A 72089-nucleotide genomic window follows, 5' to 3' on the forward strand; every position below is an offset into this window, starting at 1 on the left:
CAGATTATGTGCCGCCACCAACAGAAAAGCAGATGATCATTATGTTTGCCGTCCGAAAGGGCATGATTTCGCAACATGCCTCTGAAGTTTAACAGACCGTCAACGCTGAGTACTACGGAAAAGTAAGCTTTAGGTAGTTATTATCAGAATTTTTACTAAATATTTATAACTGATCTGTTCTTCTTAATTATGCTAAATTGGTCTTAGAAATGCAGAATATTTAATAATAAAATCTGTAAAAAGATCTTTTAGAAGCAAAAACTGCAATCAAGAAGAATAATAGCAGACACGGTTTGAATGAGTCTGTTCATGAGAGGTAAAGGAAAAGAATATACTTTTACGTCCATACATGTGGAATAAATAGATACAAGTGCTGCGAAGTGACCTCACACGAGCGTTACTGGAGAAGAGCCACGGAGTTAATCTTGAAGATGTTCTTCTCCGTCAGGACAACGTGCCTGCGCACACTGCGCAGACCACTTTGCTACAGATAGAACTTCTCGGATAACATCTCATTGAGCACCAAGCTTATTCACCTGACCATGCTCCCAATGGATTTTCTGGTGATTCCCGCGGTCAAGTCGGCTCTGAAGGGTTACAGGCTACAGGTTGTATAGGCTGTTACTGAACTTCTTCCATTAAAACTGTTAATAAAATGAGTGTGCTGTAATTATTAAACTGTCCCATTTTCTGTTTTGCTTTGTTCACTATATACCAGGCCAATTGCCGTTAAAGTTCTAGTACGTCATTTGTAGCAATTGCTATTTTTTAAAGTTGTATTAATACCTTTTGTCCTTTGTAGCACCATTAGTACGGCCTTATGCTGTTATATGTCTTATGTCGTTTGCTGAAATTCGTTCATTTTCTTTAAAAAAATAATAATATGGTGTATATGTTCACTGAACCGCATTCAAATCCTGAATGTCGTATGAAGTTTCCAGCACATCATTTTTCTAGAATGTAAAGTTACATATTTCTTCTCTGATATATAAAGACTGTTACTGATATAAATATGTAGCTTTTCGGATTTTTAAGAAAGCGTCATAAAGTTTTCCTAGTTGTTCTATTAATATACTTATTCATAATTTTTCAGTTTAGATAAATATATATATCACTATATACAAGAATAAAATTTCAGTTTATTCGCTCTTATTATAATGTCGACATAAGAAATCCATTATATATAGTAAGTAGATATAGAGTAATAGTACATATATTTTCATATTTGTTATTTCTTAACTGCAGGAAATGAAACAAACACATAACTTATTTCACAAAGAAGATGTATTGTTAATATATAAACTACTTTACAAAATTAGACTAAGTAATAACAGTCACATTTATTTTAAAAGCAAAGTGTGCGTTAGTCGTACAAGGCATACTCAAAACATAATTGCAATGCATACTGATGTCTGCTTCTCCACGTGGAAAAACGCCATTCAAACTTGTTTACTTAAAGGAGGGAAAAGGTTTTTCATCGACTGAAGAGTTACGCTACAATAGTGCAGATACTGTAACATATATTATTAAAACGTGACTTCAATGGATAAAACAAAGAAAGAAATAACATGAAAAATGGTCAAACATCATTTTCGACTTCTAATTGCAGATTAAGAAGTTATGCAATTTTATTGACAGTAGAATAAAAGCAAACACATTATGTGTCCTGTACGTTACATTAGAAATAGTTTTGTAATCTGTGATTCGAATTTGAACCTAGTGTATTTGTTTAAGAATTTGAATCTACTCGTATTGTTTTGGTTTCAAGATATCCTGCTTTTACCTTTCAGTTACTTTTTATTTGATGCTCCTCTGGTAAGGTGTAATAAGAGAGTTCAGATCTACGGATCATAAGGTAGTGAATTCGATCTCTACGCAAGATATATCATCTTCGTGACTATTTGATAAAATGTGTCTAAGATCGTTTTATACCCCATATCTGATTCTTTTGGAGAAGTTGGCAATTACTTGCGGAAAACAGGTACATACTGATACAGAATCCCGGAATACTGGTTAGAGTAACTGTCCAACGTTACATAAAAGAAATACTGTTGAAAAGTGGCGCTTAACCCGAAACAAACAAAGAAAAACAAACAAACAAATATTTCATTGAATGAAATCAGAGTTAGATCCGTGTCTCGTTAACAATGTTAAAGAATCAAACCATTAGACAACTAGAGTTTGAAACGTATAGCAATCGGACATTGATTTTAAAGGACATAGTATGTTAAATATTATTTTGTATCTAGCTTTGAAGTAAAAAGATATTTTCTATGCCATAGGAAAAATGTAATATAAACAAAACATGACATCATATTAGATATAGTATGTAATTATAAATGGATGAACTAGTAATGACATCCTATTTCATTAAACAATTTCTGATTATTCGGAATCATAACTTATTTTAAGTTACACTGTGCCTCTGATGTTAATGCAATTGTGGTAGGTAAGTTTTCGCTTATTGGATACCATTTAATTTTATTTTACGATAGTTTTCATCTAAACTTATTAGTTTGAAAGTTTGGTGAGATATTTTGTTAAAAATATTCATAAACTGACCGAATCAACAAACAAATCACTTCGTTCAAAACAGTTACCAGTTCAATAGCAACCAAAGAAAAAGGTTCTATATAAGGATGAAATAGTAAGCCGCTTACTTTAAACAATCAGTTAAACAGATCATCAATTATAACGTCTTTGAAAGCAAAACAGAAGTTAGATTGTCAAATGTTATCAGCAAGAACGCTAAAGCACTTTTATAATAATATACCGCATCATTCTTCTCTTTTCTTTCAAACATACAAAGTGCATATAAATTCTATAATGTCACTTTTATTTCATATTATTTCTTTTAAATTAAAGTAAAATGTGCGTTCGTATTGAGCCACAGCTTTGGCACACGTCCTCTTGTTTCTTTCTCTAAAAAGGCTGAAGGCGATTGATTATTTAACAAACAATAAAGTTTCATTTTCACACTATCAATCGTTAACATTACATTGTGATAGTCCTACATTATAAATGAACTTAGTTTTTATTTAAAAGATCATAAAAATCATTTTCATTTTGTGTGTCCGTTTTCAGACATTCATATAGCTGAATCGGTGTTTCATCACCATTTGGCTCACATTTGGTTCCAATTGTGTTTTCAGACATACCTCCAAAGGGCGATGCAAAGCTCTTTACATTCTCATAGCCAAGTTTGTCATCATCTTTATCTACAAACTTTGCTTCATCAGTGCTATAGTACACATGTACTACCTCGTCGTTTTCAGTATCAGATAAAACAGCATATTCATTGCCCGGAAGTGCCGATCCGCCTGTTCCAGTTTGCATCGTATTGCTGTTCAAGTGTTCATATTCATTCACCACGTTATTAGTTTTCATGGTTTCTTGGATGACAGGATTCATGTTTTCTCCTTGTTGGGCCCCTGATGCTTTCGAGCATTTCAGTGGCCTTTTCCTGTAAAATACAGCATAGATCTTTACAAGCACCCGTCTGTCGTTTCTCTCCCAACTAGTTCTTTGATTAAACATGATGCACATGGACGTTGGCAGTGGCATGTCTCAGATGTATATCAACTTTTCAAATGTTTCTTATATAGATAACAATATGTATTATGTATCGGAATAAGTAAAACGGTATTTTTATGTAGATATTTTAAATGTATGTAGTACAACTAATAGCTAAATTCCTTCTATATATTTTATATCACATTTCAGTGTTACTTACGCTTTACTTAAGTAGTGTGTTTATAGATGAAAATGTCTTGAAACGGAATCAAATTATAATGTATGAACATCGTTGAAGGTAAAAAGACAAAATATGTAGTCTTAATGATATTGCAATGTTGCTGTTAACTTGTTGAAAATAAATATTGCAATAATTAGTTTTACTGGTATGGTTCGTGCGTACTTTTTGCCCTCTAATTGTTGTTAATGATTACTTCATGTTATTAAATTAGCAGCAAAACTGCAACGGAAGGTCTCCACTTTGATTGGCCCTTGCCTCCGACCAGTCTGTCATAACTCCGAGTTTCATTAAATTCCATTACGTAGTTTCAATGTTATCGTTGAAATTTATAAACAAACTAGAGCACAATAATTAAATATATGTACGAAAGACCAGTGGTGACATATCAATTTCAAGAATTCACGATTTCTAAAAATGAAAAAAAAAAATAGGCAAGCGTCTTGAATTCCACTATCTACCAATTTAATGTTTAGTAGTAGTAGTAGTTTCGTATATTTGCTTCAGCTCGCGTTACTTTTATTTCTTTTGTTCGGAGTTCGCGCTTTGATATTTGCTATTTTGTTGGGGATTAACAGTTGTTTTTAATTGAACTAATACCGTAATTAAACAACAGGACAGTAGGTTAGACAATTCTTGGCAATAAAAAAACCCTAAATGCATGTGCATGAGATTAGCATTATGCTGTGCTATATTAAAATCTATTTTGTTAAAACAATCAGGAGAGGAGGCAATAAGTTACGGACGAAATATGTCCAATAGTTTAGACAAACTATACCATATAGAACGATAAAAAAGGCTCTTGCTTTCTATCTTTAATATTATACTGGTTGTAGGTGCAGATGGGAATTTCCGGTCTCGAGGGTAACTGTTTAGGCGGTAACGAGGCTCATGCCAAGTAAACGCGTAAACAGTTAACCGAGAGCCGGATATACCCGTATGTGCCTACAGCCAGTGATAGAATCATTTTCCTACATACCATATTCAACAAATAATAGTGAAAAATAAATTCAAACAAAAGATTTTCTTACAACACTTAGTAGCGTATGAACAAAGCACAGAAACTTTACATCCGCATACAGGAAGTATGTCATAACGTTACAAAGACGAAAACAACATATTAGTTCATGTTTTGTTCTATCATCTGCAGTAAAACGGTTTGTTATTTCCGAAAAATGCATTTTGTGAATTTCTGTTTTTATAGTCTTTTTTTACCGAATACCTTTTAGATAAATACACTTCGCCTTTAGAAGTTCTTCAATCCGTGCAAAGCATACAAGGAGAGAATTGGTACATCAGGGATATTCAGTCAAAGCTTTCTGTAAAAACTGCACATGATGGAAATGGAAAAGTGGCCTTTGATAACAGGTCGTCTCTCAACCAAGGTAAATTTACAACATCTATTGTTTAACGGAAAGAGATAATAGTGGCCTTAATATGAAGATGTTCAGCGTTGTCAGCACAAGTATGACTGTATTCTAATTACATTTGAAATTAGCTTAGATATAGTCCTTTGAATGGAAGACGGTGTAAAATGATTAATGTCACTTATTTGAAAGTAAAGATAGACATAATTGAGGCTCAGTCATACCATACCTTATATTTGTTAGCGATACGTAATAAGTAAGATGTAAGAATAAAGTGATTCGACGAGTTGAAGGCAATAGTTATTTATGAAAATACGTTGTGGTCGAAATACGTAGTAAGAGTTGCCATTACCATTTGACACTCAGTGAAATTAATCTGATACAAAGCAGCAATTTAGTATGTGCATTTCATATCTTACTAAAATATTTACTTGAATATCAATCTTAATTATGATTCTAGATACATTGCAAACATTTGATATCTTTTAAAAGATATAATAGTCAGAAGGCATTTGGATGCCATAGATAAAATATTCGTACGTTATCTCGATAGACGTTGTAATTGGTCCATGAATCTTACCTGCAAACAACGAGTGTTAACATGATCGTAACAAATACAACTAGTGGAACAGTTACATAAACCGCAATCAGAGCACTGCTTTCAGGGTCTATAAAAGAGAACAGTAAAACGCAATCGTATTTTAATATAATTGATTTTTCATGTTTTGTGTTAAAACATTTGATTATGTTTCATAAATGTGATATATGAATGTCGTTTAAGTATTGAATATATTAAAAGAGTTGAATAAAGCAGTATTAATCATGAGCAGCATCTTGAGTAGTAAATGTATTAAACGAGTAAAATTAAACAATTGAATATACATCTTCAGTATTATTTTTTTACCGAGATGAGTAAACTGGTAAAGAGAGTCGACAAAATAAATATTAAGCTTCTGTTACTAGATTACATTATTCTACTCATTAAATACGAATGTCGTACGGAGAAATCAAACTTTGAAATATTGACCTGGCTTCTATAATCATTAGTGACAGTCATGTAAATAACAAGTCTAATTTAATGATTTGTTTGTTTGTTTGTTTTAGGTTTAACGCCGTTTTTCAACAGTATTTCAGTCATGTAACGGCGGGCAGTTAACCTAACCAGTGTTCCTGGATTCTGTACCAGTACAAACCTGTTTCCCGCAAGTAACTGCCAACTTCCCCACATGAATCAGAGGTGGAGGACTAATGATTTCAGACACAATGTCGTTTATCAAATAGTCACGGGGAACATACGCCCCGCCCGAGGATCGAACTCACGACCCCGCGATTCGTAGACCAACGCTCTTACCTACTGAGCTAAGCGGGCGGGTCTAATTTAATGAGACGCTGAGAAAGGTAGTTCCATAAACATCATCATAGTCCATTAATGTATTGACAATTTTGCAAACGATTTCCGTTATATGGAAATGTTTGGCATTTGCATTCGAGTTAAGAATATATTGAGCAAACATTTCAGCTTAAAACAAAACGAAGCTAAATTTGACCCCACGCACATGTGTGGAACTTTAATCTGTGTATGAGGTACCTATGAGTGAATGTGAATTTATGTTACATTTACATTGTACATACGGGGCTTTCAACCTTGTATGTGGTGAAGGTTAGAGTAAACTACATTTTGAAATTGAAATATTACTATAGTTAACGAAATTTCCAAAAACATCTAACGTAGGTTACGATTCGAGGGCATTCTGTCAAATCTCATGTCTGACACTTTCGGCGATACCCTTTATTTCCCTTAGTAAACTGGATCTCATAAATATTGTTTCCCTATGATGAAATTGGAACCGTATTTACACTTGAACTCACCGTAAATATAACTTTGAACAACTACATATCATGAAAAGAAACCCAATGGATGCTGAAACAACCGCATAAAATCTTTGAAAGCACTGTATACAAATAGAAAGTAAAATTTAACACGTAAAGCTCAAATCACCGCATATGCACACGAAAGCACCGCATGAAAATTTAAAAGCATTCCTTTTATAATATACATTTGAGAAAGCACATAATCTGTAGTTTTAGGTGTCGTATATAATGTTAAAAGTTCAGATCACCATATTTACAGCTTATAGCACCCCGTGTAAATAAAGGATGTACGAGCATATTTTCAGGAAATCCGCCATTTGGAGAAACGTTTATATTATGCAAAAACATCATTGCTAAATTGTCAAAATATGGCTAATAATCCACCTCTTATCCAAAAACAGATTCTACTTCAAAATCACACTGACAGCATCTGCCTTAATCTCATGTAAACTGCACAATGGGGGCAGGGGTCGGTAGTTTGGGTAATTTTGTCAACTTGTAAAAATAAAAGAGATTTTTGACAGTTGTGCTTCCATAATTCTGATTTCACCATGTACTCATAGTAACTTGTAAGACCTGAAATCCTCGTAGCATTTTGTGGGATATTATAATTATTATGATTTATAAAGTACCAATATTTTTTTTTCAATTTTACTTAATTTCTTTGACCACATATTTTACGTAAGAAAAAACGCGTTTTGGATATAAATTCAATGTTACGAAAGACATCTAATTGCAAAAGATCCTACTGCCAGCACTAGAGACCTATTTATAGAAGTTTTTTTTTATACAAACATAGGCCTTGCAAAATAAAGCTGCAATTCCCGAAAACGCCCTGTTGCGGAATTCATGCATCGGACAGTAGAAAAAATCCTGAACATGTATGGACCCAATCTGGGCAATGCACTTTTAAAACTGCATATTAACTAAGAAATAATTATAAAAGCAAAGGCAGTATAATTTAATAGCGAAGACATCTGCCATCAGTTACATACCAACGATGGTGCACGTTGCAATAGTACCATTCCAACCAGCTTCAAGGCATGTGACCGTTTCATCTCCCGCAAAGGTATAACCGGTGTCACAGGACTGTGTAGCAGTTTTTCCAAAAGTCGTTCCGGCTGCTGTATTAAAATGTCCATTTGTGATTTTCATAGTTCCACAGTCTGAAACCAGATGAGCGTAGGAATCGATAAAGATAAAACGGTACTAAATGTTTTGCTAATATTTTTACATAAAAAGAACCCGGTGTATAGCATTATTGTACCCTCAATTCATTCTAGTGCGAAATGCAAGTCGTTCCTTTATTGAAAACTTCTCAGTCGTATGCACATAACTATATCGTAAAAAGTATGTTTTATCAAAATGATAATGACGTCATTTAAAATACTATTTACCTGTTGGATGGCATTCTGACCTGTCACTCCAGGAACCATTTACTAAGCAAAAAACTGATGAATTCCCTAAAATTTTATAACCAGGTTTGCATGATATTTGCACTGCAGATCCAATTTTGATGTTTGTTGAATTTGCAACGCCAGCTTCCGGGGTAGGACCACCACAATCTTATATGAAAAAGAAAATTTATGCAAATCTGTGCCGCTTATATAACCTCTGGTGCTAACATGTATATTGAATGACAACTTCAAAGCAAATAATAATATTTTGCCGAAAGTGTAGATCTATTTTATGGGATAGATGAGCTGACTACAAGCATGTATTGGACATAAAATTTGTTGGACGTAAAACGAAAAGTGAACTGACCTGTTGGACATTTTTCAGTGGGGAAAATTACTATATCGTCAACTGCTATGTCTCCATACCAAGAATGCCTGTGATTTCTTGCTTTTCCCTCAATTACAATCTATTTAAACAAGATAAAAATAATAACGGGGTACATGTATATAATGGTACTTCAGGTCAAAAGTGGCACATAGAGCATTTCAAACGGAGGTCTATAACAATTACTATAGAACTCACTCTGTGCTAAGGCTACACGTGTCAATACGTCTAAAATATCTGATTTCTTTGACATTATCTTGAAAAATGATCGTGTTCTATACCCATGTACCAGTCCAATTAGCATTATAAAGACCCCATTTGTAAAAACATTTAAGAAATAATTTACTGTTAATTAGTCTCCATTTAAAATACATGGTTGTGGTAATATTGTTTGGAGGTTATCCGATGATTTAACATCCAAATGGAAACAAATATACATCGTTTTCTTTTTTTACAGTGTCATTTTTTTCATCCATTTATATTGTTCTCATTTAGCAACTTTTGTACGTTCTTATGTAAAAGAGTTATTGCAATTACAAGTGTCCTAACTTTCACATCACGACTTGGGCAACATCCAATAAAATATACGTAACATAAACTTTCGTAGCGGGTCCAACGTTGTGACATTTGGAATGCTTCGTATTTAGGGTTTAAACATTCAAGGAAATTAAAGTTCAACCGCTGTATAGTTATACCAAAGAAACGCGTTTGGACTACAAACATATGATTGTTGAACATTTTAGACTACGAGGTCATTTTCTGAATGCATTTCCAGGAAAACGCAAATTACTCAGCGTTAGCATTTTGATAATAATAATAATACTCATAACAAAAATGTATTTATTTGTGGTGCATACACCGTTTTTTTTCCTTATATGGTGATTACCAATGAAAGCACAAATTAGTAGTTTTTGCGTTTATTATGCACGAAGTAATGTATAAAAGTAATATAGTCATTCGAGGCTTTACGTTCAAGCCGTCCACTAGTGAAATTTTTGTTTGGACGTCGAAATCATGTCTCAGGAGCTTGAAAGCTTACTTCGACAGGAAGTTTACTGAAATAAAAAGGTTTTTTTTCACGACGCAGCCTGTTGTGAAACCTGCGACTTTGAAATCTAAAGGCTTACAAGATCAACTTGACTTAAACTGTGAGTTACTTTCTCTCGTTCAGAAACTCGAGTTTCTTACAAATCCTTCAGGGAACTGTGATATTACTGACATTTGTGTTCAAATAAGCCAGAAGCTTAATCGACGTATTAAACTGATAAAATTGGCTGATAATTCCCCGGCCGGCTGGCTCGTGGTCAAAGAATACGAACAAGACGACTAGGCAAGCGACGACGAAGACAGCAGAAAATTAAAAAAAAACCCGGAAAAGTCAGCTCTCGCAATTTTGAAAGAACGAGATGAAAAGAGAAAGTCGCTCAACAAGGATAACTATATTTCAAGTTATTCTCCTTGCCTGGGTTATCTGGAAACGTCAATAAATCCTCTATGGCAACCCTAGCTCAAGGGTACAACAATTTTCGTCCCTACACGTTTAACAACCAGTGGCGTCAGAGATTCTTCGGCCCAAGGCCAATCGATCAATGCTTTGCTTGCGGCAAGTTCGGGCACTACCGTTCAAACTGTCCACACAACGTCTTCAACCAGAAGGTCGGCGGAGTTCCAGCCTTTACCAGTGCATTCCTATGAGAAACCGACCCAAAGAAGCAGTGAAACTGTAACTTCCCAGAATCCTGTCATCACGGACTTAAAAGTTGAGTATAATATGAATTTTGTCCCATTTTGTCATATTCACAATGAACTAAAATCCTATTTTGAATTCAAAGAAAATCATTTTTTTCCAAACATTTCTGTAAAGGACAGATTGAAACAAAATCTTGATTTCTGGGAGTCTATTGGCACAAACGATTATGTAAAAAGTGTAATAAAAACCGGTTACACTATTCCTTTTATCCACACTCCTGAATCAATATGTTTTAAAAGCAACAAATCCGCTTTGGTAAACATGCCTTTCGTGTTAAATGCAGTTTCGGAATTAGTAAATTCAGGCAGAGTATTAGAAGTGCATTTTCAACCACTAGTAGTAAACCCCCTTACAGTATCTGTTAGTCGCTCACGCAAGAAAAAAGCTAATCTTAGATTTAAGGCATGTCAATAAGTACATTTGGAAAGAAAATATGCGGTTTGAGGATGTTAAGTTAGGTTAAGACTACGTTGAAAAAGGCGGTTACATGTTTAAATTTGACTTGACTTCGGGATATCACCATATAGACATTTCCCCAGAACATTTTTAGGGTTTTCCCTTAAACAGGGTACTGAAATAAAATACTACGTTTTTTACAGTGCTCCCGTTTGGTTTAAATTCCTCTGGTTTCATTTTTACCAAAGTTTTGAGAGAACTTGTAAAATATTGGCGTAACCGAAGAATCAAAATCATCGTTTACTTAGACGATGGTTGGTCAGTTAATTCTTCTTTTTATCAGACTTTAGCGGTTCTGATTTTGTGTGGACTTTTTGGATAAATCCGGTTTCATGGCCAATAATGAAAAGTCTGTTTGGGTTCCTGAACAATTTTTAATATGGCTAGGTCATTTCTTTGATTTAAAAACAGGGGTTTTAAAAATTACCAAAGAACGAGTTAGTAATCTAAAGCGGGCAATTTCGGTTGCAAAATCCCAAAAATGTGTACCAGTGCGCCACCTAGCGAAAATAACTGGTATGATAGCTTCAATGCATTTTGTCCTAGGGCAGCTTGTCCGCCTAATTATCAGGTTCTTGTATGCAAGGATAATGAGTCACTGGGATCCTTCTTGTAGTATTTTACAAGGAAGTCAAGAATGGACTGAATTATCTTTCTGGGCAGACAATATTGATTTTCTGAACGAAAAACAATTGTTTCCTGTCTCGTTGGCATAAGAGGCATTTTCTGTTGTTGTTTTTTTTCAGACGCAGGTGATGTTGCATGTATAACATATTCTCCTAGTTTTGCTGGCTGCATTTCGCACGAAACATGGTCAGATGTTGAAAAATTAAAAGTTCTACCTGGAGAGAAATAAAATGCATAGAATAGGGTATCCGGGCTTTGTCACACTTTTTAACAAACAAGAGTGTTCAGTGGTTTACAGACAATAAAAACTGCGAAGTTATTGTTCAAGCCGGAAGTTCCAAACAAGATTTACATTCCTTAGCCTTAAACATTTTCAATTTTTGCTCTCAGAACAGAATAAATTTGTCTGTGTTATGGACCCCCCACCCCCCGGACAGAGAATGATCTCGCGGACTTTTATTCTCGTCGTATTGACGAAGACGATTGGTGCGTTTCAGACGATTTCTTTGATTTCATAAATTCCTTAACTGTATCCAAGGACCTGCTTTAAAAAAAGTGAGACACTGTAAAGATGATGATTATAAAGATATAGAAAAGATGAGATATAGAAAAGAAAAGATGAGATATAGATAAAATGAGATATAGAAAATATGAGATATAGAAAAGATGATGATTATAGAAATATGGAAAAGATGAGGATATAGAAAAGATGAGATATAGAAAAGAGGAGATACAGAAAAGAGGAGAAATAGAAAAGATGAAATATAGAAAAGATGATGATTATAGAGATATAAAAAGATGATGTATTTTAAACACTTCAGTGTTGTTTTCTGCGTAAACTGTTTTAGATGTAATTTGTGTTTAACCAGACAAACTGTGTTATTCGTAGTCATATGCATAGATATATTGCAAGTGTGATATTGTTTTGACTTTCATGTAGTAAACTGTGTTTAGCATTTAATCATTTTAACTATTATTTAATGTTTTAAACACGTATCTTATCCGTATCATTGTTTTATTTTTGTAATTATCTATAGTGCATGTATGTTCATTCTATTGTTAAGCACTTTTGAACGTATATTCTTTTGTATGAAAAGAGTGCTATACAAATATGGTATAATAAAAATAATAATAATAATTACAGAGATATAGAAAATATTACAGGCATAGGTATTATGCCATGTGATATATACATAAGAAACGAAGGCAGGTCATTGGAGTCAGTTTTATCATTATTTTCCAGAAACTCTTATTTTTATCAGTTATTTTGCTTTTTCCAGTGTTTTCAAATTTGGTATTTTGAAAGATCTTCAACATTTAACCGAAGAAAGACCAAATCTTTAACGCCTGGCAGATATTTTACCTGATACAGTGTTACAAAGCAAATCTGATAATACCAGAAAACAATATGCATGTTATTTAAAAAGAATGGAGTTCATGGTGCAGTCAAATGAACATTACTAAATTCTTTCCAGCATTAGAGTTTCATATTGCTTTGTATTTGGTGTCATTAATTCAGAAAGAGAGCTCCATTTCAGACATAGAACATAGTTTCTACGCGTTGAAGTGGGCACACGACTTTGCAGAATTAAAAAATCCGTGCGAATCCAAAATTTAAGTTTTAAATGCTGCTAAAAAGCTGTGTGGAGCACCTACAGAAAAGAAAAAGGCTCTAACCTCTGACGTCATTTTGAAAATGTTTACCTTATACGAGGGGTGTTTCATAAATAATGCAACTGTTACAAAATCTCAAAAACCACGTTCACTTCCACCACCAAACCCATATTTTACGCTCGAGCAATTATTCGTCTCCGTTTTCCTCGATATTTGGTTAATATCCAGGTACAAATATCGTAGTTTCGAAGTAGGTTACTTCATGCTACTACATATTAAAATGGTTGGAAAACGTTCAGAAAAGTGGCTACAAATTCGATCATACATTCAAGCCAAGAATAAAATTGGAATAAGTGCAAAAGTTATTTTTAAGGAAATTTGTAATATATATGGACACTATGAAGTTTCATATACAAATACAAATACAAATACATGGCATTTATATAGCGCAAAAATTATAAAATATTCTATTGCGCTTTACAATTACATAACACACATTTAACATATATACATACAAGATATGAACAGGATTCTAGAACGTAGATTTAAAGATTTGGACATATATAAATACTATTTTACACCACTTCTGAATATTTTGTATTTTAACAAGACTACACTCATTGTTCATAAAACTGCCTAAATAAATGTGTTTTCAGTTTTGATCTAAAGCTGGCTTCAGACTGAATGTTTTTCAGATAGCTAGGCAGATCGTTCCACCATTTGGGACCAACGACTGCCATAGATATGTCTGCTAGTTTGTTCGCCGTCTAGGGATGTTAAAGTTAGTGTCACTTTGTGAGCGAAGTCTGTATCGTTGTCGAGTAGGTACAAACATTTCCCTCAGATATACTGGAGTTGTACCATTGATGACACGGAAGACTATTACTAAAAACTTTGAACATGACTCTAGCCTTAACTGGAAGCCAGTGTAATTCTTTCAGAAGTTCGGTACTTGGTTTTTCATAGGAAGCATTCTTGACTACTCTAGCGGCATGATTTTGGACTCGCTGTAGTTTATTGATTTGGTAGGCTGGAATTTCTGTAAATAAACTGTTGCAGAAGTCAATGTGAGAATGAATCAATCCATGCACTAATGATTCAGTTGACTTCTGTGTGAGATGTTTCCGTATAGCCCTAGGGTTTCGTAACTGTACATGAGCTATATAGTACAGTGACGAGATGGATATTGCGATTCAAATCGGGAAGGGGGCAGGTAGAAGACCTTCGACGTTCTGGGCGGCCAAAGACAGCAACCATCAAGAAAAAACGTCCAGTTAATTAAGGACTTTCTACATCAGGATGCTCGCTTAACTGTGCGTGATTTAGCTCGTCGATCAGGAATATCATCGGCACGAGTTCATTTCATTCTTCGCAAAATCCTGCTCGTGAACAAGAAATGTGCACGATGGATATCACACCTTCTGACAGCCGAACAAAAACAGGCGCGCGTTCGAAAGGCTAAGAAACTGCTTAAGTTATACCCTGAATTTGACAATAAACGTTTTTCAGAATTAATTACAGGTGATGAGACATGGGTTCACTTCTTTGAGCCCAAACGGAAGTGTTCAAATCGTGTATGGGCAACGAAACATGCAAAGAGGCAAGTTATTGCCAAACGTATGGCAACAGTGAAGGTGTTGTACTGCATTTTCTTCTCAATAAACGGACCTGCTATACAAGTACCTGTTCCCAAGGGTAGGAGTGTAACTGCCAAATTCTACAAAACCGTTGTTCTTAAGGAACTGAACAGATACTTTAAAGTACGACGACCACAAAATGGTATGAAGTACATTTCACTTCTTCATGACAACGCATCCTCACATAAGGCTCAGATTGTAAAAGATTATTTGAGCAAAGAAAAGGTTCGAGTTTTGGAACATCCAGCCTACTCGCCAGACTTGGCACCATGTGACTATTTTTTGTTCCCAAAGCTGAAATCAATGCTCGCTGGGAGACGCTATGCTTCGCGGAAAGCCCTTGGATCAGCTTTTTGCCAGTATATGAGACTTATACCTATTGAAGACTACCAAAAATGCTTGGATAACTGGATAAAAAAGACTAAACTTGTGTGTGAAGTCGAGAGGAGAATACTTCGAAGGAATGAAATGAATTTTGTTGTAAATCATTTAATAAACGTATAATAGCACAATGAGTTGCATTATTTATGAAACACGCCTCGTATCCAGCCGACGCCGTTGATTTATACAGATTAAGAACATTAACTTTTATTGTCATAGGTTTCGCCGGATTTCTCCGCATATCAGAATTAAGCAACCTGAAATGCTCTGACGTTACATTCAAAGACGATTATTTCGAATTATTAATTCGATCTAGCAAAATGGATCAAACAAAGAAAGAACAGAACGTAATAATCTCTAAAACAGGAAATATTACTTGTCCGTACAATACTTTAAGTCTTTATTTTCAAAAGGGAAATATTAATACCGTTTATGATGTTCACCTTTTCCGCCCTTTATTTTTACATAAAAGCAAAAACTGTTACTTATTCAAAGAGAAAGGTTGTCTGTCATATACATGGTTCAGGGAGTTACTAAGGGATTTTAGTCAGATTTAGGCTTGAATCCAGATGAATATGGAACACATAGCTTAAGACGAGGTGGCGCTACTGTTAGCGCAATGAACAATATTTCGGATAGACTTTTCAAAGAAGACGGAAGATGGCAAAGTGAGAAGGCAAAAGACGTCAGGTAGGTGATTGAAACAGCCGCTGATCTAGAGCCTCGGAGTTTCCTACCTCCCCCTCCCACGTAGGAGTTAGTGTTAGGTAGCCCGCTCGCAGCACGTTTGACTTTGGCTTTTCCAAAACTGTGTTAAATTTACTAAAAAAGTAAAAAAGTATAAATATCTTCTGCCAGTATCTACTTGCAAAAAATTGCATTTCGGCGATTTCGTATTTCTGGGATGTAAAGAAAAAATAAAAATGCTGATTGTGATTATTGACAGATATTATAGATTTGAGTCGATTAAAATGTTTTGTAAAAGGGAAACTTAATAAACGGGACGGCTTAACGGCATGCCCCTAAACTTAGACTTTTTGTTGTGTTGTTTGTTTTAAGGTTATGAACTTAGGTTAAGGTGTGTTTGGAGATAATAAATGATTTATGCTCGTTTGAGAGAATCGAATAAGAGCATAATAATAATTACATTTGTAATAAATATACCTCTCCGGAGGGTGCACCTATCCAAAAGGCGGTTTCCTGCAATATAATACAATATGGGCAGTGTTGTTTTTATTCCAAAATCTACCTTTGATAGGGATTCGATCCTACGCATAGCGACGAAAATCGGGATCAATCCCTCTACGGTAACATGCGATATACCGAATGAGATATTTACTATCGAATTAAAAATGTGTCATTCCGTGCGTCCTTCCGTCATTAGACAGTTCTTGTTATGGGATAAGTTGAAGTCGGATCGATTCCCGATTGAGACAGTGCCTTATTTCATATTACTAATGATAATACACTTTATATTTATGTTTATGCATATACGAGGGGCATTTAGAAAATATGCAACTGGTTATTGTGCCCTCTTACATTGCACGGGATTCTCATTAAAAGCGTACCGGTATAACGAGAAATATGTTCGCTACACGTAGATACCAAATTTTGCATGTGCACATGTTGTGTTATCGCTAATACTTTGACAAAAGCAACAGATACTCATTGATACTGTAATAAAAATGGTCGGCGAGAAAAGTTTTCGTGAACGGTAGCAATAGACTCACCTTAAATGTTTTTAAAAAAAACCTGTTAAACGGAAATGATCACAAGAGGTAAAGTGAGCTTAGCAGGTTCACAAAAAAAGGATGGTTACTACACTCAACTGAGCACACAATCCTCTTTAAGGATCGATGAATGCCTGGCTTACATTAACATTGATTATACTCTAATGTCACCCTTGCTAAATCATTGTGTATTTGAACACAATATTCAAACGAATGTCACGAGACAGTGTTATTTATAAAAAAAAAAAAAAAAAAAAAAAAATTGTTTAACTCAGCTGGTGAGAAATAAAAATATTTATCATCAGCTTAAAATAATAAAACAATACACTTTTGTTTAAATGTTGCTTATATCAAAGCTTTTGAGTGATTTTATACAACAGTGTTAATTAAGTCAAGAAAAAAGTTGTTTGGTTTCGCTAATCTGAACGACCCTATTATTTACCACCGCCCTAAAGTTTTATTGATTTCCTTGTAATCTGTGTTCCTTCAATAAAGTTCTGTTCAGTTCTGTTCTGTCCTGTTCAATAAAATTGGATTTTCTTGTAGATTTACGTTACACAAGAGTATTAGTAAGTAACCCACGTGCCTCTGTTTAACGTACTGCGGCGCTTCGTCACTGTACACTCGTACTTTACGTTCATAGTGAATAGGCGCTAGTTTTCACATGGCGTGGCCCACTTAATTTTTAATTAGATTGTGAATTTCCTCAGGTGTTGCAGATATTCTATGCTGACTGCAGTATAAAACAATCGTTGCCGATCTGTTTATAAGTGGAAATTAATAATTCCGTATTGTGTTTTAAAAGCCTTATTCACATTAAAATATTGATACTTTTAACAGAAGCCAAAAATTAAATCAGCTTGAAAATGGATATTCTTTACAACAGATACAGTTGATGACTTCGTTCACGAACTTCACGTGCAGGTAGTTAACTGACAGAGTGCGTTTATACAAGACAGTTCTATTTATAAAGTGTCCGCTTACAACCGTAAGAAGACACTTTTACGATAGCTCTGCTGGGGGTATAGTTGTATAAGTGTAAAGGCAGTTGAAATTCGAGGATATGTAAAGACTCGATGCAAGCTTGGCGTATCTGCGAAGGAGATTTTTGAGGAAATGTGCAATTTTCATGGGTAGAATGAAGTGTCGTATGCCACAGTCTAGAGGTGGGTGAAGAAGTTTAAAGCGGCTTTGACATCATTAATGATGCACCAAAATCTGGACGTCCTTGTAGTTCCACTTCTAACAGTATGGTTGAAAAAGTATGCAAGGTAACAGATAGCTAGAATAGTTGGTATCTCAGCCGCCTACTAAAACGTAATTTGAAAATGAGACGCATTACAGGTAGATGGATCCCTCATTTATTGTAGGACAAGCAAAAACGTGTCCGACTTAAAACGGTCAGAATCTGCTTAAGATGTTTCCAAAATATTATCAAAAGCAGTTTTTGAAAATTATTACTGAAGATGAGACATGGGTACAATGTTTTGAGCCTACTAGGAAAATTAACAATAAAATATGGGCTACAAGCTGTAAACTACCGTTTCCCCCCAATTGCCTAAAGGTTGATGAGTGCTAAGGAAGAAATGCTTGTTATTGTCTTTTTGTCTTTAATATCTGTGGTCCGATTATGCAACTGATTGTACAAATAGAAAATTTATGACTGGATTGTCTTATAAAAAGAAAGTGTTAAAAAACTTAAACAACAATGTTTTAAACGACGCCCACACACACTGGGTTTAAGCAACACGCCTGTGCATAATTCTGTTGAGACCTCGTTTAAGAATAAAGAAAGGGTTCGAGTTCTTCCACATGACCTAGCCCCGTGCGACTAATTTTTGTTCCCTAGACTGAAAAAAACATTTAGCTGGTAGACATTAAAGGTCCCGACAGGCCCTGGGATCCGCTGTTTATTAGTGTATGCAGGGTATACCTGAAAATGAGTATGAAAATGCAGTTTAAAATTGGATTAAACATTTGAAACTTTCTGTACGTAGCAAGGGTGATTACTTTGAGGATACGACGCGTAAATAAATCACAATCTATCGAACGCGCACTTTTTATTACCCCAGTTGCATTACTTTTGAAATGCCCCTCGTATTTTGATTTTGGTCTACCTGAAAACGTTCTTTTGCCTCAAACTGTATTTGCCCTAATATCCATCTTTTGCCCTGGTTTCCTGTTTTCCGGAATAATTCGCGTGTATCGAAGCCTTCCTTTATTGATACGGCTAGTCTGTTGATATGGCTGCCATACATGTGATACCAGAATGACAAGCAATATCGCCCGGAGTCCTCCTTTGGGCTGATCAGTCTTGCCTCGTAGTTATTAATTCGGGTAGTTTTGTTATAGTTTGGTGATGTTTCGATATAGACGTAAAAGCCCTCTAAATGTATAATTACCAATGATTTATGTATACTGTACAGATTAATACAAACAAGGACATAGATCGTCATCTGTACGATTATATGTATGGCTGGCTGTGTACATAATGACAACAAGGACAAAACAAACATATAAACAATAAAGACTTTTTGTTTCAATAATCACGTAAAAGCCCTCTAATGTATAATAATATATGTACAAATTTGTTTACTAAACCAAGGAGGGTGCACTATTCATCAGGAAACATACACCTGCGTATGCATATTACATAAACAAAGTAAATGAAAATCTAAGGTCACAAAAAGCTATAAAATGAACTTGGTTGAGGACCGACTAGTCTTTGACGAAGATTTCGGGATTTTAAATCGGTTAATTGCGTACACACAATCACTCTTAACCCCAACTTCCGAAATTACGGGTTAGCGTAAATAAAGTTATCTCGACTAGTTTAATATGTAATAAATGTAATGGTAACAAAAAAAACATGATATATAAGTCACAGCAATCTTCGTGTTAATGCAAATAAATAGAAACATAAGTAAACCGCATACGAATGCACTTCCTTGTCGAGGGAAATACAAGTCAGACAGCTGATCGGACTTTTTCGAAAATTTATTTCATGTTGATCTGTAAACATTATTGAATATTTTAGGTCTCCGGGTTTATTAAATATTAATACTGTCTGTGTTTGTACTTTAGTTTTTACTCAAATAGTGACCAGTGAAAATATACATTGACTATACGACAATAAGTTTGTTTTAATACTTGTTGTACATTGAAAGCGCATGGATAATTAGTTTGGAAATGAAACTGGTAACGCAAATTCTATTTAAAAAATAAACTTAAGGTAAACTCAACCTCATTTCGATATTCAAAATCATAATTACATAGAAATATTACATTGTGACGTTGCTGTATAACTAGTTTCCTTTAAAGTCATATTTTAATTACCTCCTGATGTGTGATCGGAGTCTGGTCCTGTCCTAACTGTCACCGTTTCTCCTGACCACCTTGTCCAATCAAAGTCGTCCATTTTGTCTTGTTTCCAGTCACAAAACCCATAATCAAAATTGCAGTCAAAAGAGCAGATAGCTGAATAATGAATCAAATCATAAACATGATGTAATAATATATGTAACCACGTACTAATAAACAGCTCAATGGGAAAATCTACTTTCGATAATGCCATTATATGCACGCGCGGATTGAATTTCACCTACTGCGCTTAGCATTTCGTTTTCTGCTAAGCTTTATCTATAATTTTCTCCCTAAGGATATACCGACTTGGCTAAAAGTTGGTTGTTATACTGAAAATAGCAATTAAAGACGAAAATACTTAACTTTTTGTGTGAACTCTGCATTTTGCAGACATTAACAATGCATTGCAAAACGGGTGACTTGTACTAAACGTAAGGTAATAAATTACAGTTACATGATAAATAAGGAAGTCAAATTTTATGTAAAAAAACATTTCATGAATTGAAAATCGTAACAATTTCAGTTCTGTTTAGGTATCCATCTATATTTTCTTGACTGGCTATTGAATTTAACTTTTCCGGATTTTATAATGCATGCATAATCTAATCTAATGAGCAAGTCAATATTTTTTGACATTGCATCGGCATTGTATACTTAATTTTCTTTTTATTTATATCAGCTAAAGTCTTAAGCTGAACACCGAACTCCATAAAAAGAACTACACTCAGATAGCAAAGAAACAACAAACTGAATGCTGAAAAGAATATTCTGTTGTTGAGACAAAATACGTGTCTGTTGATAGTTACATCCATCAAGAAGAACGTAATTTTGTATTTCTAACATGACTCGGTTTGATTTCACGTTAAACAAAGAAGGAAATCAAGCTCTGTATATTCTGCGATAAACAACGGTTGACGCGCGGACCGGTAAGAAAGCATCATGACGTCAATTATGACGTCAAATTGCCGCATGACGTCCGATACATTACTCCTCGCGTAAATGAAGTCCAGTATAATATTTATCAAAACATATCAATGAGCATGTCAGAATGATAACAATCAAGGCCTTCTTATTATTTATCGTCTAATTTACCACGGTTCATTGGTTCAGATGCTTCAGTATTTAACCACTCGGGCTAACGCCCTCGTGGTTCAATCCCTACGCATCTGAACTCTGAACCGTGGTAAATCAGACGATAAACAACTCGAAGGCCTTGATTATTTGTTAAATAACTCATGCATGTGTCGGAAATACAACACAGCTTCTGATAGCTATGGTGGCTGATCTCTGCCATTTCGTGTTGGCGGGGCGAAAACACGACAACACGAAAATTCGACAAAAACCTAATTTTTCGTGTTTTCTTGTCGTCGTATCGTCGGGGCGAAAACACAAAAGCACGACACAGTTCACGCAAAAACTCGACGTTTAGAGGGCGCCGACACGACAAATTTATCTGACGAGTTTTGGTGTTGGCGTTTATGAATATGTATGTCGTATTGGCGCCATTTGTTTTTCGTGCTGTCGTGTTTTTGCCCCGCCGAAACAAAAACACGACAAATACCTTATTTGTCCAGTGTTTGGGTTTTCGTTTTGGCGTCTTCCGTTAAAAATGATCACAACAATTATTAACTGAACACATCATAGCTGCATGCAAAATATACAAAAACAAGTGAAAGATATAAGTTTAAGAATAAAAAAGATAACTTATATTTTATGTATATTTCGGCCTAATACCATTTTGTTACATATAAATATCGAAAGACGAACGTTAGATATCAAACTAATTACTTTTGGCTATTTACTCCTCATCAGCAGTTAATGTATTTTCTGATAATGTATCAAAGCAATTTCTTACTAGAATATTAAAAGCATATTTTATAATGACCAAATCTGTGCTTTTTGACTGTTTATTTTGTTTTTATTTCTATTTTTTTTAATGTTGATATCTCTACTCAGTATTTCAGCGAAGATATTGTGAATTGACGGTTCGTTAGACTAGAAAGATAAATGCTTCTTAAACCCTTTACCACTGGCTTCAGAATAATTGTACATTTTATAACTGATGTCTGAAAAGTATTTGGCGTGTATTCGTGTTTTTGTGTCGGCAGTGCGAAAACACGGAAACACGACAAATAAAGGGCACCAACACGATATTTATACCGCCAACACGAAAACTCGAAAGAAAAATTTGTCGTGTCGGCGCTCTTTACACGTCGAGTTTCGCGTAAAATGTATCGTGTTTTCGCCTCGCCAACGCGGAAACTGGACAAATTAGGTTTTTGTCGAGTTTTTGTGTTTTCGCCCCGCCAACACGCCATGGCTGAACTCAGCCACCAAAGATACCATTTTCGTACCATGAGAATAGGGAGTTAAATATTACTATGGCTATTGGGCGAAATATTGACGCAGATGTTATTGTTCAATACAGACATTATTTTATTCAAAACATGGTATTACGTGATACACATGTACATATGTCTACATTGAAAAATGTTTTTATTGTGTCTATGGCATCTTTCAAATTGTTATTGCTTTTACAAACTTGAACACGAAAATTCTAAATAATGCCAATTTATATTGAATTAGAGCTAGATTAAATAAAATTTATATAACTAGCTTACTTTACTATTATTTGATAACAATTCTACTTACCGAGCATTCCATTATATGCAAAGAAAAAGACAAGCGCACATAAAATACACTTTAAATCTCCCATTTATATGTTTGCTATAATATTCAAAACTATTCAGGAAGTTAAAAACAGTCATCTTCACATATCACATCACATCACTGGTTCTATTGAAAACTAAATACTTATATCAATTGTTTAAATCGTAAAGGTTTCAAATATACAAACATCTTCTTTTGTTTGTTTTATGTAAGACTGCAGTTGGCATACGATGCAATATCTAAACTTTGCTGTTCTTTCAGTAAAATATTGTTTTCAGTTAAATGAAAAACAAGCACAGGAGTATTATAATATATTAATAAATTTTATTATGTGAATTTGAGTAAAATCGCTCTTTTCAAATGAAACAAAATGAAAATAAAAAAAACAAACAAATAAGTTTATATGGCATTAGACTAGAAACTTTTCAAGTTACCTCGGGAATTCTGTATGCCTGTAATCACAGTTCAAAGTTAACCCGAAGGGCCTTTACTCCAAAAATAGCTACCACAACAGAAAGGTAGGTTTAAAATAAAATAATTCTTAAAGGAAATATTTTCTTAAAATAATTTACTTTTCCTGACATCTGCTTGTTGTAGAAATACTATCTTCTGAAGGATTGGGGACTCCAAAATTATGTTTTCCTTTATTATGTTGTCTACATTCCGCATTTTCAGAGGTTCTTACCGTCGGTATTTCTGCATGTTTTGGATGTATACAACTTTGTACCAGTTGCAGATTTAAACTGTTTTCTATAACTACCCTTGACCTATATTTGGATTGTTATATTTTTTACCATTTGACCAGGGTCAGATGAACACCTTTCGATTTTTATTCATATTTGTAATGCATTAAACACGATAAATCTGCAAAAAGCAAAAGCCGAAAATGCACTTGCAGCTTTAAACTTTCTGAATACTTTGCTTTATAGTTACTACTCGTATAGGCAAAGTAAGTTGACTGCCATACGCCGTGACTGCCGTACACCGTTGGTATATTAATGAAGTTATCTTTTTGTAATATATAAGGGTTAGATAAAAGTAAAGAAAAATCCTTCTTAGTGTAGCACAGTGACGCTGACCCTTTTAAGGTGACTTCAATTCCTTTTAAATAAAAAAAATGACAAACTATATGCTTCGATCTAAAATTAAATAGATAATGACTCTTATCTCTAGACGGATAAGAGGTAGTTCACCAGCACTGCCCTGGACTACCTTCTTTGCGCATGTTCCTTGTTTATTAAAATGTAGCCAGTGATGGCACACTTTGTACTGAGGCCAGGTCTTAGGGCAGGGTAATGTTTCATCGTTCCTTCATTAGCTACAAGAAATATACTAATTTAAGGTAAGCTTGCGTTTCGACATTTAGGTCGCGTGGTATACTGATGCTAGAGTGGACTGTTATATCTTTGGAATTTAATTGGACTTTGGCATATTCCAATTCATCAACTTCACAGAAAATGCTTTATACCAAAAATAAAAGGTGTATCGCAAAACAAATGAAGAACTGCAATATTGGCTTTACCTTATGCTTTTTTATTATATTATGGCATGAAAGGGATAGGTGTGTGACATTGGATTTATATACTTTGAGACAATATTTTGACATAAAATGAAATTAAACCGATAAAGTGTTGCCAGGGACCTAAAGTGAGTAAATTTAAAAGGCGGTTTTTTCTTCTATATTTCTGTTTCAAACGTGCATAAAACGAGAAAGATCTCGGGACTATACCATTTAGGTGTTTGTTTTAAGAGAAGGTGGTTGCATGTTTCAACAAAACTTAATAAAATCCATATCATATACCGTAATTCTATGTTCGCTCAACCTTTCGACCCTTTATCATCCTCGCCGCCAAAAAAAATATAATACGTATGATATAGGTATCTCGTATTCATATCCTATTGATTTTTTGTTTCAACAGGTTTGTACCTTAGATTACGCAATATTTCAAAGCATTTATCTATCAGTTTTATTCTGTCTAACAAACATTGAAAGGTTCCCTTTTTTTTAAGATTTGCCCTATTTCAAAATAAATAGGGAGTCGACCAATAAGTAAATACACCATTGTCATGCTGAACAGGACTTCATTCATAGTATGCGTCTGGACCTAAACTTAAGAGCATATCAAATTGTCTTTAAATGCAAAATATAATTATCTATACATGTAGGGTGAATAAGACCTTTTTAAAACAGACACTATGAATGTTTACAGGAAGCAAAAGGGTACGTTAAATGGGTTTACCTATTTCTCTTTTTTGTGTAGCTTTTCCCAATTTACACCCCGTTTTCCTTTAAAAATGTATATGTTGACTCATCCAGTAAACATAAAAAGCTATTAGTGCATATCCAGTCAAAGAATAACAGCCAGTAGTCACCGAAAATATTTTTTTATATTTAACGCATTGCCGCATAAAACTATGCTTCAGAAAACATATGGCAGCCAATCAAATATAACATCTTTATTTTTCTGTTTACAATACTCCTACATAACGCCATGCTTCTGAAAAACACCCAACAGACAATCAAAGATAACTGTTTAACACACTGTTACAGAAAGCCATGTTTCAGAAAAACACTCATCATTCAAAGAAAAATAACAGCATAATTTATTTCTCTAAAGCACTGCTAAATAAAGACATGCTTCTGAAAAACCACCCGGCAGTCAATCAGAGATAACTGTTTATCTAACCGTCTAAAACAATGCTAAAAAAAGCCACTCTTCAGAAACCACCCGGTAGTTAATACAAAGATAACAGCTTAATTTATCTGTCTTAAGCGCTGCTACATAAAGCTTTGCTTCAGAAAACACCCAGCGGTCAGTCAAAAATAACTGGGCTTTTTTATGTTTCTAGAGCACTGCTACCTAAAGCTTTGCTTCAGAAAACACCCAGCGGTCAGTCAAAAATAACTGGGCTTTCTTATGTTTCTAGAGCATTGCTACCTAAAGTCTTGCGCCAGAAAAACACCCGGCAGTCAAATGAAAGATAATTTCTTATTTAATGCTTCAAAAACTAACTTGAAATTAATCAAAGATAACAAAATTTTATCTATTTAACGCACTGCTACATAATGCCTTATTTCAGAATAACTCGGCAGTTAATCCGACATAACAGCTAAATCCGTCTATCTTAAGTACTGCTACATAAAGCAATGATTCATCTATTATGTTATGAGTATGTTATTATGGACCTCACCAAATAGAAGTTCTGTTATCATATTTTTACCAGTCGAACTTTGGTTTAAAATACGTACCTGAAGATTTGTAAATAGACGATAGTATCCACAGAAGTCTCAAATATGTATCATAAGCCATTTCATACTTTTCTCAATTTTGTAAACACTTTTAAATTCAGACAACGATATGATGTTTATTATCCATGATTTCAGTTTCATCTAAACAAGACTGTATATCACTTATGAATATTAGCACGAACTTAAAGACTTCTAATGAAATAATTTCACAAACGTGTCATTCCATTGTGGTTTGCGAACAAATAAACACACCAATTCCTAAATCATCATTTTATTTTCATGGTATATTCATATTCACGGCTGGCTAATAAGGAAGTTTATATCATATAATTGCTTTAACCAATATACAAAGTATAAAATTATTCAATATTGCAAATCAATTATCATCTTATCGCAACAACATCCGGTCGTCGGTGAAGTAGTGAAGTAGTGATGTAAAGGAAACTTGTATATAAACAAGCTCCTTAATTGTATGATTATAAATATTCTTATTATATTTTACTGGCTTAATCTATGCTCTGTGCTAATTACTATAGAAACGAGAGAAAATTATGTTGAATATTACAGAAAAAGGAGGCAGTCTACGGCTGCCTCTACTATGAACAGAGCCCTAACTTGTTAAAAAAGTCCGACATGGCCAACTTTCTAATGTCGTTTAATATCGCATTCGTATAGTTTTTTTCTATCATGTGTTTGGAAATATCCAACCCTTTTGCAAAACTTGTGTAGTCTTGACATATCTATACTCATTTTTTGTTAACTAATACAATATATACCAAGACCAGGATAATTGATTAATTCAATTAACTCGAAACTTATTACATTTGATATAAGTATATAATGCAAGAAATAATACATATTTACATGACATGGTGATACAGAATACTAGGCAAAAAATGTGCAGAACTCTTGCCGAATGATACATTACTAATAAATTGAAAGCTCTAACATCCCTTAATATTTAAGGCAGAACCTTTAATGATACAAAGATAAGATTTATGGAATTTCCCAAATGTTTAGATAAGTATGTTGTTAAGAAGACACTTGTTTGAAATTTTCAACAAAATCTAATTACGCAAAGATGCCATCCATTTTACAACCTGTACACATTTTCAAAAGTTACAAAATTAATGATGAATATTTTGTTTTTATTTAACGGGTAAACACATGTATTAGGGCGCCGTTGAGGGGGATTGGAACTAATAACATAATAATATATTCCATATTAATAGAAAGAATTTTTCTGTGGTATAGATACTTTAATATCATATAAAATTCAGAATAGGTTTACCGTCTTTTGCCATGCTTTCTCATTAAGATTCACACTGACGGCATGAATGTGTTCTTTTTAATAGTTTGCATTTCTGGTCCGCAAATATAAGAAGTTTTATTTTTGTGTTTTACATGCCATGCCTTTTTTGTTTCCATTACGTGTGTTAGAGATTCACCTGGAGGGATTACTTTATTTACACTGTCCCGTGTCTTGAACATGATGGGGTAAGAGTGAGGTTGGGTGCGCACCATAAACCGTTAAGCTCCCATGGTGTTTTGCCACTGACCGTCCAAGCGGTGTCCCATTTTGTCTTTGTTGTTCGTTTTGTCCTCGTGTGTTGCTTGTGTGTGTATGTTATGTGTGTTGTGGGTGCACCTGCGTGCTGAGTTCGTTTGGGAGGCTGCGACCATGGTACGTGGCATTCCCTGCTTGATATTTGTCTTTGTTTTTTATTATCTACTAACTATTTTATGTTGATAAAGATTAATTATCTGCAGGAAAGCTATAATGTGAAGACCTTAATTCGCTTTACGTTTTGCATTCACTCAGGCTCGGACACTTGGAGGCTCTCTTTAGCGTAGCCTGTCGATTTGATTTTATTAATTTTGACGTTTGTATCTAATGCTGTGACAGATACATTAAGAAATTGCAAATTTATCATACCATACTTATTCAACTTCATTCACAAATGTCTTTTAAAAGTCTATTCGAAATAAGTGCTTTTCAAGCTACTTTCCTGTGCTCTCCCTCTTGGTGTGAGATCAGCACATAATATTAATTATACATAGTCAACCTTATATCTTTTTTATATTTGTTTATTTCATTTTATTAATACATAATTGAATTTCAAATAATAGAATACAATCAAAATATATCTTTATCTTTGTTATACATGTAACATTGTCTGTAATGTAATTTAAGTTACTTATTTGCGTATGTCTATTGTTTTAAGAAATTTTGCATATATCTGGAATAAACTAATTTGTGTATTTTAAAGCACGTGTCTTACTTAATGTGATACATATATTTAGATATTGAGTTCATGGTCTTATACCTGAATATTATTCTGTTTGTAATGGTTCAAGTGAAAAACTTGTTCACAGTTCTGTTGATATTGCCTCTCATATAATACATAATTCATTTCCAGCAGTGGTCTAATTACTTGTATTGCATTTAAATGCATTTAAACTGGAACATTCCCACCAGATAGCATGTCATTCAAGTGTAAGTAACTATCTTTTTGATGTTTTTTCTTGCCTTTTCTTGCACCTGCTACCACATGTTCATACTTTGAGTCTCTATTATCATCTTGAACTTTCTTTTCTGAGGCAGTTTTCCATTTAAATTTCTGCAGCTTGTTTTATTCGTTGTTAGGCTCATCTATCGTTTCAGTTATTTGCTTTAAAACATTTACTCTTGAAACTTGTGAATATGCAGTATTGGTCGATTCTGAGTTTTCCTCGTTTGTTTTCTGACATGTGTGAATAAGTTGTGTCCTTTAATGTATTCGGTTTAATCTTTAAATGACTGTAGGCATGCATATTTGCTGATATGTTATTTCGCTCTGGGTTATCTGCTTTTTAAGTGCCATAACAATTCTGAAGGTCTTTTGGCTGTGTGCTTTTCTAACATGATAGTAGAATATTGATATTCAGATGCATGTAGACCACCGCTTGTGTAGTCTGCTTTTTCAGTTCCAGTGGTGAGGCATGTATTGGCCTGATTTACGAAAGCCAAATTTGTTTCCTTCCTGGAATCCTGAATCGTTTTAGTACGTCTATGTCTACATGAGACAAAGAAAAAATACTGGTATAAAACTTGTTACTAAATGGATATATATTTGATATTTTATAGAGTTTAATGCAAGTTTCAAACCTATTCCAATTAATTAAAATGGTCTATATGCGATCGTGATTAACAAGCTACAACTTCACCCCTAGAAAAACATGCTTGAATTAGTTGTCATTTCCTCTTTGGAACAATCACAGTAATAACACATTTAAGAAATAATTTATAGCAAAAGAGTGTTTTAACACTATTTATGCACGATGGGCGGTTTTACGTCGGGCGTAATAATTTTACGATTTTTCGTACGACGTATTACCGCCCGAGTGTGTAAATAGTGTTAAAACACGCTTTTGCTATTAATCATTTCAATTCTAATATGCCCTTAATCTAAAACAGTAGATAAAATATAGAAGCGCTCTTTCTTGGTCGCAACATAAACTTTGACGTCGCCGCACGTTATCGTGACGTCATTCTAGCGTAAGTGTCTTTTAACAGAGACAGGCATATTAGAATGATAGTTATACCTTTTCCGTAGTGTAAGTGGAACAAATGGTTAAAAAGGATTTGTTACGGGACTGTCCAACCTCAGCTACGTGGTCTGCTTTATAGATGCTAAATAATGAACTGTTAATCATTCATTTGGTGGTTAAGTAGTCTTAAAATCTGACTTTATCTTACTTACCTGCGAATAATAAACAATGCTGAAACTAACAATACTATGACAGCAAGACCACAAGGAACTGAAATGTAAACTGCCAGCAGAGACCTGCCTTTCTGCGCTGCAGAAATACAGGAAAACGATGATATTATCAAACTGTTATGGTATGAATATTTTAAAAGGTTTTGTAAGACGCGCCTTAGATCGTCACTATATCTTAATGTTATACATTTTGTGTACGAACCACTATATTTTTGACACATATTGTAGCTTATTAATTGGTAACTGAAATTTTATAGAAATTTAACGAAGAAAAAAAACTGACTTCAAACTCAAACGATTATGTTCTGTTAAAACTTGTTTATTCTCAACAAAAATATTAAATCAAACCGTAAGTTAATGTACAGTTCCTTAAATTCGTGCAAGTTTTCATGGCTAATTTTTGACGATAAGCGTGCTCAATCTATAACGAATAAAATTAAAAACCTCTTTTATCCATACCAGGAGATGATATACGATACTGCTAGTTCGCATTGTTGAAGATGATAACGTTGTCATATTTGATACTATTTGTGGTTGTCGTTTGATCTGTTTTTATTTATTTCTCTACCTTATAGTATAAGTATATGTAAAACATTAAAGTCGCCCTGAAGAAAATTATTAATTTATTGTATCAGGTTTTTATTCGGACAGTCTTGGTATTTACTAATCTTTTCTTTTTCATCGCAATAATGTATTTCGAAATGAAGTTATTTCGTCTAAATCATCGGCACCGTTGACCTTGTCATCAGCAGCCCCAAATACAATCACAAACTAAAACATCATCTGTACAGATTTTAACCGGAACAAATTATTAACTTAATTTTTTGACCGGAAGCTGTTCCTTTACTGTGGTAACGGTGGGCATGGTCTTGGCCAAAGCTGCATTAAATATAATATCGGCCATGTATACGACCTTCATATCAAGTTCACTGCAATATCTCGTTTTATACTTGCTTTATTGTGCAAAAATCATTTTTCTATTTTTAATGACACCGACATTAATATATTTGCCTTGACAGCAAAGCAAAACTATCTCAGTGTGTTATATTTTCTGGTCTTCCGGATCATTGATTAACTCATTTAGATTTGAAGATTGAATACTCTTTAAGCTGTGCTAGGCGTGGCATGTGCATTCTCCATTATGCTCATGAACAGACTCATCTAAACCGAGTCTGCGATTTTCACTTTGACCTTTTTCGATGCTTCCGAGGGATCTACTTTCTCAGATTTTATTTACTTCACAACAGTGTGTGTTAAGTGCTGTTGTGCGGCCGTAATAAATCGCCCGACCTCATTGCAGTGTTGTTATATATTTTCTGGTCACTTGGGATCATTGATTTCAACTCATTTAGATTTGAAGATTGAATACTGCCTTAAGCCGGTCTAGGGGGCGTGGAGTGTTGCATTCTCCATTACTGCTCATGAACAGACTCAATCAAACCGAGTCTGCAATTTCACTGTTTGCCTTGTCTCGTGCTTCCGAGGATCTACTTTCCAGATTTTATTATAAGAACTTAATAAAAGTCTGCTGTATGCTAAGTTTGGTGGCAATAAACATGTTAATATACGCTGGAAAATTCCCATTTAACGCCACCCGGCTCCGAACAACGACATTCCCCAGTGCAATAATTAGGGTATTCAGTTAGAAGACCGGTCAATTATCAGAAAACACCCATTAAAAACGTAATTCTAGGTATTCAAAAATGATTATATCTACACATAGTCATCAATGTTTTGTTCCAGTACACTTAATCCAACGTAGAAAAATAAATTATACTTTATTTATACAGTCTATTGCTGATTATTGCGATATACCTGTTTTAATGACTAATGATGATATTAACACCATATTGGTCATGTAAATCTCGGTTCAGTGCAAAATACAATTCACGCGCTTTATCTGCCCTCAGCTGTGCTAGCAGATTCTTGGAAGCAAGGTTCACAGTTACAATGATAAGCTTCAATTGCATATGTATACAACGCATTGGTTATGTATTCCATAATTAGTGTATTATTGTTTGCAAGAAAATATTACAATACGCATAGGACTGCAATATATTTCATTTTTATCTATTTCCCACATACATAAGAATGTATTAATTGATATAAAGTTGTTATGGATTTGAAATACTTCCATGAAATACTTACTAAAAGTTACGCAACTCTGTTGATACGAACCCACACAATAAATAAACATTACAATGTTATACATACTTCATCAAATCATCAGTCAAACAATTTGTTATTATTATCCATATTCATACATATTCGTAAACGTTACCTAACAGGCCGTCCCATTATGAAAAGAATACGCTACTGAAATCGAAATCGAGCTATACCACTGTCGTATTTGTAGTAAATAATTATGAATATATGTATATATCCAGATGACGGCTGTACCATTCTAAAGTAAATTAATTCTGTTATAACCATCTTTTTAAACAGGAATTTCTATAAAATTAATTTGAATAATTCATGTCCTACATGTAAAGGTTTCGTTTTGGGGATATACGTTTTTCTAATATTACTATTCCAATTTGATCTTTGTCCCTGTTCTGATATTAGTTTTGTCAGTTATCACCAGTTAAACTGCCCTACCACTTGTCGGGAACCCAGCATCTAATGAAGTATCATTCAATCCTGCAGAAACGTATTATAAATCCACTGTAAGTATTTTTGATTTTCTATACTTATCATATATTTAACCAGTTAGATTAGTTTTAGCTTTGTCATTATTATGAATAATTATATTGTTTAAGCGTCATTGCTTTTCATAAAATAGCACAATTGAAACGAACTAAGATATCAAAGCAAACTGAATTTCAGGCAGATGCTGGTTTTTAATCATTATCTGCATCCGTGCAGTCTGATCATGATCTACATTGTTCGCCATTTACTCAGTTTCTTTTTGGTAAGTACACATTTTAACAGATAATGGTTCTGTCCAAACTGAAAGATGGACACGTTCATCATAGAAATTTAGCTGGGCAATGGTAAAAAACATAATTGATAATAATTACACTATTAAAAACGAAAACTGTGTGTTTGTTTTATTTTCTCCATATGCAGATACATATACATTTCAGATAAATGCTCCTGTAAAGAATGCTGAAAATTTAACATATTTAAAAAGTCGCTCTCTAATATTTCATAAGATGTTAAACATATAATTTAAGACAAAACAACTCTTAAAAGTCAATACGTAAATATAAACAACCCTTGGAGAGCAAAGGTGGCCTTAAGCAAGTGTTTTTTATGCACATAATTAAAATACAATGTAAATGTTAATACAGCAAACAAAACCAGAGGTCTTAAAAACAGGGTGGTCTTTGTTCAGCGCAGATTTGGCTGTAAAATAACTGAAAAATTACTGAAAGTTTTCGAGGTAGCAAAGACTTATACAGATGCTTTTAATGACTTGTGCATATGCAAACTTGAAATCATGAACAAGTAGTATACGTGAGACAATTAAATCCAATATACAATGCTTTTATATTAACAGAACAAAAATCATAAAGATTGATATTTCACAAATACTTTTTCCTGTCATCGAGAAAGATGTTATAGTCTGTTGTATCTCTTACTTTGAGCAGTAGCTTTACCTGCTATGATATGACAAATTAAACTTAAACCATTTCATAGATAAACTCAGTAATCTATAACTGCATACTTTTTGCCGTTGTTTCCAAACTAACAGACGGTTTGATTTTTGCTTTAGAGTCAGTTGCGACTATACAGATATCTAGCATGCATCATTAATATCATGTTAAAAGCTCTTTAAAAGAATACATCTACCACTGGCCTTATTTACAAAACTTATAAATATGACAAATGTAAAATATGTAATACCACTATATTTATCTGTTTTACACGGGATTAAAATAAATAGGAAGGAATGCAATTTTGAAATCTACAGGAGTTTCATTATGTCTTTGCAAAGAGTTGTATAATAATATTCTGATGAGTATCTTTAAGATTTCTTTTATCATTTTATCCAATATTGAAACAAATGGATGTATGAGGGGTGTTCAAAAGTATCCGGAAAAGTGTTGCCAATTCTTTACTATTCAATATATTTACATGAAATTTCGTTCTGTGATACTATGGACAATTCTGAGTCTGTATAACAATGCACACTTAAATTCACATATCACAAATATAATTGTAGTCAACAATACCCATCATCGGAATATCGGCCCAACGTCATTTAACGTCATCAAGTTGACAATGTTATGTCTTTGAACAACGGCCTCGAACGACGTACCATCTGACAGGTTTTTTTCAAATGTTAATCTTTTCAAAGTATTCACCGCTAAAGGAGATGCACTTTTTACATCTCTTGCCCCAGGTAGTGAATGCGCTACTGTAACTTTCCTTCGAAAGTGAGGAGATTGCCGACTGAACGGCTGTGGGAAGTTCGTCAATGTCCTCGAACTGCTGTCCGCGGAGAACATGTTTCAGCGCTGGGAAGAGGAAGACATCGCACGGCGCTAAATCCGGGCTGTGTGAGGGATGCTCCAGAACATCAAACGAACACTCGTCTACTTCCTGAGTAGCTGCCGCACGATGTGACAATGCGTTGTCGTGATGAAGAAGCATGGTCGGCAGTTCCGCCGGGCGCTTTTTCTCGTAGAAAAATATTCATATTAAATGTCATATAAGATAAAACATTTATTTATTTATTTGATTTCCACTACTTACGTGATGTGGAAAAACATTATAAATATAATCTTACGAGTAAAATGAGTTGGGAGATAGAAATGAAGAAATACATAGTATTGTTTGTGCAAATATCAAATTTAAAGCCAATTGTCTGAAAAATGAAGATAATTATACGGCATATGCATTAATGTAGAAAATGTATTCTCTTACAAAATGTAATTGTGGCAAATAATGTTTCATCACATTTTTCTCCTTCTTCCAAAATTAAGCAGTATCTTTGTCAGCGTTAGTAATGTAATGTATCAAACTGGCTGTTCATATCAGACAGTTTACTCTCCTGTACTTTCGATACTTCCAGGTCTTTTAATTACATTAGAATATTCACAATCTTCATCATGACTGTTTACTTCTTTTTCAACAGTTTTTGTTTTCATTTTCCCTTCTTTCACATTAAAGTCATCTTTTTGTTCAGTTTCTACGGCATCGATGTTTCCTGATGTATTTGCGTATTCAGATTCTTCATCTTGAGTTGTTGTTTGAGGTTTCTGATGTATTGCTTTATTTAGACCTTCTATATTAAGGTGACTATAACTATCATCTTCTGTTTGTGCTTTGGTGTTCAAGGCTTCATTTCCAGAGTTTTGACAAGATGTTGTATCGTAAGTTGTCCCGTCCTGTATGCCAGGTTTGTTTCTAGATATATGCGAATATATATTATCTGAAAACGACTTCGATATGTCATTTGTATGATCATATTGACTTTCTACATCATTTTCAACTTTACATATATTATCAAATGTGTTGTAGTACATGGTATCTGTTGGTTCCACTTTATTATGTTCTGTTATAAAAGAATATTCTTCGTCTGGTGGTATTGATTCCGATGTTTCTGATACATTGATCTGGTGTTTGAGACCATGTCCACTGTTTGTTTCACTCGCATATTGAATTGTCGGATTTTCTCCGGATTTGTGTTTTGCATCTTTTGCTTGTGCACACTGTATATGTCTTTTTCTAAATGATATATAATATAATATATTAGAACTACACAAACTAAAAAAGAACTTGTTTAAGTCTTTCACAAGACATTCAAGATAAATGTCAAAACATAATTGTTTGAACACAGAAAGTATGCTATATCATTTAGGTTAATTTCCTGACTTCTTGTATTCCAAAAGGCTGTGTAGTATAAATTGTATGTATAGAAGAAATGCTTCACTGATATATTACCAGCTTTTTCATCGGGCGGTCATATTGGTATTGATACACCGTGACTGACTTCTAAGTAGATGTTGCGGCTTCACTGTGCGTTGTTAATTAAACCACGGGATCAAATACATAACTAAGCAGACATCCTTTAGAATTCGACTTGAAATAACTTCAAGTTATTTTCAGAAATAAACAGACGTGTGAATATTTTAACTTTAGTTCTAGACGTGGCATCATACCATGATGAATCAATAAAGAAAATGCATAGAAGCTGTTGCCAAATCTAGCCTTACTCATTGGAATAACCGATAAGTTGACTATTTATCAACGTACAAGAAAAATAAAATCCATTCTAAATATAAACTTGTACTTAGTGTGATATGTACATTAACTTTCTAATACTTAAACAACTTACCTCCAAATAACGAATAATAAAACTAAGGTAAGAACTATTACAATAACTGGAACCATAGCATAAACTACGACTAGAGCACTGGCAACTGAGTCTGAAAGAAAACATGAAAAGAAATTTTGCTTTATGTGAAGTAAAATATTTCCGGTATATATCTTGATGGGTTACATTTTTGTATGTGGGGTGAGGTTAAGAGTCACACCGACACTATTTAGGTGATATGGCGACTTCTCAAACTTTTGATGTGCCTCGAAGTACCAGGGTAGAACCACAGACATTTCGAAAGCCAGCTGGATTCCAAACGGTGCTTAGAACCCTAATTAGTGAGGGGCAAGTGGTTTGAAGTCAACGACCCTGATAGATTCGACTGGAAATAACGGCTATACATGCGTTGTTAAAAATTCATAGGACATAATGATTTTTTATACTGAAGGCCGTTTAAAATTGACTGTTTGCACTCCTTGCGTACAAAGCGGAATATCAAGCTATCACAAATATCATCTTGTCAAAACAATTTTGGCATTCTTCAAACAAAACCAAAACACGCTGCTTAGGCAAAATGAATCGACTACTATCGCATCAATAGTTTTAAGTGTTGTTTGGCTGCAGTAAAATTCTCCACATACTTGGATTCAGTGTTCTTATATTTTCTGGTTCACTGGCATCATGGTGTCCATTCAATATCTATGTAATAGAATTCCGCTTAAGCTGGTGCTAGGGGGCGTCAGGGATATTGTACTTGCCATATCCTCTCATGAACAGACTCATTCAAACCGTGTCTACTATCATTTGGCTTGATAACATACTACACTTTCAAAGGACAGATTTTATTTACTCTTTTTTCAAAGGTTTATATAAACTCTGACATAATACAGAAAAATAGGATGTTGGATTTATTACAATGTTCTTGAAGATACAACTGAAACAACCTGCTATGCTAAATATGTACCAGAAATATTCTGAAACAGTTTTTCATCATGAAGACTATTATCCATAGAAGTTAAAAAATACTCTAAAAGACGTAAATTCATTTCAACGACCTACAGAAGCTAAACTGGCTGTGAGCGAAATCTTAAGCGAAGCGGATATTCCTTTGAAGATTTAATAATATCCTTGCTGAAATTACAGTCATCTTTTTTAAAAAGGAAATTCACAAAAGCACGTTAAAATACAAATAATCAAACGTTCATGTATTTAGTTTAGTTTATACTAATATCGATTGTGATGAAAACTTTAAGTTTATTTGAATCACTCTCGAGTCCGCTTCCTGGAAAAGCCAGTATTGGTGTCATATGAGAGGGCGTTGTCGTGACCCCAGTGGTGCTCGAACCCACGAAATAAACTCACAAGAACTTTAGAAAAAGTAGTGAGGAAATGATTGTTTGGAGAAAAAGAGTGTCATGGCTAACTTACTCTAGTAATGATTAAGTTTAACCGCGCGTTTTATAAGGACAACTAAAGTTATTATATATACAAAAGTAATTACATACCAACGATGGTACACGTTGCAATAGTACCATTCCAACCAGCTTCAAGGCATGTGACTGTTTCATCTCCCGAAAGGGTATAACCGGTGTCACAGGACTGTGTAGCAGTTTTTCCAAAAGTCGTTCCGAGTGCTGTATCAAAATGTCCGTTTGTGATATTAATAGTTTCACACTCTGAAACCGAGATAGGAAGCGATACAGGTAAAACGGTACCAAATATCTTGCTAACATTTTCTACGTAAACAAACAATGTATAACATCTTTTTACCAGCACTTCAAGCCTTTTTTCTTTCATGTGAAACTACCTTCTTCTTGAATTTGTTTTTGTTGGGTTTAACGTTGCGCTGACACAATTATATGTCATATGGCGACTTTTCAGCTTTGAGGTGGAGGAAGACTCCAGGTGCCCTACATGAATTATTTCATCATGGGCGGGCACCTCAAAGACCTTCCGTAAGCTTGCTGGATGGCTACTTCACATGAAGAATTCAATGCCCCGAGTGCGGATCACACCCACATCGGTAAGGGACAAGTGATTCGAAGTCAGCGACCTTAACATCTCTGGCAAGGAGGTCCCTACTTCTTCTTGAAGATCTATAGATACGCAACCAATAAATACCAGAAATATTGGGTTAACAATAATGCAAGGAAATCATGTGACTGAGGAACATGATAAAAATGCAAATACTGCGTAGGTAGAAATCAGGAAATACCTACTCTAACTTCAATTTTACACTGCATTTACAGCATAACTTTGGAAGCACATATGGTGGCTTTAAACAACTCTTTACAAACAAGCACAAACAAAGCTTATTTTTGGCTTAAAAACCATGAAAATGTCACTATGTACTAATACGGACTATATTTGAGTCGAAAGCGGAGGTACATCCGGTGAATTACTACCACCGTATATTATGCTTCATACAGGCAGCGAGATGTGTGTGATCATGAATATTCGGAACAATTATGTTTGAAACCATTGCAACTGACCTACCTATCTGGTCACAAACTGGAATGTTATTCCATGTAGAATTTGCTTGGCATATTATTGAAGAATTTCCATTGATTTTGTACCCTTCAACGCATTTAACTTCAATAACTGAGCCATACTGAAAGTCTGTGCTATCAACATTTCCTGATTCTGGAGTCGGATCACCGCAGTCTGGAATTAAAACAAATAAACGACACTTAATGAAATCGATTACGAATTATTCATAAACGAACGTGCTTTCTATTGTGCAGTTATGAGTGTTCAAATGAAACTAAATCGAGAAACACTTTAAAAGACAACCATGCCTGATAAATATGACGTTTCAAAGAACTAATGGAATTATTTTAACATAATTCAGTTTTTTGTAAGTACTAAGTAAACTGAAGTAAATAATAAAAGCGTCAATAAAAAGATTGTACTAGCCAAACCCTAGAAAGTAAATTTTCTCGTTTGTTAAATTGACAGTATACGTACTGAATTAAAATATTTCACAAGATAAGATATTTAGAGTTATGTAAACGTGAAATAAATACTGTTGATGACGCAGTTCGGTTGCGTTGACCAGTTCCCATCCGCCTGACAAGTGACATATGCATTGCCAATCAACGTAAAGCCAACTGCACAAGACAATTTTGCTGTCACGTTGTATGTAGTGCCTTCTGAAGTATTTATAATTATTGCACTGTCGAAGTTCGGCATCATGCAGTCTGATAAAAAAAGTATTTCCCTTGATATAACTTTCATTGACTATTTAAAACATATTCATATCTATTATTGAACAGGTAGCAGTGGTACACTCGAGGCATTTTAGTGCAAAAGGATCCAATGTGTACATTATGTTCATACCTATCATTAAGCAAGTAGCAGTGGAACATCCAGTTCCTCATAGTGCAATATGAACAATTATGTAAATCATCTTCAAGCCTATCATTTAGAAACGTAGCACTCAATTCTTTCTAATGCAAGATATACAATTATGTAAACCATGGTCATACCTGTCATTGAGCACGTAGCAGTGGTACACTCAATTCCTTCTAGTGCAAGATGAACAACTACTAGTATGTACATTATGTTCATGCCTATTATATACATGTAGCACGTAGCAGTGATACATTTACTTCCTTCTAGTGCAACGTGAACAGTTATGTAAATCATGTCCATACCTATCATTCAGCACGTAGCAGTGGTACAGTACATTCAAACTATTTTAGTGCAAGATGAACAAATACCTAAATTATGTTTATACCTATCATTGAGCTCATAGCAGAGATACACTCAATTCATTTTAGTGCAAAAATGTTCAAATATGTTCATACCTCAATCGCATGTGGCAGTGTACCCTCAATTCATTCTAGTGCGAAATGCAAGTTGTTCCTTATTCGAAAGCTTCTCAGTCATATGCATATAACTATATCATAAAGAGTATGTTATGTTTCCATATGTTTTATCAAAATGATTACTTATCCTCTATTATTATTCAAATATTATTTACCTGTTGGTTGGCATTCTGGCCTGTCACTCCAGGAACCATTTACTAAGCAAATAATTGATGAATTTCCTGCAATTTCATAACCAATTTTGCATGATATTTGCACAGCAGATCCGATTTTGATGTCTGTTGGATTTGCAACGCCAGCTTCAGGGGTAGGATCGCCACAATCTTAAATGAAAAAGAAAATTAATGCAAATATGTGCTGTGCTGCTTATACAACCTCTTGTGCTAACATGTTTATTGAATGACAACTTCAAAGTACAGAGCAATGTTTTGCCGAAAGTGTATTGGATAGATGAACTACAGACAAGCATGTAATGAGCATGAACTATATTGGACATGAAATTAAATATATACTGACCTGTTGGACATTTTTCAGTGGGAAACATTGCTATATCATCAACTGCTATGTCTCCATACCAAGACTCCTTGTGATTTCATGCTTTTCCCTCAATTAGAATCTATTAAAATAGAATAAAAACAATATCATGGTAAAGGTATATAACAGTACTTCAGGTCAAAACTGGTTGTGTCATTAGGTGTGCCATAGGCTCAATCCATTCTGCATTACAAACGGAAGTCAATAACTACGGAACTCACTCTGTGCTAAGGCTACACGTGTCGATACGTCTAAAATGTCTGATTTCTTTTACATCACCTTGAACAATGACCCTGTACTGTACCCACGCAACAGTCCAAACAGTGTTTTAAAAATCCCATTGTAAAAACATTTAAGAAATAATTTACTGTCAAGTAGTCTCCATTTAGAATACATGTGGTTATATTGTATTGAGGTTACATAATGATTTCACATCCGAATGGAAACAAATAAACATCGTTTTACATATTTTTTTTTTACGGTTTCAAATTTTTTATCTATTTATATTGTTTTCATTTAGCAACATTTGAATGTTCTTGTGTAAAGGAGCTATTGGAATTACAAGTGTTCTAACTTTCACATCACAACTTGAGCAACGTCCAAACATAAACTATTGTAGCGAGTCCAACGTTGTCACATTTGGAATGCTTCGTCTTTACGGTTTAAACATTCGAGGAAATTAAAATTCAACCGTTGTATAGCTATATCAAAAGAACGCGTTTGGACTATAAATATATGCTTATTGAACATTATAAACTACGAGATCATTTTCTGAATGAATGTAGACCATATCATGTTTCCAGAAAAAAGCAAATTACTCAGCGTTAGAATTTTTATAATAATAATAATAATAATAATAATCATAATAATCATCATCATCATAACAACTAAATAATAATTGTATTTATAGTAATACTAAAGATAATACACTTTATATGCGTGTTTATGCATATAGTTTGATTTTTGGTTTACCTGAAAACGTTCTTTTGCCTCAAACTGTTTTTGCCCTAATATCCAGTTTTGCGCCTGATCCCCTGTTTTCCAGAATAATTCTTTTGTATCTGAGCCTTCCTTTAGTGACACGCTTAGTCTGTTGATATGACTGCCATACATGTGATACCAGAATGAGAAGCAGTATTGCCCAGAATCCTTCTCAGGGCTGATCAGTCTTGCCTTGTAGTTATTCATTTTGCTAATGTTGTTAAAGCTTGGTGTTGTTTCAATATAGATGTAAAAGCCCTCTAATGTATAATGTTATTTCTTTAAGGATTTAAGTATACTGTACAGGTTAATACAAACAAGGACATATATCGTCCCATTTAAATGGAAATCTATACGAGTATTATGACTGGCTGTGTGTAGAACACATACAAACTAAAACATAAAGCAACAAAGACAAAAAAAACAATTTAATCAATAAAATGAATATTGTTGGTGTCTGTCTTAGTCATCAGCAAAGCATTACTTTATATTTTAGATCGGTTATTTGTGCACAATCACTCCTAATCCCAGATTCCAAAATTACAGGTCAGTGTAAATTTAAAGTTATTATCAGTAGTTGAATCTCGAACACTTGTAATGGTAGCAAAAGACACGATATGCAAACCACATCAATCCTCATGTTGATACATATAAAAGAAAATATACCAAACCACATACTAAATGTACTCCGGCCGAACAACGAGATACACACTATTTAAGAACAGGTTAGAATACAAATACCAAACAATATATGTCCCTGTATATCGGACTTAAAATTTTGTTTTATGCTGATCTTTTAACATTATTTTACATTTTAGGTTTGAGTTAAATGTTGAACACCGTCTTTGTTTGTACTTTAGTTTTGATTCATATAGTGGCTGTTTACATTATCAGTTGCAATAAACATAGACTGCATGGCAATAAGTTTGTTTTTATACATTATTTTACATTGCACGCGCATGGGTTAGTTTTAAAATGTAGCTGGTAACGTAAATTCCAGAACATATACTTAAGGTCTGATCAACGTTATTTTGATAATCAAGTTACATTGAACCCAGAGCTTTTCCCCATATAAATCTACCTCCGGTAAAAGGAGGCAGTCCCAAAGCAAAATAAAATTTTTCCCAATTCTGAACTTAAAATTTGCAAATGAATATAAACTTGCAGTGATTTTGCTGCTTTACATTAGTTTTGCTAATCTAAATTATCTGTTTATTTTGGTTCTGTAAACAACACTTTTAATACACTGTTGGACAATTATTAAAATGCAACCGTACATTTGTAAACATTACACACTAAAAGCACCTTTATATAGATTGTGGTAATTTTCAATTTTTCCCTTTTTCCCGATTAAGACAATTTCCGAGAGCATTTTCCCAATTCCCCCGATGTTGGTGGCATTCACAAAATGATGGGAAAAAAGGCCTGGAATCATACTTTAAAACATTTAATGGTGATAGCCCGATATTATTAATTTCCTCAAAAGATGTATTTTGATAATTCAATTTTTCAGGTTTATTACCTCCTGATGTGTGATCAGAATCCGGTCCTGTTCTATTGGTCGGTGTTTTTCCTGACAACCTTGTCCAGTCAAAGTCATCAGTTTTGTCCTGTTTCCAGTTACAAAACCCATCATCAAAACTGCAGTCAAACGAGTCTCTATCGGCAGCTGAATAATGAAGCAAACCAAACAAAATAGGTACAATAACCACATACTTCAAATTGAAAAATCTTCTATTAAAATTAAACTGTAAAAGGAGTAAAACTCTTGAATATACATGGAATACAAGTGTTGAACCAACGACAATCATATTATAACATGAAATAAATGACTATTTACCTGTTGGACATTTTTCACTTGGAAACAGTACTATGTCGTCAATTGCTATGTCACCAAACCACGTTCTACTGTTATCTCTTGCTTTCCCCTCAATAACAATCTTTTAAAATAGAACAAAAAATCCAGTACGCAAGTTTAGTATACAGGTACATTCTGTGTCATTAGTTGTGCCATAGACGCATCTATACTACATTTGCAAGCGGATGTTTGCGTACACTGGTACCAGAATATGACACTAAATCTGTGTCAAGACTACACAGGTGTCGATACTCTAACAAAATCCAATTTCCAATATTTAAGCCATTTTTTGTAATTTTCCAATTATGGTATTGCAACATATTTGAGGTATATCGTACTGGCAAAGACCGCATGTCGGGGATCAGTACAGACAGCTAGAGGGTCTATTACCAAATTATAGTGATTTTTTTAAGATATAAATTGTGGTTAAGTAGTTTTCATCTTTTATAGAAAACACGGATATTATGTTTAAATGGTGTGGATATCAAAGGCATTTACGCGTACTTGAAACACAAACAATGATTTCACACCCAAACAGAAATTGAAAAGAAGCGATTTTCATCTTACGTTTAAAGCTTTTTCCTTTGTTTCATATTGTTTTCATTTATCCAGTTTTGAATATTTCTCTGAAACGCTTTAATTGTCTAATAGCGGCTATTAGAATAACAAACGTGCTAACGCCGCACGCTTTCAGAGGGCAACGTCCTGTAAAATGCTCGTATGAACAATCGTAACTAATCCAGCGTTGTGATATTTAGAATGTTTCGCCTTTAGGTTTTAAATATCCATGAAAGTCCGAATGTATATAGGTTCATCAAAAACCGTGCTTGAACATTAAATATATGCTTATTTACAATTTTGCTACATTATCTCTTTGAAATATTTCAAACTGAATATATGTCAAATAAATCATCTCAAATGTTTGGATTTTAATTAGTCAATGTGAAAATTAAACGGGCCGTCAAAATTACAACTTCTGAAAAATAAAAGGCTCTATTAGTCCCTTGCGTGACAGGAAAAACTTTATTGCTCCGGTCCGTACAAACCTATCAAATAAAGCAAACTACACGTGCATGAATGACCTAGCAGGTGCATAAATGACGTAAAAGGTACATGAATGACCGTAATATGATAAGGTTATTAACCTTTTTTTGTATTTTATTGCAGTGTTGTTTAAAGTCTGTGTTTATATTTGTATATATAATGTTAAGTTTGTAGTTATTTATGTAATGCATGTTTATATTAATTAATCGTTTAATTAAATTTGAAAAAAATGTTCCCTATAACTGCAGTGCAATTACGGTTATAAAATAATGATTACATATATTAAACTGAAAATAAAATTCATGTTTTTGGAATAAATAATGAGTAATACTTTAATTTCGATAAGAGCATTTACCTGAAAGATTTCTTCAGCCTCAAACTGTATTTGACCAAATATCCACTTTTCACCCTGATTTCCTGTTTTCCAGAATAATTCTTTTGTATTTGTGCCTTCTTTTTTTGATACACTGAGTCTATTGATATGACTGCCATACATGTGGTACCAGAATGAGAAGCAGTATTGCCCAGAAGTCTTCTGTGGACTGATCAGTCTAGCTGTGTAGTTTGCATTCCTTGTTGTTGTTTCAATATACACGTAAAAGCCCTCTAATGTATAATGTTATTTGATTAACTTGTTGACAAAGACAAGGAGGGAGCAATAATCATCAGGAAACTTACACATGCGTATGTGTAGATGCGTGCATGATACATAAACAAAGTAAAACAACTGGCAACAAGGACATACAAGCTATAATATGAACATGGTTGAGGACCGCCTTGTCATGAAACGCAAGTTAAACGCATACGAATGTACTCAGTCACTTTGTTATGACAGAAATACAAGACAGAAGCATGTCAGACCTCAAAATTTAATTCATGTTGATCTGTTAACATTATATAACATTAAGGTCTCTGAATGTTATTATTGTCTTTGTTTCTATTTTAGTTTTGATTCAAACAGTAACTGTTTTCTATATCTGTCGAGAATATACATAAACTGAATGGCAATACGTTTGTTTCTAACACGCTTTTTGTACAATGCAAACGAATGAATTAGCTTTGAACACAAAATTTGTAAACATCATTTCGATATTCATTTTGCATAAAGTGATAATTACACAGAATTATTAAATTGTGACGTTACAGTATCATTAGTTTCTTCAAGTAATATTTAAATAATTCAGGTTTATTACCTCCTGATGTGTGATCGGAGTTTGGTCCTGTGAGACGTGTCGGCGTTTCCCCTGACCGCCTAGTCCAATCAAAGTCATCCGTTTTGTCTTGTTTCCAGTTACAAAACCCATCATCAAAATCGCAGTTAAAAGAGTCTCCATCGATAGCTAGATAATAAATCAAACAAAACAATTAAAAGCAAAATGTAATAACAACCCCATACTTAAACTAATCAGTGGAATTAGTCTACTGTCAAAATTATGCACACACGCGGATCGAATTCTACCTACCGATCATAGCGTGTTTTTTGTTGTTGCTTTTTGTTTTTGTTGACATCGATTTCTGTTAAGCTATATAATTGTTTTCTTAACATAAACGGACTTGACTGAAAGTTGGTTGTAACACTTACAACAGCAATTGAAGACCAAAATAATTTACTTAACTTTTACGTGACCTCTGTATTTTACATACATTTATAATCCATTGATTAGGAAGTGGCTTGTGTACCAAACGTGAGGTAAAAATAACAGTTACTTGATAAGTAAGGAAGTCAAATTTGATTAAAGGTATTTCCCAATACATAAATAGTTACCAATTCGAAACAGTTTTGATCTTGTTTAGGTATTCGTCAGTATTTTCTTCACTGACTATTGAATATAATGTTTGCTGATTTCGTAATACTTGCATATTTTTTAACTTGTCCATGCTTTTTAAACAATGCACGGGCGTTGTTTACATAATTTTGTTTATTAATATCAGTTAAAAACTCCAGCTGAACACAGAACTTCATAAAAAGAACAACGTTCAAATAGCAAACATAAACAACATATTGAATGTGGAAAGATATTCTGTCGTTGAGACAAAAATATGTGAATGTCAGAATGATACAGTGGCAAAGAGGGGACATAGGAAAGACTTTATCTATCACGTGATAGGTATCCCGTTCGCACGTGTAAATTACCACGTACGCACGTGTTAGCAGACCAATGTGAACACGTGAAAGATCTGCCATTATTACGGTGGCATAGAGGGGACATAGAAAATATTTTATTTATCACGTGTGTGCACGTGTTAGCTACCAGGGACGAACGTGGTAATTAACACGTGCGCACTTGATAACTAACACATTCGCACGTGATAGCTATCACGTTCGCACGTGTTAGTAAAACATTCCGAATTTCCCAGTATTTAACCCTTTTTCAAACAATTCACCGACTAGCACTTCCCTTTAACCGACATCCATTATGAAAAATGGCAGATCTTTCACGTTTTCTCATTGGTCAGCTAACACGTACGCACGTGTTAGCTATATGGTAATTAACACGTGCGAACGTGATAGCTATCACGTGCAGCCGTGATAGTTATCTCGTGCGCACGTGTTAATTATCACGTTCGCACGTGGTAACTAACACATGCGCACGTGATTCTAACACGTGGGCATGTGATAAATAAAATATTTCCAATGTCCCCTCTATGCCACCGTAGAATGAAACTGTTAACAGTTGCACACATTTAGAACATCATAATTCTAATATAACTCATACAAATGTCGTAAATACAACACAGCTTCTGATACTATTTTCATACCACGAGAAAAGGAAGTTAAATCATGATCATTAATCGAACTTTTAACACAGATGTTATTTTTCAATATAGATATCATTTTTTCCAAAGGAAGGTATCATGTAATACACATGTACAATTTGTGCTCATCTACAATGAAGAATATTTTATAATGTCTGACATCTTTCAAATTGTAATTGATTTTTACAAATGTGAACACGAAAATTCTAAATAATGCCGATTTGAATTAAATAAGGACTAAACTAAGCAACTTACTTTATCATTATTTGTTTAAAATCGTACCAAGTATTCCATTAAAAGCAAATAAGATAAACACACTTATAATACACTTTAAATTTCCCATTTGCATTGATAATCAACACTGTTCAGGAAGTTAAAAAAAAACGTCATCTATTGAAAAACATTTTATTTTTGAATAGGTTGAAAACTAAATGCGTTTTATCATTGGTTTAACTTGTATAGAAAGTGAGGAAACGGGTAAAAATATAAACAGTCGGACAGGTATAATAGTTAAATGACTGAATTTTATATAAACATGTGTTTATTTCAGATAAGATTGAAATTTGTTTATCAGGCGAATATTAGATGCAATATTTAAACTTTGTTGTTCGCCCGGTGAAATAATTTCGGTAAATGTAAAAAGAAAGCAGAGGAGTATGAGTGAAACTGAGTAAACTGAGTAAAATCCAAACGGAAATCCAAAATATACAAGTTTACATGACATTACACTAGCGTGTTTTTCACGTTACCACGGGAAACTTTGTATGCCCGTAAACAATTTACAAAATTAATCCGTAGGGCTTTTACGCTAAAATACTACAACTGAAAACTATGTTTAAAACAAAATAATTCTTCAAAGGAAATGTTTTCTTAAAATAATTTACTTTTCCTGACAATCTTTTGAAAGACGGGTCCATTCTGACCAATGTCACACCACACTTTTCGTTTTAGTACTCATATTTTTAATGTATTTCATTGGCTTCAATTAACTTTTAGAAAACTGTTGTAAATAGATACTTAGCAAGAGACATATTCTGCCTATTAACATTACATGTATTTTTTTTGTACTTAAAGATAAAGCTTGTAATAATACTTTGAACAGCCTTTCTGTTGAGAACAATATAAATTATGTTGATCTTTTATTTATGTAAGAACTACGAAACATAGCTTTTTCCAAAATCCATATAAGAATTGCAAATCAGATAGGAATACGTCTTTTAAAAAGAATCAATGTTAAATAGCTGGTACATAACACAGCACCGAAGGCCCCTTGAATGTCCAAACACCTGCAAAAGCTCTTCTTCCAATGATATTTATATTACCGCTGGCATACATAAACATTAAACACGATATATCTGAAAATAGCAGAAGTATGGAAATGTTTGACGCTTACAGAATGTTTTGCTTTCTAGTTACCACTGTAGGCCAGGTCAGTGAACTGGCGTACGCCGTTTGTATTTTAATGAAGATGTCATTTTGGAATACATAAGGGAAGCATAAGGGTAAGATACAAGTAAAACAAATTCTTAGTGCGGCACAATGACGCTGTCCCTTATTTAGGTGTCTTTAGGTGACTTAAACTCCTTAGTATTATAGTAATTCTGACATACTAATAACGTCAATCTTAAAAAAAACAGATGCTGACTCTGTCTCTAAAAGGATAAGGTCACCAGCACTGTCTTGGACTACCTTCTTTATGCATGTTCCGTGTTTATTGAAATATAGTCAATGATGCCACACATTGTATTGAGGCCAGATCTTAGGACACAAAACTTCACAAAAATGCTAAATAACAAAATTAAATGATTTATTGCAAATAAAATGAAGTACCGTATCATTGGCTTTAAGGATTTTTCATTATATTATGACATAAAGATGACGGGTTTGTGACATTTGATTCACATACTTTGAGGTAGACCTATACATCCTCTTTAGAAACAATGAAATCTTTTGACATAAAATGAAATTCCTATAAAGTGTTGCCAGTGACCTAAATATGACTTAACTTCTATATTTCTGTTTTCAAAGTGCACAAAAATTCCCCGACCGTTTAAGTGTTTGCTTTACGAGGAGGAGCTGATTTTATATATTCATAAAAAATAATAAAAATCCATATCGGATACCGTAATTCTATGTTCACTTAACCTGTCAACACTTTATCACTTCACTTTCGCTGCAAAAATTAATTATACATATGATAGAGTTATCTCGTATTCATAGCCTATAGATTCCCTTTTCCTACAGGTTCCCATGTTAGATTACGGAATAGTTCAAAGCATCTATTGATAGTTTTTAGGTTAAAACCGCGAAGCGGTTCAAACTAATTATTATAATCGTAGTCTGGAGACTGCAATAATATCAATAATGGTAGTTTTCACTGAAGCACTACTTTTATTGATTATTTACTAGTATACCGACTTATCTCTCTACATGATTCCTATGTAAAAGTTCCAGGTCAGGTTTAACAATCTTTCAATGCACAAGATAAAAGAAAATATATCAAATTATGCATCTTTGAAAAGCTCAAATTGCAAGCTTTTTAATGGTGTGTATCTTTAATAGACAATCGAAAGAGAAACTATGACACACTGGCAGTTTAGATATAACATTTTCTATATTTTTTAGCGTAAAGTAATAGTTATAGTATGTGTGAGAGTGTGTTACCAGGATATATCAGAGCTAGGGGTACATCGAGGGTATTTTTCTCTGCATATATCGTCGAGGCCGGCAGGCCGAGACAGATATATGTGTAGAGAAAATACCGAGATGTACCCCTAGCTCTGATATATCCTCGTAACACACGAGCATTACATATTATAACTGTTTTATCGCATATGTTTTATCATTAAAATTTATATATTATTTTCATTTAAATTTGTTTATTATTATTTTTACTCTTTTGATTCCCTTTCTGCGCCTCGCTGACTGAAACACTAAAACTTCTGTTTTAGAAAATGTGTTCCCCAGATAAAAGTATCCAACAGATTTCTGCATTGGTTTTAAATCTTTGCATTTCATTGGCCAAACATAATGTAAAACTTGTTGTTTTGTTTGTAAAAATAAATCGAAGAAAAAGAAACATTTGAGAAATCTCAGAATTTCATATACTTCATGTATTTCTGAATTTGGCGATAACTATCGAGTTTTTGAAATATTCTAGTTTATTTATTCTTTTACTTTATAAATGCAGGTGTTTGTGATAATGCTTTCTCTGTGAACTGTAAATTGGAGCTAAAATCATCTTTTCTTCGAAAGGAAAAAATTATACTCCCTCAATAGGACCTCGATAGAGAAAAAGTGTTGCGATATATATCGGAACAGTTTTACTGTGCTGATAGTTTTTTTCTAATGAAACTCTATAGAGATTTCTGTGTTGATATATATCGTAACAGTTTTGTAAAATATCAGCACAGATTTTGTAGTATTAATGTGTGTTGCCATGTTTAACATACTGCAAAGATCAAAGGAAAACTGCCACACTATGCGATAAGTAATGTATACATGTCAAATATCTTTCAAACTGTTAACCGTTAAATGTTAAAGGCGCAGGGGTGTAGCCAGCGATACGCACTTAAGCACGTGCGTAACATCAGTTTGAAAAGTGAAAAAAACAAATATGGCCAAAAATGGCATCAAAGTCGAAAGCTAAGTGGGGTTAGACCTTAATTCACGTGACCACGTGGGAACGTACGGTTTCTAAATCTTGTTTAGATCTACTTAATGTCGTAAATTGATCTAATCTTGCAGATCTGGATCTTGGTTCTTTGTAACATTCATCTAAATCAGAGACAGAGAACTGAATGCAGCTACAGTTGTAGACCTATTTGCCCAGAAGAAGAATAGGCGTCTGGCACTACGCTTTAATGACAACTACACTGAAAAGAACATGCATAAAAATGATAGCACGATATAAAGACGGACAGCTTAAGTTAGCAATTACTTTTACAAACATTTAACGCCTCTGTGCTTAGCTAATACTAGGCCTAGATAGCAAAACCAAGTACTCGGTAACTAAAAATTCGGCGGCCTATAACCTATCTGTTTTGCATGTCAAAGTCGAATAGCAAATATAAAGTTTAGAAACATGATAAACTTAAAAATATGTCTAATAAATATTAATAACTGGGGTTTGACATACAATGGTTCAAATACATCGCATTCAGCGCTTCCAGTCCCTCATATTACACCGCAGAGCTTACCCTTTTAGTTATATGTTCCATTTTTGCCTCCTCCCGCACCCTCCCCAGTCTGTGCGTAACATTCATTCAAGCCTAGCTACGCCCTTTAGGCGCATACCCTATAACTGAGAGCAATTAAATATCTTCAGTAACCATGTAGAAATGAATCATTGAATCAAATGGAACAAATAAACGAAACATCCAGTATCACCAAGCAGTAAACTTAAAGACAACAGAACAAGTGAGGAATGAGGAATTAAAATGATTCTGCTTTACCTATTTTCGCTAAATTTGAGTTGTAAATATCATCCGTTAGCTCTATATTGGCTTCGAAGCCTCCAAGTCCCATAAAGAGATGTTAGTGCCTATCAAGTTTAAGGAAAACACATAAAAGTCAAAGATTAATTGATCTATTTAACGCACTGCTGCATAGAGCCATGTCTCAAAAAATACACCGGACCGCAAAAGAAACGCAACGTCGTAAGTATATTTTACTAACTCAAACGTACTTGAATATTATTTATACCTGTAAAATATTACTATGCCACTAAAACTTATGTCAATCAAAATTAAAGATTACAGCTTAATTTACCTATAACGCATTTCTTAGTACAGTCATGCTTCAGAAAAAAACACGACATTCTATCAAAGATAACAGCCTAATTTATGTACTTAACATACAGCTACATAAAGCCATGTTTCAGAAAACACCCAGCAGTCAATCAAAAATAATTGCTTACAATATCTATCAAAAGCACTGCTACAAAGAGCCATGCTTCAGAAAACACCTGACAGTCAATCAAAGTTAATATCTTCATTTATCTATTTAACACACTGCTATATGACGCCTTATTTTACTGCAGAAAGCCATGCTTTATCCATTACGTGGTGAGTTGGTCATTATGGACCTCATGTAATAGAAATTCTGATATTATATTTTACCTGTCGAACTTCTTTTTGTAAAAACGTACCTTTTGAAGATTTGTGAAAAGTCACAAGTATCCACAGTAGTCTCAAATACAGACTATTAGCCATTTCATTCTGTCACTCAATTCTATAAAGACATTTGAATTCAGATAACGATATAATGTTTATCATCCATGACTTCAATTTCATTTTAACATGAATATATACAATTTCCTGTTTTACAATAAACAATTAAGCTGTATTTATCACAACGTATCAAGAGTATAGTTGGTTTAATAATCAACAAGATGTATAATTATCCTTTAACCTTTTACACTGCAGTTATATATTACCAGGAAGTTTTAATCGGTTGTAGTAGTACATACTTAAGTGTTATATATCAGTAAGCGAAATAATAAGGAAAATACTATTTATTTATTTATTTATTTTGTTGGGTTTAACGTCGCACCAACACAATTATAGGTCATATGTTAATGGCGAAGGAAGACCCAAGGTGCCCTTCCGTGCATTATTTCATTACAGTTTGATTGAGTATTCGTGACAAGAAATGAAGTGTGCACAAATACTTATGACCCTTATGACCTATAGCACCGTCTTAAGTGAAATTGTTATACATACAGATTGCTTCTTAAAGGACCAGAAAATAATATATAACAACACTACGCACGTACAGGGGACACGTTATACGGCCGCCACGCGGCACCTAAATCACTTGCTGTTGTGATAGTAAATGAAATTTGTAAGAAGATCTTTTGGAAGCACAGAATGCAACCAAGCAATATAATGGCCAACACCGTTTGTCTGAATACGTTCATGGGGTGTAATAAATCGTGCAATATACCAATGGAAGCTGTTTTTGAGTTCCTGTATAAGAATACAGAGTAAAAAACTATAACATAATGTTTATGAATACGTTACTGCTCGCATGTATACGACGAAACATAGAATATATGATTGTATTGAGTGTTTCTACGCTATTTTAAATACAAATATCCAGGTATTTTCTGTAGAAAGTTGATTACTTAAGAATGCATTTCGAATAAAAGGATCCTTTCACAAAAAGGCCAAGTTTATCTGGTTCTGAAAGTGAATGTCTTAACATGTCATCTATTTTGATTATTTGCAAGCGACACTTATCACATAAAAGGGTTTATTCAAAACTGCATAAATCACTCATAATCATTGCCTGAAAAAGACCAAATTACATGAAAAGATATCGAAGAAAGTAAAAACAGAATTTATGGAAGCAATGCACAGATGTATTTTAACTTCCTAAGCTGAAATATGAAATCAAACTGACATCGACAGCCTCGACGGTACTGGCTATAGATAACTATCAAACAAACAATTATACATTTAACACAGTTCTTAATCAATCACTTTGACATTTTAATTCTGATCTTATATGTCGAATACTTGCACATCTGTATAAACTTTCCATAACCTCTTGCAGATAATTATTTTTAAAATAAACGAGCTGTTAAGTTGGAAACTAAAAGGCATAACCAAGAAAACAAATAAAACTTTGATAATACAATACGGATAAGATATATTTACACTTAAAGCTTTCTAGTAATTTCCGCATAGCTAGAAACTTCACATATATTAAAGAAAATATAGCTGTAACCAAATTACCCACAACTTGTCAACGATGTATGGTGTGTCAAACGTTTTAACTTACAAGTCATAAAATATCTGTATTGTCAGGATTTTTTTTTACCTGGAACTGACTTATTTGATATCAGAAATGCATGCAAAATATATTTATAATATTCAAGTCTACAAGTTAATTATTTTCATCCGGAAGGTCTTAGATTCATGTGGCATAAACAACAATACAGACAAATATTTCTAAAGATTTAGTTATATGACTTTTTATTGCTAATGAAAGAGCTCATTTACATAAAGAATATATAAGAAAAAAATTGAAAGAAGATGAGCTATATCTGTACCTTACATGCGTTGCTGAATAGTTTGTTATATTTGGAAGTTGCTGTTACAATTAAATAACATCAGAGCAAGTCTTGAGTATTTAACAAATTTCTCCATATAAATAAAAATTCTAAGTGTCCGGATTTAAATAACACTCCTAGTGTACTGAGTGTTCCTGACTGAAATTAACAGTTTTACTGCCGAGTTAGGACTGATTTCTCATTAAACTGTTGATTTCCCGATACACTGAAGATGACATAAAGTGCGTGAGAATTGACTTACCGAATATTAGTGTGAACTTCTAAATAAACGTGTCCACATACTTGTCACTCGATTGTTGGTTGTGAATAACAAAACCACAAGGTCAGTATGCTTAAATTTCTCAAATTATCATTTTATTCTCATGGAATATATTCATATTAACGGCTTGCTAATAAGGATGTTTAAATCGTATAATTATTTCAACCAGTATTGAAAGTATAAAGTATTAAATAGTGCAAATCGATTAATATCCTATCATATCTTCTACTGGTCTTGGGTTAAGAAGTGATGTAAAGGGAACTTTTATACAAATAGGCTCTTAAGGTCGCTGACTTCAAATCACTTGCCCCTCGTCGATTTGGGTTCGAGCCTCACTCGGGGCGTTGAAATCTTCATGTGAGGAAGCCATCCGGCTGGCTTACGGAAGGTCGTTGGTTCTACACAGGTGCCCGTTCGTGATGAAAAAATGCACAGAGGGGCATCCTCAAATGAAAGAATGTTTTATACCCTATTAACTATGCCGATGTTATGTAGATAAACATTTATAACCTGCAGGAATGCCATAAAATGATATCTAAATTTACTTTTGCGTTGTTCCATTCATTCGGGCTCGGATACTTGTGTTCTTTTTAGCATAGTCTGTCAATTTGATTGAATTGATTTTGACGTTTGAATCGAATGCTGTGACACAGATACATTAAAGAAATTGGAAATTTATCATAGCATACTTATTCAACCTCATTCAAAAGTCCCTTCGAAGTAAATGCTTTTCAAGCTACTTTCCTGTGTTATAACCCTTAGTGTGAGTGTGAGATCAGCACAAAATATTTATGATTCATAGTCAACAATTCAATCTATTTTATATTTGTTTATTTCATTGTATTAATACATAACTGTATTTCAAATAAAAAGATTTTGGCTCCACTATTCGGAGAATAGGGGGGCTATTCTTCTCGCCCCGGCGTCGGCGTCGGCGTCGATTTGACTTTTCTTGGTCAAAGTTTTTCGGCAACCTTTGTTTTTCTATCATATCTTTGTTACTGTTGCTTGTATCTTACTGTAACTTCACATAAACATTGTCCAGCATACAAATAAAGCATGTGCAGGGGCATGGTCCATTATACCCAAGGTCAAGGCTACCAAGGTGTTATACTTAGGTTATTTTTAAGGTTAAAGTTTTTCGGCAACCTTTGTTTTTCTTTCATATTTTTGTTACTATAGCTGATATCTTACTGTTACTTCACATATACAATGTCCCGCATACAGACAAAGTATGTGCAGGGGCTGGTTTCATTATACCTAAGGTCAAGGTCATCAAGGTGTTATACTTAGGTTATATCTTTGTTACTATTGCTTATATCTTACTGTAACTTCACATAAACATTGTCCAGCAAACTAACAAAGTATTTGCAGGGGCTGGGCCTATTATATCGAAGGTCAAGGTCACCAAGGTGTAATACTTGAAATTATTTTCATATTAATTTTTCGAAAACTTCGTTTATAGACATATCTTTGGTACTTTAAAAGATAATGACTTGAAATAAAAAACAATTCTCTATAATCACCATGTGCATGTGTGGGTACAATTCCCATAACTCGAATTGTATTTTTGACATAATTATGCCCCTTTCATACTTAAAATTTTTTGGCAATCTTTGCTTACTCGATATAACTTTAGTACAATATAAAATAATGACTTGAAACTTAAAATGTATCTTTATCATCATCATCTGCATGTGTGGTAACAATGCCCATAACTCTGATTTGTATTTTTGATCAAATCATGCCCCTTTCATACTTAAATTTTTTGACAAAACTTTGTTTTCTGGACATAACTTTGGTACTGTATAAGATAATGACTTGAAACTCAAAGTATATCTTTACCATCATCATCTGTACCCCTTCCATACTTGACCTTTAACGCCTCAGAGTAGTAGGGTCCTGTTATATCTAGGTGTATCTTCCTTTTAAAGTAGAGGTCTCATATTGAGACATCAATTCATTTTACTATCAAATCGCCGAATAGTGGAGCGCGCTGTCTTACGGACAGCTCTTGTTTGTTATACATGTAACATTGTCTGTAAATGTAAGATACTTAGAGGGGGACTCCGTGGCCGAGTGGTTAAGGTCGCTGACTTCAAATCACTTGCCCATCATCGATGTGGGTTCGAGCCTCACTCGGGACGTTGAATTCTTCATGTGAGGAAGCCATCAAGCTGGCTTACGGAAGGTCGGTGGTTCTACCCAGATAAGTGCTCGTGATGAAATAATGCGCGGAGGGTTCACCTGCCCTGGGGTTTTCCTCCACCATCAAAGCCGGAAAGTCGCCATATGACCTATAACTGTGTCGGTGCGACGTTAAACCAAAAACAATATATATAAAAACTTATTTGGATGAGTTGTTTTTTTTTTACATATATCTGGAATAAACTATTTTGTGTATCATAAAGCACGTGTCTTACTTAATGTGATACATATATTTAGATTGTGTTCATGGTCTTATATCTGAATATTATTCTGTCTGAAACGGTTCTTGCTAAAAACTTTTTTCACAGTTCTGTTGATATTGCTTCTCATAAAATACATAATTCATTTCCAGCAGTGGTCTTAATTGCATGTAAACTGGAACATTCTCACCAGATAACATGTCATTCAAATGTGAGTAACAATACCCTTGATGATTGTTCTTGCCTTTTCTTGCACCTGTTACCACATGATCATACTTTGAGTCTCTATTATCTTCATGAACATTAATTTCTGAGGTATTTTTCCACTTTCATTTCTGCAGCTTGTTATATTCGTCGTCAGGCTAGTCTATCGTTTCAATTATTTGCTTTTAAACATTGACTCTTGAAATTTGTGAATATGCAGTATTGGTGGATTCTGAGTTGAGTTTTTCTCGATTGTTTTCTGATACGTGTGAATAAGTTGTGTCCTTGAATGTATCCGGTTTAATCTTTAAATGATTGTAGGCATGCATGTTTCCTGATATGTTATTTCGCTTTGGGTTATCTGCTTTTTTAGTGTCGTAACAACTCTTAAGATCTTTTGGCTGTTTGCTGTCTAACATGATATCAGAATATGAAATTCAGATGCATGTGCGCTTGTGTAGTCTGCTATTTCAGTTCCAGTGGTAAAGCATGTATTGACCTGATTTACAAAAGCCGAACTTGTTTCGTTCCTGAAATCCAAAACTGTTTTAGGACGTCTAGATGAGACAAAGAAAAAAAGTCTGATATAAAACTTCTTACTTAACGGATTAAAAGTTAATATTTGATAGAGTTTTATGTAAGTTTCAAATATATTCCAATTTATTAAAGTGTACGGATTATTTAGAAAAAGGATGCAAAATACCTTCTGTTCGACGGTCGTCTGTGGCTATTACAGGAAGAAAATGAAACAAGTAATTGAGCCAAAAGTTCTCAACATCTTTATAATTATATATATTATATTAATAGTGTAGTGTACTATAGTATGCGGATTTCGAACCCGTTGAAATGTCAGCCATGTTCAGGTCTCCTATCTATGCGGTGGTAAAACATCCTTTAATGAGGATGTGGATGCATCGTACTGTGTAGGTTACCGGCATGGCTGGATTAGGCGAAGGTGCCGTATTCTCAGGATTATGGAATGTGCATACACTGCACTCCTTTGCAGAAAATGTTCGTAAGATGGGGCCTCGTCCGAGATTGTACCACAAACGAGTGTGGGATTTGAAGTACCACATATGAAATGGGAAATTATCAGTTCAGCATGAACTTTCGTCATCATACCGTATATGATGACTTCATCCAAGTGGAGGTGTGTTACGACCGTCTTCTGTGCTTCAGAAGAATTACCTCCCTTTAAGGGATTATTTACAAAAAGTTTGCAAATACCTTTCGGCGGTCGTCTGTGGGTATTACAGGAAGAAAATGAAACAAGTAATTGAGACAAAGGTTCTCAACATTGGTAGCCACTAAAAAGTGTAGTGTATGTGGATTTCGAACCCGTTAAAATGTCAGCCATGTTCAGGTCTCCTTAGACTAGCCACTTGACTGATAATAGTATATTTCTACATTTTTCCTTTTTTGACAAATTTAATTTCATAGAGACAAAAGCTAGTCTATTTTAGAGATTTTCACAGAGGAATGATGTTGAAATTATCAGTCTAGTACGATCCGAAATGCTCTGATTGGCACCTATGGCTATTAGATTACCGGTGGATAATTTGGTACATCATGCTAGTGGTCAAGTGTTATGCTGCTGATCATAAATCTGTTTACCTAACTGATTCTTAATGGTGATAACTGAAGAACCATTCTCATCTAGAATAAACCACTTTGCTTTTTTGAAATCTTGATGGTTCCTCTTGCAAATATTTTTATTAACAATAATATGTTTATCTTACTGAAAGGATTATTATAATCAGTATATTTCTGAAACGGAAGAATGGATTTTAAAAGTTTCTTACAGCATGTCATTATCAAAAACACATTTTAAAAGATATGTTGAGTTCAAGTTTATTCAAAGGATAAAGAAACTGCTTTGAGTAATAAAACTGTTCAGAGGTGTTTATAAAACCGAGACTTGTTGTCCCGTCGGAAAGTCAGTTAAATAGTTTGTATAGGAATTTTCACAGACATTTTGTACTAAGTAGTCTAAACTCATGTGTATAGACAAAATTATGAGAAAGCTGTAACAAAATTTAAAGAAACACAAGTGTCAGCAAAAATGATTTCTATTCAGTGACCAAGCACTGTACTGCAGTCACTGCAGCACCAAACAAAAACTAAAAATGTGTCCATGGGACAAAGATGCCCCCACTACATGACATTAAAATGACAATTTTTTCCCAGGTCAGGGGCCATAACTCCTACAATACTATATGAATACGGACGCGAAACCCTAGGTGCACAACTGCACATGCTGACCAACACTCCTGTAAACTTTGGTGACTCTAGGGCAATACTTTTGGAGCTACGCGCATCACAACATTAAAATGACCAATTTTTAACTAAGTAAGGGGCTATAACTCCTACAAGACTGAATGAATCCAGACGCGAAACCCCGGGTGACCAACTGCACATGCTGACCAACATTCCTGTAAACTTTGGTGACTCTAGGTCAAATACTACTTGAGTTATGCGCGACACAACATTAAAATGACCAATTTTGTACTAAGTCAGGGGCCATAACTCCTACATGACTGGATGAATCCAGACGCGAAACCGCAGGTGCACAACTACACATGCTGACCAACATTCCTGTAAAGTTTTGTGACTCTAAGTCATATACTTTTGGAGCTAGGCGCGACACAACACTAAAATGACCAATTTTTACAAAGTCAGGGGCCATAACTTCTACATGACTGAATGAATCTGGACGCGAAACCCCAGGTGCACAACTACACATGCTGACCAACATTCCTGTAAAGTTTTGTGACTCACGTCAAATACTTTTGGAGCTAGGCGCGACACAACATTCTCGGAAGGACGGACGGAAGGGCGGACGGACGGACGGACAAGGGCAAATCTATATGCCCCCCACCCCCCACCAAAGTGGGGGCATAAAAAGGTGGTTTAATGTTCTTGATAAAGATTGATAAATAACAAAACTATTCAAGGCCGATGCATATATGGTGCACCCCAGATATCTAATGCTAATAGCTAAATACGATATTCTCTCTTTCATAATAAATGCGAAAAATTCAAATACCTAATGTTTATTGCTCAAAGATAATGCTAATTGTCCATTGATTTTATGAAATAAGGATAATGTCTTTTGAGTTTGATTTGAAGCACTTGCATGTTCTACCATGTCATGCCAACATCGGACAATACATGTAATCATTCCGCTTTGAATGGAGGGCCGGTGCGCCATGCTAATTGCCAAATGTCAATTTTAATGCTAAATACCAATTATTTAATGCTAAATGCTATTATCTTAGTAAGGCTTATTTGTCATTTAGCCTTTGGTAATTAGCATGGCGCACTGTCCTTCCATAGTACTGTTTTGCCATCCCATTTGACAAGTATGACTCAGTGTTTAAGATTTAGCATTTGGCATTACATATTTTGCATTTGGCATGTGGCATTTTTCAAATGAAAGGGCAGAGGTATAAAGATAACTTCCTAATGCTATATATTTTATGCCAAATATCAAATGCATACTTGTATTTAGAGTATTAAGCATTTTTGAAGTTAAAATGAAGTATCTGGTAAATTGAACAAGCCTTCCAAGAAACTGTACTTTTATCAACTAAATAGCAAAAAGACTGGCGATTAATTGAACAAATGCATGTACCTTATAAGAGATATGTAATTGAGTGTTAATATGTAGAGTTACCTTTTCAACACCATAAACATTTTGAAACTAAATGTCTCTATTTAACATTATATTTTTTTACATATCAATTAATTTTTCATTTTAAAAACATTTAGCTCTGCTAATCTTTACCAAAGATTATACAAGTCTGGGGCTTTCTTGATTTGTAAAGAAGTACATAACTATTTGGAGTTAACTGAAGAATATAGTATGCAATGTGCGAAATTTGCACATATAAGAAACTTACAAGAATTATAAGCTTAAATGTATTTCCAACTATGAGACTTTTCTATCTTCTGCAGAAATACCAATTTTGATGAACAAAATGTGCTTTCATGTATTTTAAAGCTAAAAACTCCTCCAATTAATATGACACCTGCATTAGATTCAGAAAAGCCATATACCTTCTAACAGAATACATGACAAGAAGAAATGAAAGCATTCTGTCTGAATATTCTCTGAGCAACATTGCAGATTTATGTGTCTGTACTTGTGTTTCACTGTCCTTCAAATACAACACTTTAATATGCATTTATTGACATTCTGTCTTTGTACTTACAAATATCGCTAATGCTAACTTTTCCACTAGCAGTTCAGGGTGGGGGGCATCTGTTCTACTCCTTTATTGTTCAGTTACAGTTTAATTCCATATGTCCATTTTATGACAAGCCATAGGAAATGTGTATCTTTCAGATTTTCCAATCTAACTTCAAGTACCAAGTACAGACAAATGAAATTCATTTCTGATAAAATTTCAACTCAGCTGACCCCTGCAGTTGTAAATCCCTGCTACCAGATGGTATCAATGAGTTACATAAACATGTGGCAGTAAACCATTGATCTCTACCAGTTAGGCTGTGGTCAGTTCTTGACATTGATTGATAACAAACCTAAAAAGAGGTTTGTGAATTTTCGGATTGTACTAGACTATGATATTAGACATAGAATATAGACTGGCTCAGTTCACTTCATTTAATCATAAAAATGTAAAAAAGATATATCATAGTCTAGGAGCTAGTCTAAGGTCTCCTATATATGCGGTGTTGAAACATCCTTTATTGAGGATGTGGATGCATCATGTTGTGCAGTTTACCAGCATGGCTGGCTTAGGCGAAGGTGCCGTATTCTCATGGTTATGGAATGTGCATATACTGCACTCCGTTGCGGACAAATGTTAGTAAGAACTACGACAGCAAGACCACAAGGAACTGAAATGTGTACTGCCAGCAGGGAGCTGCCATTCTGCGCTTCAGAAATAATACACACAACGATATTATCAAACTGTTTTGTGTACGAATGTTTTAATAGCGTTGTAAGACGCGCCTTAAACTGTTTAAAAATGATCGTCACTATGCCTCAGTGTGATGTACTCACCACTATAGTTTTGAAGTAACTGAAACATTATAGAAACTTTACAAAGAAAAGTATTATTAAATATTGACTGTCAAGCTCAAACGATTATATTCTGTTGTTTATTCTCAACAAAAATATTAAATGACATCGTAAGTTGATGTACAGTTCCTTAACTTTGTGCAAGTATTCGTGACTAATTGTTTGAAGATAATGTGGATGTCCTGCTAGTTCGCATTGTTGCAGATGATTACGCTGTCATATTTGATACTATTCGTGTTTGTGTTGCTTCTGTTGTCGGTTGATCTGACACAAAATATGTTTATATTTATTACTCTACGTTTAAATCATACCAGAAGATTCAATCAATTTTATCATACAAGAAACTGTTTTCCACACTTTCAGACTTTATATATTACACACAAATCAATCGAAACACATTTTGTAATCTTAAGATTAAGTGACGGTATTGCCCTCCGTTTATTTGTATTTTATGTGTTGTTTTTTTGCGATGCGTGAACTGATTAATGAGCAACGTTCTTAATGATGGCTTTGGTAGAAACGTACACTTAACTTTGTCTTGCTTTCAAACAAGATTTGATCAGGTTGTTATATATATATTTATATGTTTTCATATACATCATGTAGCCATTGCTATACGAAGCTGCATATACAAAAGGAAATTTGTATTGTATCTAAGATAAAGATATAGTTCTGTTTTTATACAAATAATTTCTAAAAGCTCTTTCGGCCACGGGATGTGAACATGATAATGTTAATTAATGTATTTATTATAATTTTGTCTATTAATGATTAATCTATGCTAGGCAGTATTGGACAATTCCTAACTATCTTTTAAACAGTATGGTACGTTTCCATTCCAAAGGCATTGTCCACTCAAAGCAAAGAAGTAACAGTTTATCTTCACGTTTCCATATAATAAAAATTTGTCCTTGCACACAAAAGAAGCATAAAATGTTCCTCAGCAAACATTTCCATTCATCAACATCAGCTCTGAACAGCATGAAAACAAAACAAGCATTACGGCGAAGCAACACAACCAGGATTTCTGGAACAGAACTTCCAAATTTACAAGATGCATTTGTTCGCTCGTATATATGAACTGAGCACTGCTCAATAAAAAGAAAACGTCATTCATTTCAAATTTGGTAATGCGACGTCAGAATTATTAGTGCAAACGTGTTTACAAATGTTAACTGGAAATTTTGACAATACTTTGCTTTTATTTAAAGGTAGTGTGATCGCAAACGTTGTGCTTTTGCGCCCAATAGGTTGCGCCGTTGTCATGCACCGGACTTTAAAAAAAAATTCAAAACAATATTTTCATTTCGTAATCGTAATATCTTATAAATGTTAAAAAGCTATAAATGTTAAAAGCTTTCTTGAAAATAGACATAGTATATCCGTATGTAAAACATAACAGTCGCCCTGAAGAAAATTATTTATTTATAGTATCGGTTTTTTATTCGGACAACCTTAGTATTTAATAATGTATCATATTCCATCGCAATATATTATTTCGAAATAAAATTATTGCGTCTAAATCATCGGCACCGTTGACCTTGTCATCAGCAGCCCTGAATACAATCACAAACTGTAACTCTATAAAAACTACATCTGTACAGATTTTAGCCGGAACAAGTTATAAACTTATTAATAACTTATTGTAGGTAAGGAAGCTGTTCCCTAGCTGTGGTAACGGTGGACGTGGCCTTGACCAAAGCTGCATTAAATATAATATCGGTCTTGTATACAACTTTCATATCTAGTTTAATGCAATATCTTGTTTTATACCTGCTTCATTGTGCGAAAATCATTTTCTATTTTTAATAACACAGACATTTGCCTTGACAGCAAATGCAAAACTTATAAGAACTTAATAAAAGTCTACTGTATGCAACGTTTGGTGGCAATAAACATGTTAATATACACTGCAAAATTCCCATTTAACGCCGTCCGGCAGCCTGTCCATCCACCCAGACAACGACATTACCAAGTACAATAATTAGGGTAATCAGCTAGAAGACCGTTCAAGAAAACACCCATTAACAACTTTATTCTAGGTATTCAAAAATGATTTTATCTACACATAGTCATTAACGTTTTGTTCCAGTACACTTAATCCAACGTAGAAAAATAAATTATACTTTATTTATACAGTCTATTACTGATTATTCCGACATATCTGTTTTAATGTCTAATGATGATTTTAACACCATAAATCATATCAAATTAAAAATCAAAGACAACCAAAGCGAAGGTAGAAAAGCGATTCCCAAGATCATCTTCAAGCTTTTTTCTTTTTTCTAAGCATAACACAGTATCCTCGTGAAACAATATGCCAACAATATGCTTAAAACTACTACAGTGCACTATGAAACAAACAACTTTTTAAAGTAATCAAGAATAATTCAAAGTATCTGTAAAAGTTCCAAGAAAGGTTTTATTAACGTTTTGACTCATAAAAAGACATTTTTTTGTCAAAAAGTGGGCAGTTAATTGATATAGATTGCAACAGCATAAGTAAAGCAAGATTATTGCGATATGTTTTTACTAGAAAATGTGATAATAAAATTTCATACACAGTCCAATGCTTGCATAGTCTTTACACTGAAAACCAAAGCAAAACATTACATTAATCATGCGTTTGTACCACAGAGGTATGCCACAAACAATTACCATAAAATGATATAGGTACTATATTTTGCATCAGCTGTATTCACTGAGTATTTTACTATAACAATTAACAGTAATGCAGTGCTTCATACGATCACTTTTGACATTATCAAGCCATTAACTTTCAATATTTTCTTGTATTAATTCAGTTTTGTTTCTATGTTTGTCGTAATTAGCCGTTCAAATATCCGGTTGTCAGCTGGTCTGACACATATTCCTGGAATCTGTAATAGCACTCAATTGTTTTCATGAAATAAGACATAACCTGGAATCAAAGATGGAGAATAATTTCTTTAAACGTAAGATAAGTAAGACAGAACCTACTCTGTACCCTGAATTTGCACCACAGGTATAGGAAATTCGTACTGTACTCACGATATATAATAATCATAATTGTCTTTTTCAGACAATTATGAATAAAATGTTGATGCAAATAATTGCCTTCTAACTAAATTTGATTCAGACTTTGTTTTCTTCATTTCTTTTGAATCTACTTCGAAAAATAATTCATAACAAAGTTGTCTTATTTTCAGTTATTTCAATTTGATAAACAGGATATATACCATCTTCATTTCCTGCTAACCAAACAGGAAAATAGATACTAAGTTGAGTTAACATGCATGTATGATCCCGCTGTTTACCAAATTTAATTATTCAGCTGAAATTGAATTGATGCTATCTTTAGTTATAACATAAGAATTTGTTTGTTGCGGAACCAGTGTACCCAGCTCGTTGCAAGTATTAATCTACTCATTGCAAGTCACTGACAGCTTCCTCATATAAACTCTGAGGAAGTCGAATGGGCATAGCACATATTCTGCGGTTATCGGGTCAATTCTATATCTTCTGATTTGAAGTTTGCAGCCCATTCTACGTAGATATGCTTAGTTAATATAAAATATATTGCAAGTTTTCAGTCTTGGAAATATTTCCTCTTACAGCGAAAGAGTGATGTTGCATATTATTATAAACATGTGCTGAAATAACAATATAACAATTTACATACTAACAATATCTTGATTAAGAGGAAAACACTTGAATTATTAAAACGTGTTAATTAGTTTATTTGTGTCATAGATAAATGTAGTCAAGAGAACTTAATTTAATATTTTTTAATTCAATTATATGTCCCATTTAGCAGTGATACTGTCAATGATTCATTTTTAGTGCATAACAAACCATTTACATGAACAATAGCTTCATGTGTACAACTGTTTTATTTACATTATAGAATTTTCTGACATGTCATTTTTTTAAATGAATTTGTTGCATTGAACGAAAGAAAAAATGGACAAAATAAACGTTATGAAAACTTAACTCTAGTCGCTAATTCCTATATAAAACCAAACTTGGGGTTTAACAGTATTAAATGATAGCCCTGTTGAAGAGTTTTAAGCACGTTTTTTGTTTATATAGTGGATTAACTGCATTACCTTCATACAATTTTACGTCCAGTCTTTTAAAATAATAACCAATGTGGTCAAAACTAGTTAAAATAACTGAATCAGGGATTCATCCTCTCTTGAAAATGAGTAAAATGAGTGAATGAGGGGTTCCTCCTTCTCCCTGGGAGGAGGTAAAATGAATAAATAAGGGGTTTCTCCTCCCTAGAAAATATGTAAAAATGAGTGAACGAGGGGCTCCTCCTCCTTTCTGGGAGGAAGTAAAATGAGTACATAAGGGGTTCCTCCTCCCTAGAAAATGAGTAAAAATAAGTAGTTGATGGGATCCTCCTCCTCACTGGGAGGAGGTAAAATGGGTAAATAAGGGGTACCTCCTCCCTAGAAAATAAGTAAAAATAAGTGAATGAGGGGCTCCTCCTCTTCCCTGGGAGGAGGAAAAACGGGTAAATAAGGGGTTTCTCCTCCCTAGAAAATGAGTAAAAATGAGAGCGTAATTGAATGATAGCCCGGTTGAACATTTTAAGCATGTTTCTTGTTTGTATAGTGGATTAACTGCATACCCTTCATACAATTTTACATCTAGTCTTTTTAAGTAATAACCAATGTGGTCAAAACCAGTTAAAATAACTAGATCAAAGATCCTCCTCCCTTGAAAATGAGTAAAATGAGTGAATAAGGGGCTCCTCCTCCTCCCTGGGTGGAGGTTAAGTGAGTAAATATGAGGTTCCTTCTCCCTAGAAAACGAGTAAAAATGAGGGGGATCCTCCTCCTCCCTGGGAAGAGGTAAAATGGGTAAATGAGGGGTTCCTCCTCTCTAGAAAATGTGTAAAAATACAAAGTAAGTGAATGAGGGGTTCCTCCTCCTCCCTGAGAGGAGGTAACATGAGTAAATAAGGGGTTCCTCCTCCCTAGAAAATGAGTAAAAATAAGTGAATGAGGGGATCCTCCTCCTCCCTTGGAGGAGGAAAAATGGGTAAATAAGGGGTTCCTCCTCCCTAGAAAATGAGTACAAATTAGTGAATGAGGGGTTCCTCTTCATTGGGAGGAGGTAAAGTAAGGGATTGAGAAATTCCTCCTCCCTAGAAAATGAGTACAAATAAGTGAATTAAGGGATTTCTCATCTTGGAAATTGAGCTAGAAGTATTTATCCTCCATAGAAATTAGTTAAAACCGGTACAAGAGTGGGTTCCCTTCTTATGAAACGAAAAGAATTGACAATGAACATTCTGTTTTGACTACCTCGTATTGATTTTGGATTCTTTGCAATTTATTGTTGTTGTTGTAGTAGAGGAGGAGGAGGAGGAGGAGGAAGAAGCGTATAAAATTGGCTGAAACCTACATTCTTTGTCATTTTAAAACTCGACACCATGGTTTACACAAGCACTTACTGCAACAGAACATTTGGGAGAAAAGATAATCTAAAAAGACACTTACAGCATACTCATAATGACAATATGTCTGAAAATGATTCAAAGAATGGAAACTCTTCAGATGAGGAAACAGACTATAGTAAGTCTGAAACTATTTTCGAAAGATACTTAAAAAGCTTAGATGCTGCTGCTGCTGATGATGATGATGATAATGATGATGATGATGTTGAAGACTCTGATGATGATGATGATGATGATGACAATTCTGGTTATGATACAAATACTGATACAAAAAACCAGAAAGACTCTTCTAGCAATTATAAACACAGAAAACATATTAATATATGGAAATACTTCCTAGATCTTGCCTACGATGCAGGTGATGAAATGATAAATGAAAAGGCCAAGTTTGTATTACAAACAGTTCAGACAGAACTCTATTGGCTTCATCCGAAAAATGAATGCACTTCGTAAAAATCCGATACATAAAAAAATATGAGAACTGCGAAGCGGTTAAGAGAAGAAGACGAATTCTCAAAAGATGAAGCGATACAGTATGCTGTAAAAAAGAGGAGATATCTAATGGAGAGTATTATGGATCAATACCCATTGCCTGAGCTTGAGGATATGAATGAAAGTAGTGAAGAAGGAGAGAGTACAAACCGCTCAGCGGAAAATGTGGATAACTTTTATACATATAATAATTACTGACTAGACTGATAACTGTCATATTACTGATTAATAGAACATAAACATATTACTTTGCAAACAGTTCATGCTATAGATGTTTAAAGTTAACACAATATTATTATGTTTATTGCGTTACCCTGCTTACTCGCACTGTATTTGCAGCACATACGCAAACACTGCCATACCTGTAGTAAATGTATGTTATATAGAAAATAAATGTTTTCAAACCTATTCCATTGGTTCTTCAAGTTACGATGTGTACAGCATGCACCTTCAAATGGTGCCTTGGATTACATAATATGAAATATAATCATTTTTAAATCTTGGTTTTCAAACATCCTTACTCTCCAAAACTTGATAGTCTTAGATACTAATTTATTTTTTCTTTGGATAAAATCTAGGATTGAAATACATTTGTCTGCTAGCCTAGGCTGTGATACTAAGTGTCTCCAGTCACTGCAGCAGCATTGTTATCTAGAAACTTAGCTTAATTGGAAATAAAATCAACCAAGGTGTGGAGAAGATTTGTTCCCACAAAAGTCAGGAATCTCTCACAGCTAAGTCATAAACAATGTTTTACCCAAAACTGTTGTTATCAATTGAAATAAACAGTATCTTTTAAAACAATGTTACTTATTCTAAGAAATAAAAATAACGTCACATTTATTTATAATTCGATTATTTTAAATCTTTGAGATTAACCATTTTTTTATTTTATTGCATTTGTATTTTACCTGTATGTACAAATGGGTCAAACTTGAATAAACTATGAACTCTCACTGAAACGTGTCTGGTATAATTGATCATGTTAGTTTTGTAAAATGTACTCCTGTATAGTGTAAGACTTAGTCACCATAATGATACTCGTATTATTTCAACATATGACTGTTACTTCCATTCTTTACTAATTTATGAATACAGCGTTCGTCTGAAAGTTATCTGATTTGTAAACTCTATGATTAATTTGTTTGTATTTCACGTCAGTCTGTTTGTATTTCACATAAAAACTTTTGCTCATAAAATTGACTTATTTTGGTATTGTGTAAGGATTTTATTTATATCCTATTTAATTCCTTTAATTCATTGTCAATTCTATTTCGTTTCATAAGAATGGAAACCACTCTTGCAGCGGTTTTAACTCATTTCTATGGAGGATAAATACAACGAATTCAATTTCCAAGGAGGAGGAACCCCCTAATTCACTCATTTTTTCTTGGGAGGAGGAATCCCTTATCCCCCATTTTAACTTCTCCCAATGAGGAGGAACCCCTTATTCACTCACCTTTGCTCATTTTCTAGGGAGGAGGAACCCATATATTTACTCATTTTACCTCCTCCCAGGGAGGAGGATGAGTCCTTCATTCACTCATTTTTACTCATTTTCTAGGGAGGAGGAACCCCTTATTTACTCATTTTACCTCCTCCCAGGAATGAGGAGGAGCCCCTTATTCACTCATTTTTGCTCATTTTCTAGGGAGGAGGAACCCCTTATTTACCCATCTTACTTGCTCCCATCCTCCCAGGGAGGTGGAGGAGCCTCTTATTCACTCAGTTTTACTTATTTTCTAAGGAGGAGGAACCCCTTATTTACTCATTTTACCTCCTCCCAGGGAAGAGGAGGAGCCCCTTATTCACTTATTTTTACTCATTTTCTAGGGAGGAGGAACCCCTTATTTACTCATTTTACCTTCTCCCAGGGAGGAGGAGGAGCCCCTCGTTCACTCATTTTTACTCAATTTCAAGGGAGGAGGAACCTTTGGTTCAGTTTTTTTAACTAGTTTTGACCACATTGGTTATTTTTTAAAAAGACTGGATGAAAAATTCTATGAAGGGTATGCAGTTAATCCACTATTCAAACAAGAAAAAACGTGCTTAAAAATCTTCAACAGGGCTATCATAAAATACTGTTAAACCCCAAGTTTGGTTTTATATAGGAATTAGCGGCTAGACTTAGGTTTTCATAATGTTTATTTTGTCCATTTTTTCTTTCGTTCAATGCAACAAATTCATTAAAAAATGACATGTCAGAAAATTCTATAGTGTAAATAAATCAATTGTACACATGAAGCTATTGTTCATGTAAATGGTTTGTGCACGGAAAGCTATTGTTCTGGTGACACACGTGTGTCACCCTTGACACACATACTGTAGAATCTGGTAAATAAGCGCATATTCGAATATAAGCGCATATCAAAAGTAAGCGCATATGGCCTTACCGTTATTCCGTATGGGAAAATAAGCGCATGTCATGCCCTTACCATAATTTTGTCTCGAAAGTAGGCGCATATCCGATTATTGGTAAACAAACAACAGATTCAGTAAAAAGACGTCATTACGGTATTATACCGTGATAATTGTTTATCATAAATACAGGTGACAAGTGTTCTTACCTGTTGAATAGCCGATGGGTGTTAAAAGATTTTAAAGTTTATTATCTGATAAAATGATACTTGTTTACGATAATCATGCTTTTTGAATAAAAAATGTTTTCAGTAAATGAAAGTAAGTTTGAATACCAGAAAAGGTGTTTGCGTTGTCATAACAGTTTGTCATTCTTTTGTAAGTCTGTGAAAACAATATAGATAAAATGTTACAATCTTAGTGTTGAACAATGATTAAATGATGTGGGAGATTGAACATTATTTGCAAATTATGTATGATCAATTATGCTTTCATTATGTATAAATACTGTATGCAATAAAAGGAAGTAGTTCACTGCGCACGTCCATGACCATGTTTTACTTTCGTAATCTCAACCAAGGTAAGCACTGTCAATTTTTCTAATATATCAAAAATATGCGCACATGGCTTGTCTATCAGCGCATATCAAATATAAGCGCATAGTTTTGGCTTAAGTATAAGCGCATATCAAAAATAGGCGCATAAAAGTGCCCCTAAATTAATATAAGCGTAAACGCTTATTTACCAGATTTTACAGTATGTTAGCCTTTCAATTGTTTAAGTGTGCACACTATTACGTCATTATGTCAACGAAGTGGGGGTGTATCCCTCCATTCATCAAACTAATCTACTAAACATTAGGCGCGAAATGAAAGGCTGGTGGTCCAGGGGTTTATGGGCCGACCAAAAACCAGAGTACCGCATCTCGTCATATGAACCATATTTTTTTTTCTTTACAAGCATCATAATCGAACAAAATCAATAATTTGTAAACTGACTTAAATCATAAGGGTCTAGAATTAATGCTAACAAGTAAATGCTTAATTCTATATAAGGGTATTTTATACGCACGGTTGTTAAATATCACAAATGTTCCATTTTTATATTAATTATCCCATTAACGCAGGTATTAAAACGATTTCAGTTTGATGGAAGGCATTTTTTTCTGCTAGTCTCGACATTAACTTATCTTCTCTAAAACGACATGCATGTGGTCATCTCCAGAAAAAATGAAGTCATTATGTTTCTTTTTACTTCATTTTTGAGACAAAATTGCATTACCTCTCATGAAAAGACTCAATCAAATAGAGTTAGCTATTATTCTTCTTGGTTGCATTCTTTGCTCCCAAGGGATCTTTTTACAGATTTTATTAACTATCACAACAGCAATCTTTACGCGTGTGGCGGCCGTAAAAAGTCTCCCCGTAATTGGATTCAGTGTTGTTATTTTCTTGTCCTATTTGATGATAGAGTTCCACGAAAGTCGGTGCTAGGGGATGTGAAAGGTGTTG

The 72089-nt window shown here is 34.1% G+C and overlaps 2 protein-coding genes across 3 annotated transcripts; both read right to left on the minus strand.

The window, feature by feature from the left end:
• Positions 1 to 1121: 1121 nt before the first annotated feature.
• LOC123551749 (MAM and LDL-receptor class A domain-containing protein 2-like) lies at positions 1122 to 53071 on the minus strand. The gene is made up of 20 exons (XM_053534279.1): positions 52433 to 53071; positions 45720 to 45866; positions 44882 to 45132; positions 43465 to 43564; positions 43147 to 43293; positions 41616 to 41884; positions 40626 to 40692; positions 40265 to 40432; positions 38776 to 38943; positions 37785 to 38015; positions 36298 to 36388; positions 35045 to 35687; positions 34346 to 34637; positions 20304 to 20444; positions 19085 to 19353; positions 8755 to 8854; positions 8388 to 8555; positions 7986 to 8156; positions 5699 to 5786; positions 1122 to 3463 (listed from the first exon to the last, which is right to left on the minus strand). The coding sequence occupies exons 1-20, from the start codon at positions 52494 to 52496 to the stop codon at positions 3028 to 3030; spliced, it is 4011 nt and encodes a 1336-aa protein (XP_053390254.1). The 5' UTR covers positions 52497 to 53071; the 3' UTR covers positions 1122 to 3027.
• Positions 33561 to 41717, minus strand: LOC128553157 (E-selectin-like). 2 transcript variants are annotated; one of them, XM_053534276.1, is made up of 8 exons: positions 41616 to 41717; positions 40626 to 40725; positions 40265 to 40432; positions 39306 to 39479; positions 38776 to 38943; positions 37785 to 37955; positions 36298 to 36388; positions 33561 to 35687 (listed from the first exon to the last, which is right to left on the minus strand). In XM_053534276.1, the coding sequence occupies exons 2-8, from the start codon at positions 40651 to 40653 to the stop codon at positions 35003 to 35005; spliced, it is 1485 nt and encodes a 494-aa protein (XP_053390251.1). In that variant the 5' UTR covers positions 40654 to 40725; positions 41616 to 41717; the 3' UTR covers positions 33561 to 35002. The 2 variants fall into 2 exon arrangements, with proteins under 2 accessions (XP_053390251.1, XP_053390253.1); XM_053534278.1 differs by lacking the exon at positions 39306 to 39479.
• Positions 53072 to 72089: the final 19018 nt, after the last annotated feature.

The sequence above is a fragment of the Mercenaria mercenaria genome, unplaced genomic scaffold (assembly GCF_021730395.1).
Source record: "Mercenaria mercenaria strain notata unplaced genomic scaffold, MADL_Memer_1 contig_3538, whole genome shotgun sequence".
Taxonomy (NCBI): domain Eukaryota; kingdom Metazoa; phylum Mollusca; class Bivalvia; order Venerida; family Veneridae; genus Mercenaria; species Mercenaria mercenaria.

Coding starts and splice junctions, on each gene's coding strand:
- LOC128553157 (XM_053534276.1), bottom strand. CDS start 40,653: ATGTTTCCCACTGAAAAATGTCCAACAG. Junction 40,433..40,625: donor CACTGAAAAATGTCCAACAG/GTCAGTATATAT, acceptor TTTTCATTTAAG/ATTGTGGCGATCCTACCCCT. Junction 37,956..38,775: donor TCCAGTTTGTGACCAGATAG/GTAGGTCAGTTG, acceptor TCTCGGTTTCAG/AGTGTGAAACTATTAATATC.
- LOC123551749 (XM_053534279.1), bottom strand. CDS start 52,496: ATGGCTAATAGTCTGTATTTGAGACTACTGTGGATACTTGTGACTTTT. Junction 43,565..44,881: donor AGGCTGAAGAAATCTTTCAG/GTAAATGCTCTT, acceptor CTATTTTAAAAG/ATTGTTATTGAGGGGAAAGC. Junction 19,354..20,303: donor CTCCGATCACACATCAGGAG/GTAATTAAAATA, acceptor TTATACATTTAG/AGGGCTTTTACGTCTATATC.